Source organism: Arachis ipaensis, chromosome B2 (assembly GCF_059453495.1).
Source record: "Arachis ipaensis isolate K30076 ecotype BB chromosome B2, ASM5945349v1, whole genome shotgun sequence".
Taxonomy (NCBI): domain Eukaryota; kingdom Viridiplantae; phylum Streptophyta; class Magnoliopsida; order Fabales; family Fabaceae; genus Arachis; species Arachis ipaensis.
The window spans coordinates 31,100,656-31,172,744 of record NC_142437.1 but is presented as its reverse complement, the minus strand read 5'-3'; the positions used below and the strand labels follow the sequence as shown (position 1 = coordinate 31,172,744).

The following is a 72,089-nucleotide window of genomic DNA, read 5'->3' as shown; positions in this document are numbered from 1 at the left end:
CCGTTTTAAAATAAAATAATAAATAAATTATAAAACAACTCTCATCAACACAATAAAAAACAATCAATAAATCATCAACACAATAAAAATTATACAACATATTTATTGCTATAATATAAAATTACAGAACATGTTAGTTTAATAGTTAATACATTGATAATATCAATCCTTTGGCTTCTAAAACATAAAATCCAAGAGACTTGTTAAGAAACTTCTGTTTTATTACCATACTTCCTAAATCACTCAGTGTTGTCTATTGGCATGTTATTTATTATTATGACGACTGCCTCCATTACCAGTTCATTGTGCTTATGGTTTTCAATGCTGCAAGCTACTCCACTCCCAACTTTGAGCTGCTCCCTAATAAAGTTTCAAGTAGATAATTCAAAACATATTAATACTATGGCTCAAAACATATTAAATCTTGAGGTGTATGCATGTATTAAGTGAAATCAAAGAAAAAATAACTGAGGGAAGAACAATTTATAATTTGAATTTAAAAGAGAGTCTCCCACTACAAACATAACATTTGTTTGTCTGGGATGTGAAGAAATCAGAAATCAATTTTGATTTGCCTACACATTAAAAAAGATGACAATGCAAGTTGATAAATATAAACTAGAAGGTTTATTAGTTACAAACTTGATAAAATAAGGCATGTCTAGGCTAACAGGGTACACAATCAAGAGACAGGGATCAAGCATTCATTCCTACTGCACAACAAGAATCTTCGGTCTCAAAAGATGAGACTTTCCTATGAGATGAGTATTTCTTAACTGCTTAATTATGTTTGGTTTGGTCATAAATACTCACAAAAACTCTAGTTAGCAACACAAAAATCAAATAATTTCACATTCAGAAATCAATAACAATTAGCCACAAAAATAAAAAAAAATAGCAGCAATAGCATAACAAAACAAAATTAATGATTTCACATTCAGAAATCTAGAACAATCAGCAACACAATAACAAAAAATAGCAGAAGACCCAAAGCTAATCAATAATCACAACACATTCAATAACCAGTAAATTAAAATAATAAAATCACAACACATACAAAACAGCAGCATAGCAGAACCAAACAGAGAAATAAATTTATCATATCAGAAGTTACCAAAACACACAAAGAAATTAAAAGAAGAAAGGTACAAACCCTAGGATAGAGGACGCGGCATGACTGAGGGTCGCAAACGATAAGGACCGCGGCAAGTAGGACGGTTGAGAAGCAGATGACGGCTTGACCGAGAGGAGGAGGAAATGACGGCGCTTGCGATGATTCGTCCTCTATTTGAGCGTGACGTTAGGGATTTTTGCCAGTAAAGAATTTCATAAAAACATTCGCGTTGTAGATATAGTCTCTAAACCGACAGAAATCCCTTCGTACAAACGTTTTGGGTGTCACAAGTAACAAACCCCTATAAAAATTGTTAACTGAGTATTCAAATCTCGGGTCGTCTTCTCAAGGAACTGCAAGGAAGTATGTTCTTATTATTGGCTATAAGGGTTGTAATCGGGGTTTAGAAGGTGAGAAGTAAGTGAATTGAATGACAAGTAAAGTAAATGGCAATTAAAATAAATGAATACTGTAAAGCAAACTTTTGGCAAGGTAAGAGAAATTGGAAGTCCAACTTAGTTATCTCTCTCAACAATAATGAAAGTTGAATCTAATTTCCACTTAGTTAACCTTTGCTAGAGCAAAGGAAAGTCAAGGGACTAATTAGTTTGACCTTTGAATCCTATTTAATTCCTAAGAAAAAGTTGGGATTGTTGAAGTTCAGTTCAATTAGCAAGATAGTGATTATCAGTTATGTTGAGTTTGATAATGTTGAGTTACTGATTTCTTAACTAAGACCAAAAGGGGAAAAAGTAAAATTGCTGGAATAAAAATGTCCTTAGATGGAAAGCAATGGTAACACAAATTAAAGAGAAAGCAATCAATAACTGAAATACCTCAAATAATCATTAATTCAAATCATAACATGGAAAGGGTTCATAAGTCAAGTTGGCAACATTTATAGATACGAATAAAAGCATTAAAGTAAAAGTAGCATAGAAACATAAATTAAAGTAAATGCTAAACCTGGATCGAGAGTCACTATTAAAAACTAAGAGAAGTCCTAAATCCTAATCCTAATCCTAAGAGAGAGAGGAGAGAACCTCTCTCAAACTAAATCTAAATCATGGAAAGTAGTAAAAATGCGAGCTCTCCTAGAATGGATGCATTCCCCCACTTTATAGCCTCCAATCTGTGCTTTCTGGGCCAAAAACTGGGTCAGAAACAGCCCAGAAATCGCCCCCTACGTATTCTGGGACGTTCAGGTCGCGGACAAGTGACGCGGAGGCGTCGTCCACGCGGCCGCGCGGATTGAAGTTCGCAGATGCGACGTGTCCGCGTGGATCACGCGTTCGCGTCGCCTAGAATCAGGGAAACTATGGCATATTATATATCAAATCGAAGCCCCGGACGTTAGCTTTCCAACGCAACTAGAACCGCATCGTTTGGATCTCTGTAGCTAAAGTTATAGCCATTTAAGTGCGAAGAGGTCAGGCTGGACAGCTTAGCAGTTTCTCCAACTTCTTGTATTCCTTCCACTTTTGCATGCTTCCTTTCCATCCTCTGAGCCATTCCTGCCCTGTAATCTCTGAAAACACTTAACACACATATCAAGGTATCCAATGGTAATAAGAGAGGATTAATAATAAGCAAATATAAGATTAAAAAATAATGTTTTCAATCATAGCACAAAATCAGGAAGGAAATATAAAACCATGCAAATATTATGAATAAGTGGGTAAAGAGTTGATAAAATCCACTCAATTGAGCACAAGATAAACCATAAAATAGTGGTTTATCAACCTCCCCACACTTAAACATTAGCATGTCCTCATGCTAAGCTCAAGAGAAGCTATAAAGATGAAGAGGAATGGTAGAATGCATGAAATGCAACCTATCTGTATGAATGCAACTATATGCAGAATGTTTCTACCTACTTGGTTAAAAGTAAACAAATCTTTTAAGAACATACATGAACTGGATTTCACTAATTCAAATCATAAAAATGAAGTACAAATAGACTTGCAAAAGAAAATAGCTCATGAAAGCCGGGAACAAAGAATCGAGCATCGAACCCTCACTGGTAGTGTATACACTCTAATCACTCAAGTGTTTAAGGTTCGATTCTCTCAATTCTCTACTAACCTTGCTTTCTAAGGCTTGCTCTTCATCTAACAATCAACATAAATTTAATGCACAAATACACAAATCAAGAGGTCTTTTAAGGGTTGTAATGGGGTTAGGGTCAAGGTAGGATTGTATTTGGCCAAGTGGACTAAAATCTGAATCCTTAATTAACTTAAACTTGCCACCTAACTTTAGACAATCCATGTAATCATAATATAATATCTAACTATCCATTAACCATGTTTTCCACATATTCATGCATTCTAATTTTCAAGTACAGTACATATGCATTGCTTTCACTTACTTTGGGGCATTTTGTCCCCTTTTTGCTTAATTGCTCTTTTTCTTTTCTTTTTCTCTTTTTCTTCTTCTTTATATATATATATATATATATATATATATATATATATATTTTTTTTTCTTTTGTTTTTCTCAATGCATATGATTAAATTATTGAATGCATGAATATGTCCTAAACATTTCTTTCACATTTTCATAAAGATATATAACACCCAATTCTTAAACCAAATATTTCCAAACCCACTTTTCCCCACACTTAATTCATGAGCACTCTCACTAGTCTAAGCTAACCAAGGATTCAAATTAAGGACAATATTGTTTTCCGCTTAGAGTTAATGATGTGCTAAAGTAAAGAACAAAGGGGTAAAATAGACTCAAATTGGTTTGCAAAGGATAATGAAAGGTAAGGCCATATGGGTATGTAAGCTCAGTGAAACAAAGGCCTCAATCATATAAGTGCATGTATACATCAAACAATGGAAATATAGAATTAAGCAAGACAAAGATCACAATTTTAGAGAGAAAAATACACACTAAAACAGAATTTTGGTTGATAAAATGTAACCAATTCAAATAGGCTAAAAAAATCTCACAGGTTTTGTGTGTTCGAGTTCTAAACCATGTTCCAATATAATATATCTTCAAACAAGTGTAACATTAAATTTTATTCAAATTAGTGAAATTCTCTAAAAATTTTCTTGAAAAAGAAAATATTACTTCAACCAAGTGGTAAAATATGCAAAAAATTAAACAAATATGCAATCAAACATGCAAATGCAACAATGAATAAGGAAAATAAATCATTGGTGTTGAGATAGAGGAGTAACTAACCCATGGAGATCGGTATTGACCTCCCCACACTTAAAGATTACACCGTCCTCGGTGCATGCTGAGATTTTCAGGTGGACGGGTTGTTTCAACTGTTGCTTTTCTCTAAGAATTGTGCAGATGGACTTGTCTGTCTCCCCATGTAAAACATCTTCCGCTTCCCTTCCGGGTGGCCATCCTGAAAGAAAAATGGAAGAAAAGTAACCCAATAATAGAGATAAGAAAATAAATAAAGTATGGTTGGATTAATGCCAAATGATAAGGGTCTCATTTACATGGAAGCTTTAACATGTACGTGAGAAAACAATAGAAGCCATGGCATACCAGTGGTGCAAAATTTGCAACAAAGGGGAGGTGTGTGGGTAATGAAAATATCAATATAAGTTCATGTCAATGCAAGTGGAATTCAAATATCATAAAAGAATAGCATTGATTTAAATAATATTACCCAACAGTGTAAACAAGTCACTAAGCACCAAGATAATACCAGAAAAGATATAACAGTTGAATAAGAACATTTGAACACCAATAATTTTAGAAAAAAAAATAAAAATATGCACAAAATTAAAATGCAATGAATGAAAGTATGCAAATAAATAAAATAAAATAAAAGATAAGAGGAATGAGAAGAGTAAGAAAGAAATAAGAAAGAAGAAAAGATAGAAGAAATTAGGATTAGGGAAGAAAAGATAAGATATTTGGCAAATTAGGATAAGCTGTGCGGCGCAATCGACGCGATCGCGTGGGGCACGCGGTCATGCGACTTACGCTTAAACTGATTGACGCGGTCGCGTCGGTCACGCGGTCGCGTGACCCGTTTTATGCTGCTGGCGCGAGGGCAGCCTCGCGCTCGCACAACTCTCTGTTTAAATTGCATGTTGCCAAAAATCTGGGTGACGCGATCGCGTGGGGCATGCGATCGCGCGAGTGGCCACTTAGTAGGATGTGACGCGGCCGCATGGGGCACGCGGTCGCGTGAGGTGGACTGCGCGTCCAGCGCCAGTCCAGCACCACTCTAGCACAACTTTCGGCTATGCAGCATTATTACGTCGAAATCTTGGTCACGCGGTCGCGTGGGGCACGCGGTCGCGTGGGAGGCCATTATTCCCATATGACGCGGTCGCGTCAGCGACGCGGTCGCGTGGGACGATTTTTGCCATTGGCACGCCTCCATCCACGCTCCAGCGTGACTCTCTGTTCGTTTTTATTTTCTCCCCTCTCCTTGCGACGCGGACGCGTCGCTGATGCGGTCGCATCGCGTGGCTTTTCTTTTTTTTTATTTTTTTTATGCAGAATGCAGAATACAATGCTTAATGTGAATGCTATGCATGATTCCAGGTTCAATAAAATAAAAATAAAATTTAAAAACAAATAAAACTAAATAAAATTAAAATTGCAAAAGGAACGATCATACCATGGTGGGTTGTCTCCCACCTAGCACTTTTAGTTAAAGTCCTTAAGTTGGACATTAGATGAGCTTCCTGTTATGGTGGTGGCTTGTGTTTAAATTCATCCAGAAATCTCCACCAATGCTTGGAATGTCAATAGCCTCCGGGGTCCCAAACTAGGCATGTGAAGCTTCTGATCAGCTTCAAGCAGATTTTCAGGCTCTCGGGACGACGAATGTCAGAACAGAATCCATGATCCCAGGCTTTGTTTTTAAATCCGCCTCCGTCTTGATCTACATGTTTCCATTCGGGCGGTTTAAAGAGTAGAATCTTAACATGGTGACCAAACGTTCTTTGTGATCCATGTAGTTGAGCATGATACCAATCCGTGTACTTCGAGGTGAAGCGTGGAACCTTATTGAACCTTGTGCACCAGCTCTGAGTACGAGCCATTTCCCTCTTACTCTTAAAGCCGCAAAGAGCTCTAAGCTGGCCATCTGTTTCAAGCAAACCATATTCAAGTGAATAAGTAAAGTTATAGGTTAAGGATTGTACCCACTTGAAGCTTGTATTGGGTGGCATTGGCCTTGGGGTAGGTGTTTCTGGTGGTTCTGCAAGTTCTACTCCCTTGTGCTCTTCTGTGAATTCTTTCACTTCCTTGCAAGGCTCTACAATTGTATCTGTGTCCTGGTCAAAGTCTTCTATGTCTTCCTCATCACTTGAGTCATAGATTGGAGGTTGAGAGAAATCTACCTCCGCATCGTCTTCATATTCACTTGGGGAAGATTCTTTGACCTCAGAGAATTCACTTGCGGATGCCAGTTCATTACTAAGAGAATTTGACTTGTGACTATCATCATCAAGGGAATTTGTGTCCTGGGTTATTCCGTCTGATTCTTCATAAACAACTTGCCTTGGAGATTGTATACTATCCTCCTTAGCATCGACTGTAGCGTCCTTGACGGAGTTCTCCTCAGTTTTGGATTCCCATGGAGGTTCAGCATCTCCTAGATCTTCAACCAACTCTTCTTCTTGAATAATGATAGCTTCTTCTACTTGTTCTAGTACGAATTCATTCTCTGTCTTATCCACTGGAGTTTCTGGTATCTCCTTCATGCTACGCTCTTCGTTAGAGTGTTCACAAGGGGCTGTGGCTGATCCTTGTGTATTTGAGCGCCTAGAAATCCATTGAATTACTACTTGCTCCAGTTGTCGAATGGTTGTTTGAAATTTATTTACTGTTTCCTTTAGACGAACCTCTGCTTCTCGGGTTGCCGGACTTGGACATGATACATAGGAAAGTGGTGGTGACTGGGAGTGATTGGATTGGTACTGGGGTAAGAAAGGATCATATGGTGGCGAATGGTGAAGAGAAGCTTGTGAGTGTGGTGGTTCGAGGTTATGCTGAAAGGATGGTCTATAGGCACGGGGTGGGGCTTGTTGGTAGTTACAAGGTTGTCCACCATATCTTTCAGCTGGGTATGCACGGTAGAATGGTCTTTGTCCAGGATATCTCGGAGGGTTTTGCTGCCTAAAGGGTTGATTAGATCCTCTTGGCTCCATCCATCCTTGATTGGTCTGACCTTGATGCATATTCCTGCTGTAACTTCTATTTCCTTCAACAAAGTTAGAACCAAACTCAAAGCGAGGGGGTGAGAGTTCATGGTAGCAAATGAAGATAAAAAGGAAAAACAAAAATAAATAAACAAGCAAAAGAAAAATATTTACAATAACCAATAATAAGGCACACATTAGCAGTTCCCCGGCAACGGCGCCATTTTGACGTTAGGGATTTTTTCCAGTAAAGAATTTCATAAAAACATTCGCGTTGTAGATATAGTCTCTAAACCGACAGAAATCCCTTCGTACAAACATTTTGGGTGTCACAAGTAACAAACCCCTTTAAAAATTGTTAACCGAGTATTCAAACCTCGGGTCGTCTTCTCAAGGAACTGCAAGGAAGTATGTTCTTATTATTGGCTATAAGGGTTGTAATCGGGGTTTAGAAGGTGAGAAGTAAGTGAATTGAATGACAAGTAAAGTAAATGGCAATTAAAATAAATGAATACTGTAAAGAAAACTTTTGGCAAGGTAAGAGAAATTGGAAGTCCAACTTAGTTATCTCTCTCAACAATAATGAAAGTTGAATCTAAATTCCACTTAGTTAACCTTTCCTAGAGCAAAGGAAAGTCAAGTGACTAATTAGTTTGACCTTCGAATCCTATTTAATTCCTAAAAAAAAGTTGGGATTGTTGAAGTTCAGTTCAATTAGCAAGATAGCGATTATCAGTTATGTTGAGTTTGATAATGTTGAGTTACTGATTTCTTAACCAAGACCAAAAGGGGAAAAAGTAAAATTGCTGGAATAAAAATGTCCTTAGATGGAAAGCAATGGTAACACAAATTAAAGAGAAAGCAATCAATAACTGAAATACCTCAAATAATCATTAATTCAAATCATAACATGGAAAGGGTTCATAAGTCAAGTTGGCAACATTTATAGATACGAATAAAAGCATTAAAGTAAAAGTAGCATAGAAACATAAATTAAAGTAAATGCTAAACCTGGATCGAGAGTCACTCTTAAAAACTAAGAGAAGTCCTAAATCCTAATCCTAATCCTAAGAGAGAGAGGAGAGAACCTCTCTCAAACTAAATCTAAATCATGGAAAGTAGTAAAAATGCGAGCTCTCCTAGAATGGATGTATTCCCCCACTTTATAGCCTCCAATCTGTGCTTTCTGGGCCGAAAACTGGGTCAGAAACAGCTCAGAAATCGCCCCCTGCATATTCTGAGACGTTCAGGTCGCGGACAAGTGACACGGAGGCGTCGTCCACGCGGCCGCGCAGATTGAAGTTCGAAGATGCGACGCGTCCGCGTGGATCACGTGTTTGCGTCGCCTAGCGTCAGGGCAACCATAGCATATTATATATCAAATCGAAGCCCCGGACGTTAGCTTTCCAACGCAACTGGAACCGCATCGTTTGGACCTCTGTAGCTAAAGTTATAGCCGTTGGAGTGCGAAGAGGTCAGGCTGGACAGCTTAGCAGTTTCTCCAACTTCTTGTATTCCTTTCACTTTTGCATGCTTCCTTTCCATCCTCTGAGCCATTCCTGCCCTGTAATCTCTGAAAACACTTAACACACATATCAAGGCATCTAATGGTAACAAGAGAGGATTAATAATAAGCAAATATAAGATCAAAGAAGCATGTTTTCAATCATAGCACAAAATCAGGAAGGAAATATAAAACCATGCAAATATTATGAATAAGTGGGTAAAGAGTTGATAAAATCCACTCAATTGAGCACAAGATAAACCATAAAATAGTGGTTTATCAACCTCCCCACACTTAAACATTAGCATGTCCTCATGCTAAGCTCAAGAGAAGCTATAAAGATGAAGAGGAATGGTAGAATGCATGAAATGCAACCTATCTGTATGAATGCAACTATATGCAGAATGTTTCTACCTACTTGGTTAAAAGTAAACAAATCTTTTAAGAACATACATGAACTGGATTTCACTAATTCAAATCATAAAAATGAAGTACAAATAGACTTGCAAAAGAAAATAGCTCATGAAAGCCGGGAACAAAGAATCGAGCATCGAACCCTCACTGGTAGTGTATACACTCTAATCACTCAAGTGTTTAAGGTTCAATTCTCTCAATTCTCTACTAACCTTGCTTTCTAAGGCTTGCTCTTCATCTAACAATCAACATAAATTTAATGCACAAATACACAAATCAAGAGGTCTTTTAAGGGTTGTAATGGGGTTAGGGTCAAGGTAGGATTGTATTTGGCCAAGTGGACTAAAATCTGAATCCTTAATTAACTTAAACTTGCCACCTAACTTTAGACAATCTATGTAATCATAATATAATATCTAACTATCCATTAACCATGTTTTCCACATATTCATGCATTCTAATTTTCAAGTACAGTACATATGCATTGCTTTCACTTACTTTGGGGCATTTTGTCCCCTTTTTGCTTAATTGCTCTTTTTCTTTTCTTTTTCTCTTTTTCTTCTTCTTTTTTTTATATATATATATTTTTTTTCCTTTTGTTTTTCTCAATGCATATGATTAAATTATTGAATGCATGAACATATCCTAAACATTTCTTTCACATTTTCATAAAGATATATAACACCCAATTCTTAAACCAAATATTTCCAAACCCACTTTTCCCCACACTTAATTCATGAGCACTCTCACTAGTCTAAGCTAACCAAGGATTCAAATTAAGGACAATATTATTTTCCGCTTAGAGTTAATGATGTGCTAAAGTAAAGAACAAAGGGGTAAAATAGGCTCAAATTGGTTTGCAAAGGATAATGAAAGGTAAGGCCATATGGGTATGTAAGCTCAGTGAAACAAAGGCCTCAATCATATAAGTGCATGTATACATCAAACAATGGAAATATAGAATTAAGCAAGACAAAGATCACAATTTTAGAGAGAAAAATACACACTAAAATAGAATTTTGGTTGATAAAATGTAACCAATTCAAATAGGCTCAAAAAATCTCACAGGTTTTGTGTGGTCGAGTTCTAAACCATGTTTCAGTATAATATCTCTTCAAACAAGTGTAACATTAAATTTTATTCAAATTAGTGAAATTCTCTAAAAATTTTCTTGAAAAAGAAAATATTACTTCAACCAAGTGGTAAAATATGCAAAAAATTAAACAAATATGCAATCAAACATGCAAATGCAACAATGAATAAGGAAAATAAATCATTGGTGTTGAGATAGAGGAGTAACTAACCCATGGAGATCGGTATCGACCTCCCCACACTTAAAGATTGCACCGTCCTCGGTGCATGCTGAGATTTTCAGGTGGACGGGTTGTTTCAACTTTTGCTTTTCTCTAAGGATTGTGCAGATGGACTTGTCTGTCTCCCCATGTAAAACGTCTTCCGCTTCCCTTCCGGGTGGCCATCATGAAAGAAAAAGGGAAGAAAAGTAACCCAATAATAGAGATAAGAAAATAAATGAAGTATGGTTGGGTTAATGCCAAATGATAAGGGTATCATTTACATGGAAGCTTCAACATGTACGTGAGAAAACAATAGAAGCCATGGCATACCAGTGGTGCAAAATTTGCAACAAAGGGGAGGTGTGTGGGTAATGAAAATATCAATATAAGTTCATGTCAATGCAAGTGGAATTCAAATATCATAAAAGAATAGCATTGATTTAAATAATATTACCCAACAGTGTAAACAAGTCACTAAGCACCAAGATAATACCAGAAAAGATATAATAGTTGAATAAGAACATTTGAACACCAATAATTTTAGAAAAGAAAATAAAAATATGCACAAAATTAAAATGCAATGAATGAAAGTATGCAAATAAATAAAATAAAATAAAAGATAAGAGGAATGAGAAGAGTAAGAAAGAAAGAAGAAAGAAGAAAAGATAGAAGAAATTAGGATTGGGGAAGAAAATATAAGATATTTGGCAAATTAGGATAAGCTGTGCGGCGCAATCGACGCGATCGCGTGGGGCACGCGGTCGTGCGACTTACGCTTAAACTGATTGACGCGGTCGCGTCGGTCACGTGGTCGCGTGACCCGTTTTATGCTGCTGGCGCGAGGGCAGCCTCGCGCTCGCACAACTCTCTGTTTAAATTGCATGTTGCCAAAAATCTGGGTGACGCGATCACGTGGAGCAGGCGATCGCGCGAGTGGCCACTTAGTAGGATGTGACGCAGCCGCGTAGGGCACGCGGTCGCGAAAGGTGGACTGCGCGTCCAGCGCCAGTCCAGCACCACTCTAGCATAAATTTCGGCTATGCACCATTATTACGTCAAAATCTTGGTCACGCGGTCGCGTGGGACGATTTGTGCCATTGGCACGCCTCCAGCCACGCTCCAGCGTGACTCTCTGTTCGTTTTTATTTTCTCCCCTCTCCTTGCGACGCAGATGCGTCGCTCATGCGGTCGCGTCGCGTGGCTTTTCTGATTCTTATTCTGAATGAGTAACGAAGAGGGGAGGGAGTTAGGGGAAGGGGGGTTAACGTGTTACGTGTTTGGTGTTATTTTTAATCAAAACGGCGTTGTTTATAAGAACCGGTCGGTTCACGGTCCGGTCCAATCAGTTGGTTCAACGATTTTCAAACGATTTTCAATCTGGCGGTTTTAAGTACTGGACCAGACCATTTACATCGCCGATTTACGGTTTAACCGGTTCGATCGGCCGGTCTGGTCTGGTTTTTAGAACCATGTTCAAAACTCTTCTTCTCCCTCCTTCTCATCTTCTGCTGCTTCTTCTTCTTCTTTTTCATCTTCATCGTCATCATCTTCTTTTTTTTCTTATTCATCTTTTTTTTTCTTGTTTTATCTTCTCAAGTTTCTTCTTGTTTTACTCTCTTAACAAGAATAAAAACAAAACAAATCAAACAAAGAAGAAGAAGAAACATATAATGGTATGAAATTATTTGGAAGAGGATGAACTTACATTCATTCAACTAAACGAAAGAAGGAAATAAGAAAAAAAAAAGAAAAATACAGCATTAGAGGAAATATTTTTCTGTATTTGCAGCAAATATTGGTGTAGCACGAAGATATTTGGGTGTAACACAAAGATATTTGAGTGTATTGTTTAAGAATTTTCGATGCATGTGTGTTGATCATAAGTTTTGCGTAATTCAAAACTCTTTCTCTTCCTCCTCCTCATCTGATGTTGCTTCTTCTTCTTTTTTCATCATCATCACCATCTTCTTCTTCTTCTTTTTTTCTTATTCATCTTTTTCTTTTTGTTTTACCTTTTCAAGTTTCTTCTTATTTTACTCTCTTAACAAGAATAAAAACAAAAAAAAAATCAAATAAAGAAGAAGAAGAAGAAACACATAATGCTAGAAAATTACATGGAAGAGGATGAACTTACATTCATTCAACTAAAAGAAAGAAAGAAATAAGAAAAAAAAGAAGAAAAAATGCAGCATTAGAGGAAATATTTTTTTGTATTTTTGCAACAAATTTGGGTGTAACTCGAACATATTTGGGTATAATAACACGAAGATATTTGAGTGTATTGTTTAAGAAATTTTCGGTGTATGTGTGCTGATAAGTTTTGCATAATTCAAAACTCTTCATCTTTCTCCTCCTCATCTTCTGCTGCTTCTTCTTCTTCATCTTCTTATTTCATTTTTTCATAATTCTTTTCGAATTCAGCTTACTTTCTTCACTTTTTGCGACGATTTTCAGAGATTTTATAGAGATTTTGTGTAAAACCCGGTCAAATCGTAATTAATTAAATCATAAATTAAATAGGAGCAAATATGGTTAGAAAATCTAGCAATTGGAATTTGATAATTTAAATATGATATTTGGACTCAATAGATTTTTCTGAGTCAGAAAACATGGTTTTCTGCGTAAAAATGCGCACTGGAATTTTGACCGGCAGTACCAGCTGAGATCTGTCTGGTACTGCAGTTGAGAAAATTGATTATAAGAAAATAAGGTTAAGAAATTAGGATTTATAATTAGGGAAGCAAGAAATATTTAAAATATGATTTAAAACTCTAATCTTAAAGGTTTTGGCCTAAAATTGGGCCACCGGGCAAAAATAAGTGAACCGGGTCCAAGTGGAGCCAAGACTCAACATATATAAATATTAGTTATGAGCATTTCAGCTCATTTACCCTAAAGGAAGAGGGTAGGGGCGCTGAAATGGAGAAGAGAGGAACAAGAGAGAAAATCCAAACTTCATCAAACTTCAAATCATCATAACTTTCTCTCCATAACTCCGATTTATGAGCCGTTTGTGGTCACGCATCACTCTTCTCATCCTCTACAATTCTATCTAAGTTTTGTAGTGAGTATTCTATCATCTCTGCCCAGTTTTCGAAATTCCCTGTTGTTTAGGGATACTCTAATTTGGATTCTAAGTGGGTTCTATCCTTATTTCATATGGACTGAGGTAAGAAGTACTCAAACCCTTGTGATTTATCAATTTCATGAACCATATGTTGATTATAAGTGTGAAAATTAGTTATGTTAGAGTATTAAGTGATTTTGGTGCACAATTGGAAGATTGATATTTCTTGAGGAGCTTTGGTGAGTCTTGGAGCTAAGGATTGGTGGAGACTCTCAAGAAAAAGTTCAATTATTTTGGCTACAAGAGGTATGGTTTAAGTTTCATTTAAGTACCGTATGGTGTGATGAGAAATCCTAGGCTAGATTCCCCTATGATTAAGTTTAGATTGTGTGAATGGTTGGCACTAATATGCATAGTTGATATGTAATGTAAATTAATGATTGAGTTGAGAATTGTGTGAATTTGTATGTTTGGTGTGTTAAGGATTTGATGAATTGGATAATGAATATTGGTTTGTGGAATATGCATTTAAATTGTGAATTTGGGCCGGAGGCCGGAAAGAGGTAAGAAAGGTAAGTTGATGTGTGTATTGTGTGATGATATAAGAGATTGGATGGATCTTTGATATTAAATGTGTGAATAATTGGTTTGATTATTGAATAATAAGGTTTGAGGAATTGAGGTGTGGAATTTGATAGTTTTGGGTGAAATTGTGTAGATGAGGTAGGTTTGGTTTTAGTTGAGTATAATTATGTGAATGTCGTTGGGTTGTGGTCATTTGGATGATTGGAAATGAATTTGGCTTTTGAACATTAAAAAAATTGTTCATTTCTATTTTTGGATAGAAACTGATTTTTGATCAACTTTGGCAGTCTGTAACTCAGTCCACGAAGTTTGGAATTCTTCAAAATTGAATTTTTATGAAAGTTTATTCAACGATCTTTCCAACGGTTCAGAAATAGATGAAAAAGCAACTTTGTAAAAGAAGTTATGTGTGTTGGAAGTTTGGGGTTTGAAAATGTAATTCTGCAGCTTTTTAACTTAGTAAAATTTTTGGAATATCGTGCTTTCACGCGCACACGTGGCCGACACGCACGCGTCAATCTCGATTTTTACTCACCCACATGTGCATCTGGCCGATGCGTACGCGTCGCTGCACTGATGCGAATGCCTCGTAGAAAATCCAGAGAGTTGAGCAGGTACTGTGCTGATTGTGTGCGAGAAGCACAAAACGCACCCACGCATGTGCATGGCTGACGCACATGCGTCACTCTGCTGACTCCTACGCGTGCGCATGGGTGACGCTGTTGTGTCACTCTACTTTTTCAACCTTCCATGCGTGCGCGTGGGCGACGCGCATGCATGACCTTGTTTTCGGTAGAAATTGATTTTTGAGTTTTAAAGCCGAATTTCAGACTTCTAAGCCTTCAGTTTCATCCTTTAAGCCCTAAATTTTTACAGTACGCCTAGTAATGAAAAGAAGCTAGGACATGTGGTAACTTGTGGATGAAGTAAAGTGAGAACCAATGATGAATGATGAGTAATGATAACTGTATGAGTTGCTAAGGATGAAGGTGAAAGTACTGTGTACAGTATGAGCAGGATGGCTGTGATAAGAATTGAATTATGGCTGAGTATGTATATGTATATGTATATGATTAATGACTAAATGTGGTAAGGGAATAATGATGGAACATGTTGAATGTGATGTATGACCCCAGGTAGTAGGCAGTGGCATTGTCCACTTGCTCCGGGTATGAGGTGGGAAGAAGGATTATGATAAATGAGTTTAATTATGGAGTTTTGAATGAATGTATGTTTGAGATGCCTGAGTAGTAGCAAGGGTTGTGGTTCGTCCCACTTACTCCAGGTCAGAGATTGTGATGCCTGGGTAGTAGTAAGGGTTGTGGTTCGTCCCACTTGCTCCAGGTCAGAGATTGTGATGCCTGGGTAGTAGCGGCAGTAGTGGTGATTCCACTCGCTCCAGGTTGAACTTTTAAACACCTGCCTGGGTAGATGTAGTGGAGTGATTTTACTTGCTCCAGGATGTGGTGAGATACACCTGCCTAGGTAGATGCAGTGGAGTGATTCCACTTACTCCAGGATGTGGTGAGATACACCTGGCTGGGTAGATACAGTGGAGTGATTTCACTTGCTCCAGGATGTGGTGAGATATACCTGCCTGGGTAGATGCAGTGGCATTGATTCTACTTACTCCGGGTTTAGTTTGCAACTCTTGGGGTAGATGCAGTGGTTAGCCCCCACTTGCTCCTAGTCGAGGTTAATTTAACATTTGTGAAACTATCTGAGTTTCGGATTTCCTTGGGAAGATGCAGTGGGTCGGCTCCACTTGCTCAAGGTTAAGATCCGAGATTCTGCTCACCCTATGTCGTAAGTGTGGCCAGACACTGTGAAAGTTCCGGATGAGCTCACCCCCGTGAATAAAGACCAGTGTGGTGTTGTGTGATTATGATTATGATTGTGAATAACTCGAGTTGGGGATGCACGACAGAGATACAGTCCAATGGTTAGCTACTAGGACTTGTCGGGTTGGCTTTATAACCGACAGATGAGACTCATCACCCATAGGGCATGCATACATCATTTGCATATGTTTGAATTGTTTGGGTTTGCCTATTTGTTTTGGATTGCTATATCATATATGCTATGTTGCCTAATTATATGCTACTTGTTCTAATTGTACTTTAATTGTGTATTACTTGCCGGTATTGCTTGTGTTTGTACAACTGAGAGGTCCCTCAGGCTAGTGTCGGTGGATACTGAGGGCTGTTCTTGATGAGATGAGTTGATGATGTAATTGAATAATGATGATGATTATTGAATGATTTAATTTGAGTTCCCTGGGTAGACGCAGTAAAGTGATTTCACTTGCTCCAGGTAGAGAATGAGTTAATTTGAGTTCCCTGAGTAGTGCTATAGCTTGCTTACCACTGCAAAACCATGCTTTCTTAAACTTTGAAGCTTGATTATATATAAAAATTTGACCATTACCATGTCTTTGGCATTTAGAAATTTACGAGTAATATAAAATGGGTAGCATCCCATCACTTTGAAGCAGAAAAAAAACCATACAGGATGATCAAAGTTTTGATTTTGTTTTGGACAATGCTTTTAGTTTCATGCAGGAAAGAATGTGGGACTTGGCGAAGACTATACCATCTTTTCCTTAATTGATGGAGTTGTGAAATTTGAGAAATTTGGGCCTGACAGGAAAAAGGGTGAAGTGAATCTTTTTACACCTTGATTATGTTACTTAGAAAAATTATAGAGACTACAAATTGAACCTTAATTATTATGATTTCTTCTACTTCAAGTGAGTGTTTACCCACGAGAAGTGCAACTTGAGAATCCCAACAGCTATAGAGCAAGGAAGAGGGAGTATTTCAGGATGAGGCGCGAACGCAGAAAGGCTAGAGAAGCAGGACCAGTACTTTAACCCCAACTGGTGCTAGCTTCTGTTCCTGATGTTGCCATCACTAATGCAGTGTGCTGATACATGTGTAGAATTTCCCCTGTATCTGTGATTCCCTTATAGCATTGTATTTAGTTTTGTTTTGAATTTTGAAATAGAAAACTAATTATGATTGTATGCATTATTCTTGACATTTTCTTTTGTTTAATAATTTTCTATTTGATGATGCGTTCTCACACTTCCCACCTTCACAAGCTAAGGTAGATTGATATACATTGATATCACCGGGTCATTCACCCTTCCGATTTTTTTTGTTTACTTTGGGTCCCTAACTTTAATTATTTAACCATTTTTCTTGTTCTTATTCATCTTTTTCAGGCAGCTAACCTCCGCGAAAGGTTCGAGCAACACAGACACGTGGTTCGTTTCTCATCCAACATTGCATTCTTTTTAATTAGTGCTAAATTAAGACTTGAAATATGTTGCATTTGACTACTTCCTACTAAAATATTTGTTATTTGTTATAGTGCGTATTCAAGATTTGTATGTGTTGAATTATGATGTTGAAGTGATCAATGTGACTAACAGGATTTGTTAAATGGCATTTGTGCTTCCAAGAAAAGCGAGGTTCGATTTAAAATAAATGACATTTGTGCTTCCAAGCTTCATTTGCAATTGAATTCTGCTATAGCCATTGCTTACTCTCTTCTGTATTTAGTGAAGCTTTCATGTCCCAAGACATTGGTCATGAAGTAGTTCAATATCAAGTGCAAAACTGATAACTTTCAAGCAGATGATGATGATGTCCTTTATCAAGGTAATTGACCAATTTTTCATATGGCTTCAATGCAATCTAGGACTCTAGAATTGGGATTCTTAGCTTTCATTAAAAGGATTATTTTTTATTTACTTTTTAAATGGCTAGACTAGTTAACTATAGATATATCTTTTCAATAATACACCCTCAATTCTGTTTAGCTTTTGTAAGCAATGTTCTTTTCTTTTCTTTCTTTGTTTATTTGATTTACCCTTAGTTATGTTGTTTTCCAGCTTCCATGGTTTTTCCTATCATTATTGGTAACCGCAAAAAAAATTGTTTGTTTTATTTTATTGTGTTGTGTTTGATTGAGTGACATGATTAAATAACAGTGACAAGAGCACAGTTCTATTTACTTTATAGTTTTTCCTTTTGCATTTGGGATATTGGTGCAAAATTGATATATCTGTCTCATTTTTATTTTTATAATTTAGGTTGGTGATTTTTGCTTTACTCTTTGAAACAACGTTGTTTTTCCCTTTTCCACTTAAAATTAAGTTGATTGGCATGATTTTGTGAATTTAGCATTTAGCTTTAATGAGAATAATAAAAAACCAACAAGTTTAGAAGAGAAAAAGTAAGTGATCAATAAAAAAGATACTGTAGTATTGTATCTTATTTATTTAATTCAGTCAGCATGCTTATTTATTTTATTGTATGAATAGTACATGATAGGAGTTAAAGTTATTTTACTGTGGTATTATCTTTCTAATTTTTCGAGTTTATGTTGCTTGCTTCGTTTGAATTTGCTTTCTGATTTTGCATCTTGCTTGTTAGGTCCGTTTTAGCTTCATAGATGTATAAGTAATCATTGTTTTATACTAGTATATAAGTCTTGTACTCAATTATTTCACATCTTCAATGATTCCAAGTCTCATCTATTCTCTTAATCGTAATATATTTCTGTCTTCAGACTATAAACACTCATTTTGTTAGTAATGCTTCTCACTTGAGTTGATGTTTCACTATTCTTTGAAATTCTCTGCCCTTCTAGTTCATGTTTCTAGTAATAACATCTTCCATCACCCATTTCTTTCAGTTTCAGTCTTCTTCTTCATTTTTCATCATTCTGTTAATTGCAAATGATAGGACTAGTTGTATATCATGTGACTTGGATTTAATAACTCCTAGTTGTATATTTATTTGATACCACTAGTATAATAGTAAAGATAAAAAGTATCATATTTTCAAACTGAAAATTTCTGAAAGACAAGTTTAGAAATTAATACTACCAGTACTAATTTATATTTCATATCTGAATTTTTGTCTCGTTAAATAATTATTTTGATTTTTTATTTTTATAATTACGAATAAATTTGTATGTGTTATTAATATGTTAATTATTTTTTTTTGTACTTTTTCAACTCAAAATTATTTTTTTATATAATTATGCAGGATAATTCTGAAGATGTGAGTGAAGATTGAGATATTTATCATGATAATTTATTGGCAAAGATGGAGCTAGTGTTGGAAATTGAAAGATGTATGGTTGATGATGATGTCTTTTATTAGAAGATACATTTGTATGATATAATATTTTGGTTTTTCCTAGTTTATTAGTAGTAAACTCTAAGTGGTCTCATGCATATTTTGATATGAATATGCTTATTCTAGTGTAAGATGTATGAATATTCAAAATTATGATCATCCCAATATTTTTGGTTTATTATATAAATATATTTTGTTTCATGATAATTTTTATTATTTAAATATTATTGTATGGTATTATTATGTATTTCTTTTTATTTTATAATAATCAACTAATTTAATTAAAAATACAGGATTATATATATAATTATATTCTTAAATATTAGATTTTAGATAAAAAGATTATTAGAAATTTCTGTTTATATATATATATATATATATATATATATATATATATATATATATATATATATATATAAACAGAAACTAAAAAAAATGAGGGACAAAAGGCTACACTTATATAGAGTAGCTATAGGTATACTATTTGTTACATTTATAAAGTGATGTAGTAGCTTTGAAAAGTGTAGCCTATTCTTTTGAATTCTGGTAACCATTAGTGCTAAAAAGCATAGCCTTTGGTCCTGGACAGCATCACTTAAAAAGCGCACCATATTCCCAAAAGCTAGAAGCGTAGCCTTTGATACAAAAAAGCGTAGCCTTTGAGAATAGGCAACACTAGTATAGGCATCACCCAGAAAAGCGTCTCCAAAGCCTAAAAAGCGTAACCTTTGCCTAAGGCATCATTTTTTTTCATTTTTGGCTACACTTTTCAAGTGTACCTGAATGGGTGTTTTTCTTGTAGAGACATGTCATTATTCTCAACCTCAACATCAACTATATAACACTTAGGATCAATCCACATTCAAATTTACCATCCACATTACCATTTCATCAATCCCAACATCACACATATCATCACCATTCACTTTTCAATTCACACAATCAATCATCATCATCATATCACCATCATTCATCATAATTACTCAACTTTATCAACTCATCATAAATCATCATTCAACACATCAACAATCATCTTAATTCTAACCTATCCTATGGGTCACTAGTCTAAGTGTCCATGAATATTATATACTACATAAAGGAAACCGAAACCAAAACTTGGTCGATTTTCTATATAAATCAAAATCCCAAATGAGCACAATTTGAGCTTTCCACCACAAGCCAAGCCACCAAAAATCACCAACAAGCTCTAACAATTTCCAATAATCATAACTTCAAGCTATAACGCACATAATTCACAATAATTCAACCTAGGGCTCATCAAAATTGAAATTTCACAAGATTTCAATGCTTCTTACCTTTCCCAATAGCTTTGGTAGCTAAAATCCAATACTAAGTAAGGATTAGAGTGAACCTAAACACCCAAAAATCACAAAACCTTACTTAATAAAAACCCTAAAACTCGAAATTTTGAAGAGAAGAACTAAAAGGGATTCGAGCTTTTCTTACCAGTTTCTAATATGGGTATTGTAGAGCTCTTCACAAGGAACGCGTAGCCGTAAACGGTGCGGCGATCGGAGCTCTATAGCTCAAGATATGAGCTTGTGAAGTGTGTGTGTTTGAGTGTGTTATGGCTGATTGGGTTCATTAATGGACCCTTTTAAATGTTGGGCTTGGGCCCAACTTGGACTCGGTCCAATCCGTTAGTATTTTTAGCCCGTTTGGCCCAACTTCGGGCCAAACCTTTAAAATTAATGCCCAGTTTTCGACTTTTATTATTTTTCTAAGGTTTTTGACTGTTTTCACTTTTTCTCGCACAGTACCGGGCAGACTTGAACCGATTCAACCGATTCAACTGCCGGTTCACAATTTTTCACGGTTTTTCGCAGAAAACACATTTTCTGACTCAAAGAGACCTACTGAGTCCAAAAATCACATTTAAATCCTCAAATTCTCACTCTAATATTTCGGAACCTACTTTGAGCAATTAGTTACTTAATTAACTGGTTGATTAGTTGCAGTTCTTACAGTTGGATTGTGGTCATTTGGATGAGTGAAAATGAATTTGGCTTGTGAACATTGAAAAAATTAGTGATTTCTATTTTTGGGTAGAAACTAATTTTTGACCAACTTTGGTGGTTCGTAACTCGGTCCACGGAGTTTGGAATTCTTCAAAATTGGATTTTTATGAAAGTTTATTCAACGATCTTTTCAACGGTTCAAAAATGGATGAAAAAAGAATTTTTTAGAAGAAGTTATGTGTGTTAGAAGTTTGGGGTTTGAAAATATAATTTTGCAGCTTTTTAACTTAGTAAAAATTTTGGAATATCGTGCTTCCACGCGCACACGTGGCCGACGCGCACGCGTGGCCGACGCGCACACGTCAATCTTGATTTTTACTCACCCATGCGTGTGCATGGCTGACGCGTATGCGTTGCTGCACTGATGCGAATGCCTCGTAGAAAATTCGGAGAGTTGCGCGGGTGCTGTGCTGATTTTGTGCGAGAAGCACAAAATGCACCCACATGTGCGCGTGGCTGACGCACACGCGTCATTCTGCTTTTCTGACTCCTACGCATGCGTATAGGCGACGCTCACGCGTCACTCTACTTTTTCAGCCTTCCACGCATCCGCGTGGGCGACGCGCACGCGCGACCTTGTTTTCGGCAGAAATTGAATTTTGAGTTTTAAAGCCAAATTTCAGATTTCTAAGCTTCCACTTTCATCCTTTAAGCCCTACACTTTTATAGTATACCTAGTAATGAAAAGAAGCTAAGACATGTGGTAACTTGTGGATGAAGTAAAGTAAGAACCAATGATGAATGATGAGTAATGATAATTGTATGAGTTGCTAAGGATGAAGATGAAAGTACTGTGTACAATATGAGCCGGATGGCTGTGATAAGAATTGAATTATGGATGAGTATGTATATATATATATATATGATTAATAACTAAATGTGGTAAGGGAATAATGATGGAACATGTTGAATGTGATGTGTGACCCCGGTTAGTAGGCAGTGGCGTTGTCCACTTGCTCCGGGTATGATATGGGAAGAAGGATTATGATAAATGAGTTTAATTATGGAGTTTTAAATGAATGTATGTTTGAGATTCCTGGGTAGTAACAAGGGTTGTGGTTCGTCCCACTTGCTCTAGGTCAGAGATTGTGATGCCTGGGTAGTAGCAAGGGTTGTGGTTTATCCCACTTGCTCCAGGTCAGAGATTGTAACGCCTGGGTAGTAGCGGTAGAAGTAGTGATTCCACTCACTCCAGGTTGAATTTTTAAATACTTGCCTGGGTAGATGCAGTGGAGTGATTTTACTTGCTCCAGAATGTGGTGAGATATACCTGCCTGGAAAGATGCAGTGGCGTTGATTCCATTTGCTCCGGGTTTGGTTTGCAACTCCTAGGGTAGATGCAGTGGTTAGCCCCCACTTGCTCCCAGTCGAGGTTGATTTGAGATTTGTGAAACTATCTGAGTTTTGAATTTCCTTGGGTAGATACAGTGGGTCGGCTCCACTTGCTCCAGGTTGAGATCCGAGATTCTGCTGACGCTATGTCGTAAGTGTGGCCGGACACTGTGAAAGTTCCGGATGAGCTCACCCCCGTGAATAAACACCAGTGTGGGTGTTGTGTGATTATGATTATGATTGTGAATAACTCGAGTTGGGGATGCATGATGCACGGAAAACTTTTCTCTCAACAAATTCCCCTTCGGCAAGTGTACCGAATTGTCGTCAAGTAAAACTCACAAAAGAGTGAGGTCGAATCCCACAGAGATTAACGGATTAAGGAATCAATGGTTAATTGATTATTCTAGTTAAACGAATCATATTGGAGTGATAAGCAGCAAGGAAATGTAAATTGCATGAAAGTAAAGAAAGCAATAAAGTGCAGAGAAGTAAAATGGCAAGAAAATAAAATGTAAGAACTAAAAAATAAAATGAACATTGGGATCAAGAGATATTGCAATCCTTCGGATCAAGTTCATTCTCATCTCTTCCTCAATCAATGCATTCATTGATCTCCTTGGCAATCTTAATTGATCGAATTCCAATTTCTTGGAATTCAATCTCTCAAATCTTGATCAATAGCTAATTCCTTGGTCAATTGCTCATGAGAAGAGATGAAGTATGGTCACTGATTATACCACATGCATTTCCCAAATCAAGTGTTGGAAGGATTATAGTCACATATCCATCCACACCCAATTTGGTCCAGCATGAGAAAGCATTTCTAGCATGATCTCTTCATTCCTCTTTCAAGGTTCAGAAGAGATCCAAGTATGAATAATTTCTTTTCCATGATAACTACCCAATTGGATGAAGATCGAAAGCTCTCTAGTAAAATCAAGAGGAAAGAAAGAAGAAGAAGAATAAGAACTACACTTAATCCATTGAATCACAATAGAGCTCTCTAACCCAATGTAAAGAATTAGTTGATCATTGCTCTATAAAAACAGAAATGAAAGAAAGTGCAGAAAAATAAAGATGAAGATTCAAACTGAAATTTAAAATTCAACATTCATAAATGAAAATTACAACTAAAAGAAAGAGAAGGAAAAGTGTGTGAGGGGAGGGAGTCCGAAGACCCCTCTTCAATCCCCCATTCCAGAATTCTCCCCTTTTCCAAGCTTCTTTTCAATGTAAAGACTAAGGCCTTTATATAGGCTCTCCTAAATTACAAAATGAAATTAAAAGCAAATTACAATTAAATGAAAATTCCTATTCTAGATGCTTCTTGTGGTCTTGATTGGTTGACAATTGTGGGCTTGCTTGCTTGAGCTTTGAAGTGGACTTGAGAGAGAGTGAGTCAAGTTGAGGTCCAGGTGCTAAAGTTAGTGCTAAAGTTAGCCACACTAACACTACAAGTGTGGCGTGGTGCACGAAATTGTGATGTCCAGGCTCGAACAATCCCTGATAATGGCTCCAAAGCTTGGTGCTTTGATCTTAATTCATAATTGTCACAACTTCGATACAACTAACCAGCAAGTGCATTGGGTCGTCCAAGTAATACCTTACGTGAGTAAGGGTCGAATCCCACGGAGATTGTTGGTATGAAGCAAGCTATGGTCACCTTGTAAATCTCAGTCAGGCGGATATAAAATAATCATGGAGTTTTCGAATATTATATAATGAAATAGGGATAGAGATACTTATGTAAATCATTGGTAGGAATTTCAGATAAGCGAATGGAGATGCTTTTCGTTCCTCTGAACCTCTGCTTTCCTGCTATCTTCATCCAATCAGTCTTACTCCTTTCCATGGCTGGCTTTATGCAAGGGCATCACCGTTGTCAGTGGCTACATCCCCTCCTCTCAGTGAATAATATGCTCACGCACCCTGTCACGGCACGGCTATTCATCTGTCTGTTCTCGATCATGCTGGAATAGGATTCACCCTCCTTTTGCGTCTGTCACTAACGCCCAGCACTCGCGAGTTTGAAGCTCGTCACAGTCATTCAATCATTGAATCCTACTCAGAATACCACAGACAAGGTTTAGACCTTCCGGATTCTCTTGAATGCCGCCATCATTCTAGCTTACGCCACGAAGATTCCGGTTAGGAGATCTAAGAGATATTCATTCTAGCTTGTTACATGTAGAACGGAAGTGTTTGTCAGGCACGCGTTCATAGGGGAGATGGTGATGAGCGTCACACATAATCATCACCTTCATCACGTTCTTGAGTGCGAATGGATATCTTAGAAGAGAAATAAGAAGAATTGAATAGAAAACAGTAGTACTTGCATTAATCTTTGAGGAACAGCAGAGCTCCACACCTTAATCTATGGAGTGTAGAAACTCTACCGTTGAAAATACATAAGTGAAGGTCCAGGCATGGCCGAGATGGCCAGCCCCCTAAAACGTGATCAATAGTCTCCTAAGATGAACAATGGAATAAAACTGAGACCAAAGATTGTCAAAAAGACTAGTAAAAGGTCCTATTTATAATAAACTAGTCACTAGGGTTTACATGAGTAAGTAATTGATGAATAAATCCACTTCCGGGGCCCACTTGGTGTGTGTTTGGGCTGAGCCTAAGTGTTGCACGTGCAGAGGCCATTTGTGGAGTTGAACGCCAGTATTTGTGCCAGTTTGGGCGTTCAACTCTGGTTTTGGATCCTTTTCTGGCGCTGGACGCCAGATTTGGGCAGAAGGCTGGCGTTGAACGCCAGTTTACGTCGTCAATTCTTGGCCAAAATATGGACTATTATATATTTCTGGAAAGCCCTGGATGTCTACTTTCCAACGCAATTGGAAGCGCGCCATTTCGAGTTCTGTAGCTCCAGAAAATCCACTTTGAGTGCAGGGAGGTCAGAATCCAACAGCATCAGCAGTCCTTTTTCAACCTCTGAATCTGATTTCTGCTCAAGTCCCTCAATTTCAGCCAGAAAATACCTGAAATCACAGAAAAACACACAAACTCATAGTAAAGTCCAGAAATGTGAATTTAACATAAAAACTAATGAAAACATCCCTAAAAGTAGCTAGATCCTACTAAAAACATACTAAAAACAATGCCAAAAAGCGTATAAATTATCCGCTCATCACAACACCAAACTTAAATTGTTGCTTGTCCCCAAGCAACTGAAAATCAAATAGGATAAAAAGAAGAGAATATACTATAAATTCCAAACTATCAATGAAACATAGTTTCAATCATATGAGCGGGACTTATAGCTTTTTGCCTCTTGAATAGTTTTGGCATCTCACTTTATCCATTGAGGTTCAGAATGATTGGCATCTATAGGAACTCAGAGTTTAGATAGTGTTATTGATTCTCCTAGTTCAGTATGATGATTCTTGAACACAGCTTCTTTATGAGTCTTGGCCGTGGCTCTAAGCACTTTGTTTTCCAGTATTACCACCGGATACATAAATGCCACAGACACATAATTGGGTGAACCTTTTCAGATTGTGACTCAGCTTTGCTAAAGTCCCCAATTAGAGGTGTCCAGGGTTCTTAAGCACACTCTTTGTTTTTGCTTTGGACCTTGACTTTAACCGCTCAGTCTCAAGTTTTCACTTGACACCTACACACCACAAGCACATGGTTAGGGACAGCTTGGTTTAGCCGCTTAGACCAGGATTTTATTCCTTTAGGCCCTCCTATCCACTGATGCTCAAAGCCTTGGGATCCTTTTTATTTGCCCTTGCCTTTTGGTTTTAAGGGTTATTGGCTTTTTCTGCTTGCTTTTTCTTTTTCTTTCTACTACTTTTTTTTTTCGCCCCTTTTTTTTTTCTCTTTTTTTTTTTCTGCAAGCTTTGTTCTTTGCTGCTTTTTCTTGCTTCAAGAATCATTTTTATGATTTTTCAGATTATCAAATAACATGTCTCCTAGTCATCATTCTTTCAAGAGCCAACATATTTAACATTCTTAAACAACAACTTCAAAAGACATATGCACTGTTCAAGCATACATTCAGAAAACAAGAAGCATTGTCACCACATCAATATAATTAGGCTACGTTCAAGGATAAATTCGAAACTCATGTACTTCTTGTTCTTTTGAATTAAAACATTTTTCATTTAAGAGAGGTGATGGATTCATAGGACATTTATAACTTTAAGACAAAGTTACTACTACTAATGATCATGTAATGAAGACACAAACACAGATAAGCACATAACATAGAAAACAAAAAACAGAGAAAGTAAGAACAAGGAATGAGTCCACCTTAGTGATGTCCTTGAGCTCTTCTATGTCTCTTCCTTGTCTTTGCTGCTCCTCCCTCATTGCTTTTAGATCTTCTCTGATTTCATGAAGGATGATGGAGTGCTCTTGATGTTCCACCCTTAGTTGCTTCCAATAATTGTGTGGAAGAAAATGTATCCCCTGAGGTATCTCAGAGATCTCTTGATTTGCAGTCAAATGTTCTACCACTGAGCTATAGACCCTTGATGGAAGCTTTTGTCTTCCCTTTCCTCTTTCTAGAGGTTTCTTCTGGCCTTAAGTGCCATCAATGGTTATGGAAAAAACAAAAAAAGCTATGCTTTGACCACACCAAACTTAGAATGTTGCTCGCCCCGAGCAAAAGAAGAAAGAATAGAAGAAGAAGATATGGAGGAGATGGATGAGAGTGTGTATTCGGCCATATGGGTGGGATTGGGTGAGAGAGAGAGAGAGATGTTGAATTTTGAAGGTAGTGGGTGTATGGATGTGAGTGGTAAAGGGTTAATAGGGAAGGGTGTTTATTGGGAATAGAGGATGATTGAGAAGAGAGAAGAGAGTGAGTGGAGGTAGGTGGGGATCCTGTGAGGTCCACAGATCCTGAGGTGTCAAGGCATTTACATCCCTGCACCAATTTAGGCATGCAAAATGCCCTTGCACACAACTCTGGGCGTTCAGCGCCAGGTTGGTGCCCATTTTGGGCGTTCAACGCCCCTTTGCTGCCATTTCTGGCGTTGAACGCCAGAACCATGCTTGTTCTGGGCGTTCAGCGCCAGGATGCTCCCATTCTGGGCGTTCAGCACCAGAACTATGCTCTGTTCTGGCGTTTGAACGCCAGACAGATGCTCCTCCAGGGTGTGATTTTTCTTCTGCTGTTTTTGATTCCGTTTTTGATTTTTTTGTTTATTTTGTGACTCCACATGATCATGAACCTAAGAAAACATGAAAAACAATAAAAATAAGAATTAGATAAACATTGGGTTGCCTCCCAACAAGCGCTTCTTTAATGTCAATAGCTTGACAGTGGGCTCTCATGGAGCCTCACAGATGTGCAGAGCTTTGTTGAGACTCTCCAACACCAAACTTAGAGTTTGGATATGGGAGTTCAACACCAAACTTAGAGTTTGGTTGTGGCCTCCCAACACCAAACTTAGAGTTTGACTGTGGGGGCTCTGGTTGACTCTGCTTGGAGAGAAGCTTTTTCTGCTTCCTCTCCATGGTTGTAGAGGGAGATCTTTGAGTTTTAAACACAAGGGAGTTCTCATTCCATTGAAGGAATATTTCACCTCTGTCAACATCAATCACAGCTCTTGCTGTGGCCAGGAAAGGTCTTCCTAGGATGATGGATTCATCCTCTTCCTTTCCAGTATCCAGGACTATGAAATCAGCAGGGATGTAAAGGCCTTCAACCTTTACTAGCACGTCCTCTACTTGTCCATAAGCCTGTTTTCTAAAGCTGTCTGCCATCTCTAATGAGATTTTAGCAGCTTGCACTCCATAGATTCCCAGTTTCTCTATTACAGAGAGGGGCATGAGGTTTATTCCTGAACCAAGGTCACACAGAGCCTTAAAGATCATGGTGCCTATGGTACAGGGTATTATGAACTTTCCAGGATCCTGTCTCTTCTGAGGCAATGTCAGTTGATCCAGATCACTTAGTTCATTGATGAACAAGGGAGGTTCAACTTCCCAAGTATCAATGCCAAATAATTTGGCATTCAGCTTCATGATTGCACCAAGAAACTTGGCAGTTTGCTCTTCAGTAACATCCTCATTCTCTTCAGAAGAGGAGTACTCATCAGAGCTCATGAAGGGCATAAGGAGGTTTAATGGAATCTCTATGGTCTCTAGATGAGCCTCAGAGTCCTTTGGTTCCTCAGAGGGAGGCTCCTTATTGATCACTGGACGTCCCAGGAGGTCTTCCTCCTTGGGATTCACGTCCTCTCCTCTCCTCATAGGTTCGGCCATGGCGCTTATGTCAATGGCCTTGCACTCTCCTTTTGGATTCTCTTCTGTATTGCTTGGGAGAGTACTAGGAGGGATTTCAGTGATCCTTTTACTCAGCTGGCCCACTTGTGCTTCCAGATTTCTAATGGAAGACCTTGTTTCATTCATGAAACTTACAGTGGCTTTAGATAGATCAGAGACTAAATTTGCTAAATTAGAAGCATTTTGTTCAGAGTTCTCTGTCTGTTGCTGAGTTGATGATGGAAAAGGCTTGCTGTTGCTAAACCTGTTTCTTCCACCATTACTAAAGCCTTGTTGGGGCTTTTGATCCTTCCATGAGAAATTTGGATGATTTCTCCATGTTGAGTTATAGGTGTTTCCATAAGGTTCACCTAAGTAATTTACCTCTGCTATTGCAGGGTTCTCAGGATCATAAGCTTCTTCTTCAGAAGATGCCTCTTGAGTACTGTTGGATGCAGCTTGCATTCCATGCAGCCTCTGAGAGATCATATTGACTTGCTGAGTCAATATTTTATTCTGAGCCAATATGGCATTCAGAGTATCAACTTCAAGAACTCCCTTCTTCATAGGCGTCCCATTACTCACAGGATTCCTTTCAGAAGTGTACATGAACTGGTTATTAGCAACCATCTCAATGAGTTCTTGAGCTTCTGCAGGCGTTTTCTTTAGGTGAATGGATCCACCTGCAGAAGTATCCAGTGACATCTTTGATAGCTCAGATAAACCATCATAGAATATATCCAGGATGGTCCATTCTGAAAGCATGTCAGAAGGACACTTTTTGGTCAACTGTTTGTATCTTTCCCAAGCTTCATAGAGGGATTCACCTTCTTTCTGTCTGAAGGTTTGAACATCAGCTCTAAGCTTGCTCAGCTTTTGAGGAGGAAAGTACTTGGCTAAGAAAGCCGTGACCAGCTTATCCCAAGAGTTCAGGCTGTCTTTGGGTTGAGAATCCAACCATAATCTAGCTCTGTCTCTTACAGCAAAAGGGAAAAGCATGAGCCTGTAGACTTTAGGATCTACTCCATTAGTCTTAACAGTATTACATATCTGCAAGAATTCAGTTAAGAACTGAAAAGGATCTTCAGATGGAAGTCCATGAAACTTGCAGTTCTGCTGCATTAGAGAAACTAATTGAGGTTTCAGCTCAAATTTGTTTGCTCCAATGGCAGGAATGGAGATGCTTCTTCCATGTAAATTGGAATTAGGTGCAGTAAAGTCACCAAGCATCTTCCTTATATTATTATTATTTTCGGCTGCCATATCCTTTTCCTGTTCGAAAATTTCTGAAAGGTTATCTCTGGACTGTTGTATTTTAGCTTCTCTTAATTTTTTCTTCAGAGTCCTTTCAGGTTCTGGATCTGCTTTAACAAGAATGTTCTTGTCCTTGCTCCTGCTCATATGACAAAGAAGATGGCACAGAAAAAATAGTAATAATAATATGGATCCTTTATACCACAGTATAGGGATCCTTGTGTCAGTAGAAGAAAAGAAGGGAAGAAAATCTGAACTCAGAGAGAGAGGGGGTTCGGATTTTTAGAGAGTTGAAGGAAAGATGTTAGTATATCAATAAACAAATAGAAGAAGATGAGAGGGGGAAGTGAATTTTCGAAAACAATTTTTGAAAAAGAGTTAGTATTTTTTTTTCGAAATTTTTTTTTAAATAAAAAATAAAAATAATTAGTTAATAAAAAAGAAATTTTTGAAAAAGAGGGAAGATATTTTCGAAAATTAGAGAGAGAGAGAGTTAGTTAGGTAGTTTTGAAAAAGTTAAGAAACAAACAAAAAGTTAGTTAGTTAGTTGAAACAAATTTTGAAAAGATAAGAAGTTAGGAAGTTAGGAAGTTAGAAAAGATATTTTGAAAATATATTTTTGAAAAAGATAAGATAAGAAGATATTTTTGAAAAGATATGATTGAAATTAGTTTTGAAAAAGATTTGATTTTTAAAATCACAATTAATGACTTGATTCATAAGAAATCACAAGATATGATTCTAGAACTTAAAGTTTGAATCTTTCTTAACAAGCAAGTAACAAACTTCAAATTTTTGAATCAAAACATTAATTGATTATATTATTTTCGAAAAATTTGATATAAAAATAAGAAAAATATTTTTGAAAAATATTTTTTTAATTTTCGAAAATAACTAAGAATTTTGAAAAAGATTTGATTTTTGAAAAAGATTTTGAAAAAGATAAGATTTTCAAATTGAAAATTTGATTTGACTCATAAGGAACAACTTTGATTTTAAAAAATTTTTGAAAAAGTCAACTCAATTTTCGAATTTGATGAGAGAAAAAGGGAAAGATATATTTATTTATTTTTTTTTTTTTGAATTTTTATGATGAGAGAGAAAAACAAGAAAAATGATGCAATGCATGAAATTTTTAGATCAAAACAATGAATGCATGCAAGAATGCTATGAATGTCAAGATGAACACCAAGAACACTATGAATGTCATGATGAACATCAAGAACATATTTTTGAAAAATTTTTAATGCAAAGAAAACATGCAAGACACCAGACTTAGAATTCTTTAATGCTTAGACACTAAGAATTCAAGAATGCATATGATAAACATGAAAAGAAACAAAACAAAAAAATCATCAAGATCAAACAAGAAGACTTACCAAGAACAACTTGAAGATCATGAAGAACACTATGAATGCATGATATTTTCGAAAAAATGCAAGATGCATATGCAAGTGACACCAAACTTATGATATGACTCAAGACTCAAACAAGAAACACAAAAATATTTTTGATTTTTATGATTTTCTAATTTTTTTTTTTTTGGATTTTTATTTTATGTTTTTCGAAAAATAATTTTGAAAAAGAAAATAAGGATTCCAAAATTTTTAATATGAATTCCAGGAATCTTACCATGTTAGTCTTAAAGCTCCAATCAAAGGGTCTGGCATGGCTTAACAGCCAGCCAAGCTTTAGCATATAATTACTGACATGACACGCCTGACATACTCATTCCCAAAGGAATAGACATGGCTTTACAGCCAGCCAGGCTTCAACATGCTTCATGAAATACTAGAATTCATTCTTAAAAATTTTGAATCTATAGAATAATTTAATTTTTTTTTTTGAAAACATTTTTTAATTAAATTTTTTTTTCAAAAACAGATGAGAGATTTTTGAAAGATTTTTTTTTTGAAAACAAAACGAAAAGAAAATTACCTAATCTGAGCAACAAGATGAGCCGTCAGTTGTCCAAACTCAAACAATCCCCGGCAACGGCGCCAAAAACTTGGTGCACGAAATTGTGATGTCCAGGCTCGAACAATCCCTGGTAATGGCTCCAAAGCTTGGTGCTTTGATCTTAATTCATAATTTTCACAACTTCGATACAACTAACCAGCAAGTGCACTGGGTCGTCCAAGTAATACCTTACGTGAGTAAGGGTCGAATCCCACGGAGATTGTTGGTATGAAGCAAGCTATGGTCACCTTGTAAATCTCAGTCAGGCGGATATAAAATAATCATGGAGTTTTCGAATATTATATAATGAAATAGGGATAGAGATACTTATGTAAATCATTGGTAGGAATTTCAGATAAGCGAATGGAGATGCTTTTCGTTCCTCTGAACCTCTGCTTTCCTGCTATCTTCATCCAATCAGTCTTACTCCTTTCCATGGCTGGCTTTATGCAAGGGCATCACCGTTGTCAGTGGCTACATCCCCTCCTCTCAGTGAATAATATGCTCACGCACCCTGTCACGGCACGGCTATTCATCTGTCGGTTCTCGATCATGCTGGAATAGGATTCACCCTCCTTTTGCGTCTGTCACTAACGCCCAGCACTCGCGAGTTTGAAGCTCGTCACAGTCATTCAATCATTGAATCCTACTCAGAATACCACAGACAAGGTTTAGACCTTCCGGATTCTCTTGAATGCCGCCATCATTCTAGCTTACGCCACGAAGATTCCGGTTAGGAGATCTAAGAGATATTCATTCTAGCTTGTTACATGTAGAACGGAAGTGTTTGTCAGGCACGCGTTCATAGGGGAGATGGTGATGAGCGTCACACATAATCATCACCTTCATCACGTTCTTGAGTGCGAATGGATATCTTAGAAGAGAAATAAGAAGAATTGAATAGAAAACAGTAGTACTTGCATTAATCTTTGAGGAACAGCAGAGCTCCACACCTTAATCTATGGAGTGTAGAAACTCTACCGTTGAAAATACATAAGTGAAGGTCCAGGCATGGCCGAGATGGCCAGCCCCCTAAAACGTGATCAATAGTCTCCTAAGATGAACAATGGAATAAAACTGAGACCAAAGATTGTCAAAAAGACTAGTAAAAGGTCCTATTTATAATAAACTAGTCACTAGGGTTTACATGAGTAAGTAATTGATGAATAAATCCACTTCCGGGGCCCACTTGGTGTGTGTTTGGGCTGAGCCTAAGTGTTGCACGTGCAGAGGCCATTTGTGGAGTTGAACGCCAGTATTTGTGCCAGTTTGGGCGTTCAACTCTTGTTTTGGATCCTTTTCTGGCGCTGGACGCCAGATTTGGGCAGAAGGCTGGCACTGAACGCCAGTTTACATCGTCAATTCTTGGCCAAAGTATGGACTATTATATATTTCTGGAAAGCCCTGGATGTCTACTTTCCAACGCAATTGGAAGCGCGCCATTTCGAGTTCTGTAGCTCCAGAAAATCCACTTTGAGTGCAGGGAGGTCAGAATCCAACAGCATCAGCAGTCCTTTTTCAACCTCTGAATCTGATTTCTGCTCAAGTCCCTCAATTTCAGCCAGAAAATACCTGAAATCACAGAAAAACACACAAACTCATAGTAAAGTCCAGAAATGTGAATTTAACATAAAAACTAATGAAAACATCCCTAAAAGTAGCTAGATCCTACTAAAAACATACTAAAAACAATGCCAAAAAGCGTATAAATTATCCGCTCATCATGGCGTTAGTGCTAAAGTTATTGTGGCTAACGTTGCACTTGCTGCCTAGTTGGTGTTTTTGGGGCTTAAAAGATGCCTCTTGTTTGTGCTCCAATTTCATGCCCACTATAGAGTATTATATATCGTTGAAAAGCTCTGAATGTCAGCTTTCTAACGCAACTAGAATCACCTCAATTGGGCCTGTGTAGCTCAAGTTATGCTCCTTTGAAGTGGACATGGTCGCTGGCATAGTTGCCAGCGTTAATGAAAAATTTGAGTGCCAATAACGCTAGCGATCAGGGCTTCATTATTGCCAGTTTCTGAAGCTCAAACTTAGTGTCCACCCCATACTATTATATATTATTGGAAATCCCTGGATGTCTACTTTCCAATGCCTTTGGAAGCGCATCATTTGGAGCTCTACAACTCGAGTTACACTTCTTGGAAGGTGAAGAGGTCAGCTGGCCTTACTACAGGTTGATACCATGTTCATCTTTGCACTTTCGGGGCAGGTTTTCTCCCTCAAATTTAGTGTCAACCATATAGTGCCATATATTCTTGGAAATCTCTGGAATCCTACTTTCCAATGCCACTGGAATCACCTCATTTGGAGCTTTGTGGCTCAAGTTATGCGTGTTTGAAGAAGGCATGGTTAGGCTGCCAGGTGGGACTTTTGCCCACGTTAACTACCACGTTAACTAAGTTAACGTGGGAGTTAACGTGGCTCATAGTGGCTTGTGTGGGCTCATTCCAACGTTAGTGACAATGTTGGGTGTCACTAACGTTGGCGATCACCTCCCTTCTTCACGTTAGCCTCCACGTTAACTAGGTTAACGTGGGAGTTAACGTGGCTTATTGGGGCTTGTGTGGGTTCCTTCCAACGTTAGTGACAATGTTTGGTGTCACTAACGTTGTCGACCACCTTGTTTCTTCACGTTAGCTTCCACGTTAACTAGGTTAACGTGGGAGTTAACGTGGCTTATTGTGACTTGGCCAACGTTAGTGATAAAGTTGAATGTCACTAACGTTGGCTTCCCCTTTACTTCTTAACGTTAGAGGCCACGTTAACTAAGTTAACGTGGCAACTAACGTGGCCACTTATGAGCTTGGTCCAACGTTAGTGATAATATTAAGTGTCACTAATGTTGGCTCCATTTTCTTTCTTCAAAGTTAATGCCACTAACTTTTCTCACTAACGTTGGGGCTTTCCTTCCTTCCACGTTAGTGCCCACGTTAGTGTAACTAACGTAGCCACTAACATGGCTTCTTCTCTTCTTCTTTTAGCCTGAAATCAATCAAACAAAGTGCATCAAAGTCTTGTTCTTAATCATAGGATCATGCATCATCCAATTTATCATTAAATTCATGCAAAAATTCTCATGAAATCATGTAAAGTGCACAATGTATGCTTGAATCAAGATGTAAGTGAATATCTACCCAAAACTAGCTTATTTTCCAAGAAAATGCATGAAAATACCTTAAAAACAGTAAAGAAAAGGTCAGTGAAACTGGCCAAAATGCCCTGCCATCACAACACCAAACTTAAAGCTTGCTTGTCTCTAAGCAAGTACTGGAACAAAAGAATGATGAATGGAATGCCAAGAGAAATGAGTCATTCTTGTGGAAGTCATGTCCCTGGTTTTATGGTGGTTTCATGCATAGCAACTTAGGTTCATTCCTGGCTTTCAAACCTTTATCATGTCCTAAAACACTCACTTTGATTGCATCCCATGAGACTTTTATTCATTGATCCTTTTATTGTCATTTCAGGGTTTATTTGTGTTCTTAAGCTAAGTGCTTTGTAAGGGGGCAACTTTTTAGAATAAGCTTTCAGCCAACACTCCCGAACCAGTTGGTTCAAGGTGCTGGGTGTTGAAGCACCCCTAAGGACTTACTTGCTCAAGTCTCTCCCCGATACATACACACCACAGGCATATGGTTTATTTATTTTCTTTTCTTGAGACCTTGGTGTCCAGCACCTCTTTGGGTTACTAAATGCTCTGTAGTGAGGGTTACTCTTGATAGTGGACTTTCAGCTGATAATCCCGGGTTAGTTAACCCAAGTTACCAAGTGATAAAGCACCCCAAAGAGCTTATTCATCCAAGTAGATCCCTCACACAGGAGCACCACAGACACATGCTTCAAGATTAAAACCATTGGTGCCTAGCCTTATTGCTTACTTTTTTTCTTTTATTCTTCCACTTTCATTATTCTTTCCCTCTTTCTTATTAGGATCTTCTTATTTAGCTAGTCTCATGGGGTGTGTCTCAAGCATAGTATTCATGACAGATAGTTGTCTTCCCACCCTTGTGGTTGAACCAACTTAGCTAACTTATGACCACACCACAAACTCATGAACTCATTCCATAGTATGAACTCCACTCTAGTCTTTTAAAAACACTCATTCTCCTTTTATTTGATTCAAAAGGACAAGCAAACAAGTAAGTAAGGAGATGATGCAGTAATAACATTCAGACTAGCAAACACAGCCCCAATCAACAAAAAGTTTAAAAGACAGAATTGACATGCTTATTCACAAGGAGAAAGCACACATACATACAAAGAACATAGAAGACAATCATGCAAATTAAAGTGCTGGAAATAAGTAAGAGGAGAAAGGAACTTTACCACCTTGTATTTTATCTTCATTGTTGTTGCCCTTTTCCTCCTATTCTTCCCCTTCCCACACCAGACATAGAATGATTGCTTATACTCAAGCAACAATTAAAACAGTGGTGACGGGGTTTATGATGGATCATGAATGTCATAAAATAAAGTGTGAGTATGCATGTGTTTCAGCAAGCAAGATTATGGATCACAACAAAAGTACAAGAAGTAAAACAGAGACAATTTTGATTGCATTAATAAGTGGTGTTGGCATGGTACTTTGCATGAAAGTTAAGTGGCAACACCAAACTTAGTGTGCCACTGTCAATCTAGAATGTTGCAAGTACCCAGTGAAGATTGAAATTCAAATTGTTGCATGGCAACACCAAACTTAGAGTGCAATCATATGCCAAATTATTGAAAGTAAACTAAGCAAAGCAAGGAAATGTTACCTACGGTTGGGTTGCCTCCCAACAAGCGCTCTTTTAATGTCATTAGCTTGACATGTTGTTCACGACTTTCTTCCTCTTCTTCCAGTTTGTTAAGAGGAATGACCTCAAGAGGAAAGAGGAGCCAGTTAATGCCCCTTGTTTTGAGTGCCTCTCCCCAGCAAGCCTTCTTCTGTTGTTAGCTTGAGTAAACTTGCTTGTTGGGGGTAGGGGTGGGATGGCTTTTGGTTGACCTTTTCTTCTTCATGAATATTGTCCTTCTTTTCTTGGTCACCATCCTTTTGTTAGTGTTCATATTAATTGCCTTTACCACCTTGATTTCAGGATTTGGGTATTGTATGATGGGTGGAGCATCTTCTTCATCAAGATCTTCTTGAATTGGTGGTTCAATGAACTCACCCTCTATGCAACTCTCTGTTTCGTTGGAGTGTGGGTTTCCTTGATTGACTTTCTCCCTTATTCTTGACCTTTGAATGAACTTCTCTGTTTCTGGAGAGAGTGAAGTGGTCTCTCTTTGTGATCTCAGCTCTTCAATAAATTGTTCTTCAGAATAGAGTTGTGCATTCTCCCTCAATTTTTCTTCATGGTCCCTTTTTTCTATTTTCTCCTCTTCGATTGTTTTTACTATTTCTTCAAGGAGGAGTTCTATCCTAGTAAGTCTCTCCTCTACTCTACTTCTTCTGAGTTCTTCAATGATGAGTTCCACCCTAGCAAGTTTATCTAAAGGAGGTTGGGTAGGTTGTAATGGTTGGGCTGGGTTGGCTTGTGAATGGAATTGGTTATTTTGTGGTTGTGTATTCTGAAAGTGGTGTGACTCTTGTGGGTAGTGGATTGAGTTTTGTGGATGGTGAAATGAATTGTATGAATTTGGGATAGACTTTTGTGCTGAGGCATACTCAAATGATGAAGAATTTAGGCATGTAAAACTTGGAGGTGAGATTGTATAATTGAGAGGTGATGGCTCTTGATGACTGGGGTATGAATGAGTGAAATCTCTTTGATTTTAATCTTCCCAGCCACAACTTGAGTAGTGATTAATTTCACCAAAATATGGACCATTTTGTGGCTCTGGAAAGTACCCCATTTCATGTTCTTGATACTCCCACCCACCATGAGCATAGTAAAGTGAATCATTATGTGGTGGTGGAAAGTTTCCCATGAAATATGATTGACTAAAATATGATGGATGCTCCTTTTTTTCCTGCAGAAAGCTTTGTCTCAAACAATAATCACCAAAAGAAATTGGAATCTCCATTGTCACAGATTAGGAAATTTCCAGTGAGGCAATATCACAAACAGTTAGTTAGCACAAGAAAATAAGAAACAAAAGAAAATAAAGACAAAAGAAAAGTATCTAATCTAGTAAATCAATCAACCGGTAGTTTGTTAATCACGATTAATCCCCGGCAACGGCGCCATAAACTTGATGCACGGAAAACTTGTCTCTCAACAAATTCCCCTTCGGCAAGTGTACCGAATTGTCGTCAAGTAAAACTCACAAAAGAGTGAGGTCGAATCCCACAGAGATTAACGGATTAAGGAATCAATGGTTAATTGATTATTCTAGTTAGACGAATCATATTGGAGTGATAAGCAGCAAAGAAATGTAAATTGCATGAAAGTAAAGAAAGCAATAAAGTGCAGAGAAGTAAAATGGCAAGAAAATAAAATGTAAGAACTAAAAAATAAAATGAACATTGGGATCAAGAGATATTGCAATCCTCCGGATCAAGTTCATTCTCATCTCTTCCTCAATCAATGCATTCATTGATCTCCTTAGAAATCTTAATTGATCGAATTCCAATTTCTTGGAATTCAATCTCTCAAATCTTGATCAATAGCTAATTCCTTGGTCAATTGCTCATGAGAAGAGATGAAGTATGGTCACCGATTATACCACATGCATTTCCCAAATCAAGTGTTGGAAAGATTATAGTCACATATCCATCCACACCCAATTTGGTCCAGCATGAGAAAGCATTTCTAGCATGATCTCTTCATTCCTCTTTCAAGGTTCAGAAGAGATCCAAGTATGAATAGTTTCTTTTCCAAGATAACTACCCAATTGGATGAAGATTGAAAGCTCTCAAGTAAAATCAAGAGGAAAGAAAGAAGAAGAAGAATAAGAACTACACTTAATCCATTGAATCACAATAGAGCTCTCTAACCCAATGTAAAGAGTTAGTTGATCATTGCTCTACAAAAATAGAAATAAAAGAAAGTACAGAAAAATAAAGATGAAGATTCAAACTGAAATTTAAAATTCAACATTCATAAATGAAAATTACAACTAAAAGAAAGAGAAGGAAAAGTGTGTGAGGGGAGGGAGTCCGAAGACCCCTCTTCAATCCCCCATTCCAGAATTCCCCCCTTTTCCAAGCTTTTTTTCAATGTAAAGACTAAGGCCTTTATATAGGCTCTCCTAAATTACAAAATGAAATTAAAAGCAAATTACAATTAAATGAAAATTCCTATTCTAGATGCTTCTTGTGGTCTTGATTGGTTGACAATTGTGGGCTTGCTTGCTTGAGCTTTGAAGTGGACTTGAGAGAGAGTGAGTCAAGTTGAGGTCCAGGTGCTAAAGTTAGTGCTAAAGTTAGCCACACTAACACTACAAGTGTGGCGTTAGTGCTAAAGTTATTGTGGCTAACGTTGCACTTGCTGCCCAGTTGATGTTTTTGGGGCTTAAAAGATGCCTCTTGTTTGTGCTCCAATTTCATGCCCACTATAGAGTATTATATATCGTTGGTAGGCTCTGAATGTCAGCTTTCTAACGCAACTGGAATCACTTCAATTGGATCTCTGTAGCTCAAGTTATGCTCCTTTGAAGTGGACATGGTCTCTGGCATAGTTGCCAGCGTTAATGAAAAATTTGAGTGCCAATAACGCTAGCGATCAGGGCTTCATTATTGCCAGTTTCTGAAGCTCAAACTTAGTGTCCACCCCATACTATTATATATTGTTGGAAAGCCCTGGATGTCTACTTTCTAATGCCTTTAGAAGCGCATCATTTGGAGCTCTACAACTCGAGTTACACTTCTTGGAATGTGAAGAGGTCAGCTGGCCTTACTACAGGTTGATACCATGTTCATCTTTGCACTTTCGGGGCAGGTTTTCTCCCTCAAATTTAGTGTCAACCATATAGTGCCATATATGAGTGGAAATCTCTGGAATCCTACTTTTCAATGCCACTGGAATCACCTCATTTGGAGCTTTGTGGCTCAAGTTATGCGTGTTCGAAGAAGGCATGGTTAGGCTGCCAGGTGGGACTTTTCCCACGTTAACTACCACGTTAACTAAGTTAACGTGGGAGTTAACGTGGCTCATAGTGGCTTGTGTGGGCTCATTCCAATGTTAGTGACAATGTTGGGTGTCACTAACGTTGGCGATCACCTCCCTTCTTCACGTTAGCCTCCACGTTAACTAGGTTAACGTGGGAGTTAACGTGGCTTATTGGGGCTTGTGAGGGTTCCTTCCAACATTAGTGGCAATGTTTGGTGTTACTAACGTTGTCGACCACCTTGTTTCTTCACGTTAGCTTCCACGTTAACTAGGTTAACGTGGGAGTTAACGTGGCTTATTGTGACTTGGCCAACGTTAGTGATAAAGTTGAATGTCACTAACGTTGGCTTCCCCTTTACTTCTTAACGTTAGAGGCCACGTTAACTAAGTTAACGTGGCAACTAACGTGGCCACTTATGAGCTTGGTCCAACGTTAGTGATAATGTTAAGTGTCACTAACGTTGGCTCCATTTCCTTTCTTCAAAGTTAATGCCACTAACTTTTCTCACTAACGTTGGGGCTTTCCTTCCTTCCACGTTAGTGCCCACGTTAGTGTAACTAACGTAGCCACTAACGTGGCTTCTTCTCTTCTTCTTTTGGCCTGAAATCAATCAAACAAAGTGCATCAAAGTCTTGCTCTTAATCATGGGATCATGCATCATCCAATTTATCATTAAATTCATGCAAAAATTCTCATGAAATCATGTAAAGTGCACAATGTATGCTTGAATCAAGATGTAAGTGAATATCTACCCAAAACTAGCTTATTTTCCAAGAAAATGCATGAACCTACCTTAAAAATAGTAAAGAAAAGGTCAGTGAAACTGGCTAAAATGTCCTGGCATCAATGCACGACAGAGGGATAGTCCAATGGTTAGCTACCAGGACTTGTCGGGTTGGCTTTATAACCGACATATGAGACTCATCAGCCATAGGGCAGGCATACATCATTTGTATATGTTTGAATTGTTTGGGTTTGCCTATTTGTTTTGGATTGCTATATCATATATGCTCTGTTACCTGATTATGTACTACTTGTTCTACTTGTACTTTAATTGTGTATTACTTACATATATTGCTTGTGTTTGTACAACTGAGAGGTCCCTCATGCTGGTGTCGGTGGACGCTGAGGGTTGTTCTTGATGAGATGAGTTGATGATGTAATTGAATAATGATGATGATTATTGAATGAGTTAATTTGAGTTCTCTGGGTAGACGCAGTGAAGTGATTTCACTTGTTCCAGGTAGAGAATGAGTTAAATTGAGTTCCCTGGGTAGACGCAGTGAAGTGATTTCACTTGCTCCAAGTGAGGATATGATGTATTGATATAGAGTTGCTGAGACAGAATAACTGGTGATGGTTTATTTATGATTCTGATTCTGATTCTGATTCGTTAGAGAGTTAGAAAGTTGGGAAACTTGAGGAAGATGAATTAGATTTAGCATTCTCTTATGATAGTTGCTTGTTTATGGATTAGCGAGAACATAGGGTGAATATTTGGTGAAAGAAAGTTTAGGATGCTTAGTGAATTTTTATTAATGCATTGTATTTATTTGGCACTTTTACCGTACTAGGAACCCATGGGTCGAGGGTTCTCATTCCGTATATATCTATTGTTTTTCAGATGCAGGTCCAGGTGCTCAGAAGTGAGCTGTGGTTCATCTGAGAGGTGGCGAAGATCTTTATATTCTCCACTTTATATTTTGCTTAGAATCTCTCAACCTTTATTTGGAAAAGCTTATATTATGTATTGGACTCTTTTGAACCTGCCTATAGAGGCTCTTATGTTTCTTTTGGGAGAGATTAGGAGATACTGTTGTCAACTACTTTCATACTGTACCCTAGCCGCCCTAAACTTCGCGGGCCGCGACTAGTTGCTATTTACTTATGTTATATATATCTATATATTGTCCTTCTCTTATTCTCCTAGATGCCTTTATCTGTATATCGCTCTCGACTTCACGCTTTATCTTTTAGTTGTCGATGCGTGAGTGATACCACTTCGCGATTTTATTTTTACTCTTTTCAGGCTTCTCGATTAATACCCCTTTCTATTTTACTTATAATTATGTAATAAAAATCCACCTTGAGGGTCGTACCACCGTAATATCATTGATTTATGACTCGAGAATAAGGATTTGAATATTAGGGTGTTACATTTTGATCCTTGTTTAAATTTTGAGCGTTGCGGTTTTGATTGAGAGAAAAGAACCATTTGCATTATTTAAGAGTTAGGGAAACACATATTTACACACAATCTAAATTGAAGGTCATTTTTGTTGAATTTGGACCAACTTGTATGAACTTGTATACCAAAAAGACTTGTATATATAGCACATCTCTAATAATATATATAACCTCCCTATATATAAATATAAGATGATATAAATGTTAAGAATAAAAGATTTTGTAATAGATAAAAAAAATTTGACCCTTCCCTCCCTATAATGTCTTCATTTTTTTATTTTAATTTTGAAACTTTTATATATGTTTTATTTTTTTAATGTGCCACATATTTCGAAAGAATTTGTGAAGATGGGTTATTTTAGTTTATTTTTTGATATATAACACATAGCTTTAAGAGATAATAGAATTAAAAGTACTCACAAAAATATCGTTTATAGATCAAATTATTTCGTAAATTAGATTTAATTTGACTGTTTATAGTTCTATTGTGTGTATTTAAGGTAAAAATTTTGTATAAATGTATCGCTATGCTATTAAATATGTTAATTTAATTAAGTTTATTTCTTTTTAAAAAGTGGAATAAAATAACCCGATTGAAGCGTAATAGCTTATAATGTCATTGTATGTCCTATAATAGGTCGCATTCTTCTATCCTTTTGGTAGTGATATTTAGTTATTAGAAAAAAACATTTACTAGGATTAAATTATAATCTTTTAATTATTATAATTTTCTATATATAAGAGTTTTAGGATTAAAAAAAAAAAGAGAGTTGAAATCATTTGACAAAGTAATTTAAATATGCTAACATACAGATAGATTTACAAAGGAAAATTCAAGTTCATTTCATTTGTGTTCTTTATTTTTACTTTGTAATATTTAACTTCAAAATTCTGTGAAGTTAATATATCTATATTTTAATGCTACTTCTTTAAATTTTTATTAATTTATTCTTTAGTTTGACAACGCACAACGTTTTAAAAGTTGATCATTTTATCGACAAATTAAAAAAAAAATTATCATTTGTACCCATAAAAAAACAGATGCTAACAAAAATGACAATTATGACCACAAAAGATGGCTTTCCTGTGCTAAGAGTACCCGAACGTTGGTTACACAATTAGTCTGTTAGGGTATTCTTGACATATAAAAACTATCTTTCGTAGATACAAAATTATCGTTTTATTCTTATATAGATACATTTGTCAGTATTTATATCTTTCATAGATACAAATGTTAATTTATTCAAAAAAAATCAGGAAAACAATTTGGTTGTGCATGGTCGGTACTCTAGAAACGTAAAATATATGAACTAGTTAATATATTTAGTTATATTGAAAAAGAAAGGGATACAATAATAAAATTGGAATAAACTATCCCATAGTGTTTTCCATCAAATGAAAAGAGAGTTTTTTTTGTTAACTATCCCACTATGTTCCTCACATTAATTCTAGGCACAACCTTAAACTATAATGGATTAAGATCTTTTAAAGTGATGAGGAGATTTGTAAAATAAGAAAGTAAGTATTTAATTATTATTAAATTAAAATAATAAAATTTATATAACATGAAATATACAAATTCAATAAATTAATATTTTATTTTATTATTTTACTAATTTTTTTATTTTAAAAAATTTAAATTCAAATCAGAAGATCTAACTTCATAACAAAAATCATACTCTAGTTAAGAATTAAATTAAACATATATTATGTTAAATAATTTAATCAAATATATTAAATTATCTAATTATTCACACCTATCAATCATCTTGACATGATGAAAATATCTTCATGAGAACAATCATTCAAAATAGTTCTCAATACTGATTAACTATACTCTGTCGCGCCATTTATTAACTAGCTAGCTAAGAAATGCTACCAATGAATTCATGGGGTTGTGGCGGCTCATGTAACATTCTACCACACAAAAATTTACGTTTAAGTCATAAAATAAAGATGGTGTAGTGGTATGCGAAATTGTTACTCAGGTTGTAAAATTTGTTGTTCATTCTCTCTCTAGCAATGGCGCTAACAAACTGGTGCACAATACCATGGTCCAAACATAACTTCACAACTTCGCACAACTAACCAGCAAGTGCACTGGGTCGTCCAAGTAATAAAACCTTACGTGAGTAAGGGTCGATCCCACGGAAATTGTTGGTATGAAGCAAGCTATGGTCATCTTGTTAATCTCAGTCAGGCGGATATAAAATGGTTATGGAGTTTTCGAATAATAATAATAAATAAACAGAAAATAAAGATAGAAATACTTATGTAATTCATTGGTGAGAATTTCAGATAAGCGTATAGAGATGCTTTCGTTCCTCTGAATTTCTGCTTTCCCGCTGTCTTCATCCAATCAGTCTTACTCCTTTCCATGGCAAGCTTTCTGTTAGGGCATCACCGTTGTCAATGGCTACATCCCATCCTCTCTATGAAAATGGTCCAAATGCTCTGTCACGGCATGGCTAATCATCTGGAGGTTCTCGATCATACTGGAATAGGATTTACTATCCTTTTGCGTCTGTCACTACGCTCAGCACTCGCGAGTTTGAAGTTCGTCACAGCCATCCCTTCCCAGATCCTACTCGGAATACCACAGACAAGGTTTAGACTTTCCGGATCTCAGGAACGGCCATCCATGGGTTCTAACTTATACCACGAAGATACCAATAACTCGGACTCGGTCCCCTGTATTAGATATCTAAGAGATACTCATTCTAGCTTGGTTGCATGTAGAACGGAAGTGTTTGTCAGGCACGCGTTCATAAGTGAGAATGATGATGAGCGTCACATAATCATCACATTCATCATGTTCTTGGGTGCGAATGGATATCTTAGAAGCGGAATAAGTTGAATTGTATAGAAAAACAGTAGTACTTTGCATTAAATCTTGAGGAACAGCAGAGCTCCACACCTTAATCCATGGAGTGCAGAAACTCTACCGTTGAAGATACATAAGTGATAATGGTCCAGGCATGGCCGAATGGCCAGCCCCCATGAAAGTCTAAGATAGCATAAAACTGATCAAAGATCTCTAATACAATAGTAAAAAGTCCTATTTATACTAAACTAGTTACTAGGATTTACAGAAGTAAGTAATTGATGGAGAAATCCACTTTGGAGGCCCACTTGGTGTGTGCTTGGGCTGAGCTTGAAGTTTACACGTGGAAAGGTCATTCTTGGAGTTGAACGCCAGTTTGTAACGTGTTTCTGGCGTTCAACTCTGGTTCGTGACGTGTTTCTGGCGTTTAACTCCAGACTGCGGCGTAGAACTGGCATTCAACACCCTTTTGCGTCATCTAAACTCGGCCAAAGTATGGACTATTAGATATTGCTGGAAAGCCCTGGATGTCTACTTTCCAACGCAATTGGAAGCGCGCCATTTTGAGTTCTGTAGCTCCAGAAAATTCACATTGAGTGCAGGGAGGTCAGAATCCAACAGCATCAGCAGTCCTTCTTCAACTTTTGAATCTGATTTTTGCTCAAGTCCCTCAATTTCAGCCAGAAAATACCTGAAATCATAGAAAAACACACAAACTCATAGTAAAGTCCAGAAATGTGAATTTAACATAAAAACTAATAAAAACATCCCTAAAAGTAACTAGATCCTACTAAAAACATACTAAAAACAATGCCAAAAAGCGTATAAATTATCCGCTCATCACAACACCAAACTTAAATTATTGCTTGTCCCCAAGCAACTAAAAATTAAATAGGATAAAAAGAAGAGAATATACTATAAATTCCAAACTATTAATGAAACATAGCTCCAATCAGATGAGCGGGACATGTAGCTTTTTGCCTCTTGAATAGTTTTGGCATCTCACTTTATCCATTGAGGTTCAGAATGATTGGCATCTATAGGAACTCAGAGTTCAGATAGTGTTATTGATTCTCCTAGTTCAGTATGTTGATTCTTGAACACAGCTACTTTATGAGTCTTGGTCGTGGCCCTAAGCACTTTGTTTTTCAGTATTACCACCGGATACATAAATGCCACATACACATAATTGGGTGAACCTTTTCAGATTGTGACTCAGCTTTGCTAAAGTCCCCAATTAGAGGTGTCCAGGGTTCTTAAGCACACTCTTCTTTTGCTTTGGACCTTGACTTTAACCGCTCAGTCTCAAGTTTTCACTTGACACCTTCACGCCACAAGCACATGGTTAGGGACAGCTTGGTTTAGCCGCTTAGGCCAGGATTTTATTCCTTTAGGCCCTCCTATCCAGTGATGCTCAAAGCCTTGGGATCCTTTTTATTTACCCTTGCCTTTTGGTTTTAAGGGTTATTGGCTTTTTGCTCTTGCCTTTTGGTTTTAAGAGCTTTTGGCTTTTTCTGCTTGCTTTTTCTTTTTCTTTCTATTTTTTTCGCCATTTTTTTCTGCAAGCTTTGTATTCACTGCTTTTTCTTACTTCAAGAATCATTTTTATGATTTTTCAGATTATCAAATAACATGTCTCCTTGTCATCATTCTTTCAAGAGCCAACATATTTAACATTCTTAAACAACAACTTCAAAAGACATATGCACTGTTCAAGCATTCATTCAGAAAACAAAAAGTATTGTCACCACATCAATATAATTAAACCAAGTTCAAGGATAAATTCGAAACTCATGTACTTTTTGTTCTTTTGTTTTTAAAACATTTTTCATTTAAGAGAGGTGATGGATTCATATTCACTACTTTAAGGCATAGACACTTAAATACTAATGATCATGTAATAAAGACACAAACATAGATAAACATTTAACATAAGAAAACTAAAAATAGAACATTTAAGAACAAGGAATGAGTCCACCTTAGTGATGGTGGCGTTTCCTTCTTGAAGAACCAATGATGTCCTTGAGCTCTTCTATGTCTCTTCCTTGTCCTTGTTGCTCCTCCCTCATTGCTCTTTGATCTTCTCTAATTTCATGAAGGATGATGGAGTGCTCTTGATGTTCCACCCTTAATTGTCCCATGTTGGAACTTAATTCTCCCAGGGAGTTGTTGATTTGCTCCCAAAAGTTCTGTGGAGGAAAGTGCATCCCTTGAGGCATCTCAGGGATTTCTTGGTGATGAGCTTCTTCATGCGTCTCTTGAGATCCATGAATAGGCTCTCTTGCTTGCTCCATCCTTTTCTTAGTGATGGGCTTTTCCTCATCAATGAGGATGTCTCCTTCTATGTCAATCCCAGCCGAGTTGCATAGATGGCAAATGAGGTGGGGAAAAGCTAACCTTGTCATAGTGGAGGACTTGTCAGCCACCTTGTAGAGTTCTTGAGGTATAATCTCATGAACCTCCACCTCTTCTCCAATCATGATGCTATGGATCATGATGGCCCGGTCTATAGTAACTTCAGACCGGTTGCTAGTGGGAATGATTGAGCGTTGAATGAACTCCAACCATCCTCTAGCTTAAGGTTCAGTCTTCTCAGTTGAACCGGTTTGCCTTTTGAGTCAATCTTCCATTGAGCTCCTTCCACACATATGTCCATGAGGACTTGGTCCAACCTTTGATCAAAGTTGACTCTCCTTGTGTAGGGGCGTGCGTTCTCTTCCATCATTGGCAAGTTGAACGCCAACCTCACATTTTCCGGACTAAAATCTAAGTAATTCCCCCGAATCATGGTAAGATAATTCTTTGGGTTCGGGTTCTTACTTTGATCATGGTTCCTAGTGATCCATGCATTAGCATAGAACTCTTGAACCATTAGAATTCCGACTTGTTGGATGGAGTTTGTTAGAACTTCCCAACCTCTTCTATGGATCTCATGTCGGATCTCCGGATACTCATTTTTCTTGAGTTTGAAAGGGACCTCGCGGATCACCTTCTTCTTGGCCACAACATCATAGAAGTGGTCTTGATGGGCTTTGGAGATGAATCTTTCCATCTCCCATGACTCGGAGGTGGAAGCTTTTGTCTTCCCTTTCCTTTTTCTAGAGGATTCTCCAGTCATAGGTGCCATCAATGGTAATGGAAAAACAAAAAGCTTATGCTTTTACCACACCAAACTTAGAATATTGCTCGCCCTCGAGCAAGAGAAGAAAGAAAAGTTGAAGAAAAAGAAGAAATGGAGTAGAGGGAGAGAGGTTGTGTTTCGGCCAAAAAGAGGAAGAGAGGGTTTTGTTGTGTGAAAATGAAGAAGAATGGAGAGGTTTATATAGTGAAGGGAGAGGGGTTAAGTTCGGCCATTTAGGGTGGGTTTGGGTGGGAAAGTGATTTTGAATTTTGAAGGTAGGTGGGGTGTATGAAGTAGGTTTATGGGGAAGGGTGTTTATTGGGAAGAGAGGATGAACATTGAGAAGAGGGAAGAGTATGAGTGGAGGTAGGTGGGGATCCTGTGGGGTCCACAGATGCTGAGATGATCCTGTGGGGTCCACAGATCCTGAGGTGTCAAGGAATTGCATCCCTGCACCAATTAGGCATGTAAAATGCCTTTGCATGCAATTCTAGCGTTTAAACGCCGAATTGATGCTTGTTCTGGGCGTTCAGCGCCCAGATGCAGCATGTTTCTGGCGTTGAACGCCAGTTCTATGCTTGTTTCTGGCGTTCAGCGCCAGCTTTCCTCAGTGTGCATTTCTGGTGTCTGAACACCAGGATGCTGCTTGTTTTGGGCGTTCAACGCCAGATCCATGCTCTGTTCTGGCGTTGAACGCCAGCCAGATGCTCCTTACTGGTGTTTAAACGCCAGTAAGTCCTTCCTCCAGGTGTGATTTTTCTTTTGCTGTTTTTGATTCTGTTTTTGATTTTTCTATTTATTTTGTGACTCCACATGATCATGAACCTAATAAAACATGAAAGAACAATAAAAATAAAAATAGAATTAGATAAATAAAAATTGAGTTGCCTCCCAACAAGCGCTTCTTTAATGTCAATAGCTTGACAGTGGGCTCTCATGGAGCCTCACAGATGTTCAGAGCATTGTTGAGACTCCCCAACACCAAACTTAGAGTTTGACTGTGGGGGCTCTGGTTGACTCTGCAGTGAGAGAAGCTTACTGTGCCTCTTTTCCATGTTTACAGAAGGGTATCCTTGAGTTTTAAACACAAGGGAGTCTTCATTTAATTGAAGGACTAGTTCACCTCTGTCAACATCAATCACAGCTCTTGCTGTGGTTAGGAAGGGTCTTCCAAGGATGATGGATTCATCCTCATCCTTCCCAGTGTCTAGGATTATGAAATCAGCAGGGATGTAAAGGCCTTCAACCTTTACTACTATGTCCTCTACTTGTCCATAAGCCTGTTTTCTGGAATTGTCTGCCATCTCTAATGAGATTTTAGCAGCTTGTACCTCAAAGATTCCCAGTTTCTCCATTACAGAGAGTGGCATGAGGTTTATTCCTGACCCAAGGTCACATAGAGCCTTCTCAAAGGTCATGGTGCCTATGGTACAAGGTATTAGAAACTTTCCATGATCCTGTTTCTTCTGAGGCAGTCTCAGTTGATCCAATGCATTTAGTTCATTGGTGAACAGGGGAGGTTCATCTCCCCAAGTCGCTTTACAAATAAATTGGCATTCAGCTTTATGATTGCACCAAGGAACTTGGCAACTTGCTCTTCAGTAACATCCTCATTCTCTTCAGAAGAGGAATACTCATCAGATCTCATGAATGGCATAAGGAGGTTCAATGGAATCTCTATGGTCTCTAGATGAGTCTCAGATTCCTTTGGTTCCTCAGAGGGAAACTCCTTATTGATCACTGGACGTCCCAGGAGGTCTTCCTCCATGGGATTCACGTCCTCCCCTTCTCTTGTGGGTTCGGCCATGATGGTCAATTCAATGGCCTTGCATTCTCCTTTTGGATTTTTTTCTGTATTGCTTGGGAGACCACTAGGAGGGGTTTTAGTGATCTTCTTACTCAGCTGGCCCACTTGTGCCTCCAAATTTCTAATGGAGGACCTTGTTTCATTCATGAAACTCAGAGTGGCCTTAGATAGATCAGAGACTAAGTTTGCTAAATTAGAGGTACTTTGTTCAGAGTTCTCTGTTTGTTGCTGAGTGGATGATGGAAAAGGCTTGCTATTGCTAAACCTGTTTCTTCCACCATTATTAAAGCCTTGTTGAGGCTTTTGTTGATCCTTCCATGAGAGATTTGGGTGATTTCTCCATGAGGGATTATAGGTGTTTCCATATGGTTCACCCATGTAATTCACCTCTGCTATTGCAGGGTTTTCAGGATCATAAGCCTCTTCTTCAGAAGATGCCTCTTGAGTACTGTTGGATGCAACTTGCTTTCCATTCAGACTCTGAGAAATCATATTGACTTGCTGAGTCAATATTTTGTTCTGAGCCAATATGGCATTCAGAGTATCAATTTCAAGAACTCCCTTCTTCTGAGGCGTCCCATTACTCGTAGGATTCCTCTCAGAAGTGTACATGAACTGGTTATTAGCAACCATATCAATGAGTTCTTGAGCTTCTGCAGGCGTTTTCTTTAGGTGAATGGATCCACCTGCAGAAGTATCCAATGACATCTTAGCTAATTCAGATAGACCATCATAGAATATATCCAGGATGGTCCACTCTGAAAGCATGTCAGAAGGACACTTTTTGGTCAATTCCTTGTATCTCTCCCAAGCTTCATAGAGGGATTCACCTTCTTTCTGCCTGAAGGTTTGAACATCCACTCTAAGCTTACTCAGCTTTTGAGGAGGAAAGAACTTGGCTAAGAAAGCCTTGACCAGCTTATCCCAAGAGTTCAGGCTATCTTTAGGTTGAGAATCCAACCATAGTCTAGCTCTGTCTCTCACAGCAAACGGGAAAAGCATGAGCCTGTAGACTTCAGGATCTACTCCATTAGTCTTAACAGTGTCACATATCTGCAAGAATTCAGTTAAGAACTGAAAGGGATCTTCAGATGGAAGTCCATGAAACTTGCAGTTTTGTTGCATCAGAGAAACTAATTGAGGTTTAAGCTTAAAATTGTTTGCTCCAATGGTAGGAATGGAGATGCTTCTTCCATGTAAATTGGAATTAGGTGCAGTAAAGTCACCAAGCATCCTCCTTGCATTATTATTATTTTTGGCTGCCATCTCATCTTCTTGTTCAAAAATTCCTGTAAGGTTGTCTCTGAATTGTTGTATTTTAACTTCTCTTAGTTTCCTTTTCAGAGTCCTTTCAGGTTCAGGATCTGCTTCAACAAGAATGTTCTTGTCCTTGCTCCTGCTCATATGACAAAGAAGGGAACAAAAAAATAATAATAGGGATTCTTTTTACCACAGTATAGAGGTTCCCTTGTGTGAGTAGAAGAAAAGAAGAATAAGAATGTAGAAGAGAAGAATTCGAACTCAGAGGAGAGGAAGGAGTTCAAATTTTGGGGGAAGAGAAGTGTTAGTAGATGAATAAATAAATAGAAGGAGATGGAAGATAGGGAATTTCGAAAAAAATAAATTTTGAAAAGGAGTTAATGATTTTCGAAAATTAAGATAAAATTAAAATTAAAATTAAAAATTGAAACAATTAATTAATTAAAAAGAATTTTTGAAAAAGAGGGAGGAATTTTCGAAAATTAGAGAGGAAAGAGTAGTTAGGTGGTTTTGAAAAAGATAAGAAACAAACAAAAAATCAATTAGTTAGTTGAGAAAAGATTTGAAAATCAATTTTGAAAAGATGAGAAGATAAGAAGTTAGAAAAGATATTTTAAAAAAGATAAGATAAAAAGATATTTTTGAGAAGATATGATTGAAATTAGTTTTGAAAAATATTTGATTTTTAAAATCACAATTAATGATTTGACTCACAAGTAATCACAAGATATGATTCTAGAACTTAAAGTTTGAATCTTTCTTAACAAGCAAGTAACAAACTTGAAATTTTTGAATCAAAACATTAATTATTGATAATATTTTCGAAAATCATGATGTAAAATTAAGAAAAAGATTTTTGAAAAGTATTTTTAAAATTTTCGAAAATAAATAAGAAGAATGAAAAAGATTTGATTTTTGAAAAAGATAAAGTTTTTAAATTGAAAATTTGATTTGACTCATAAGAAACAACTAAATTTTAAAAAATTTTGAAAAATCAATCCAAATTTTCGAAATTTATGAGAGAAACAGGGAAAGATATTTTTTTGATTTTTGAATTTTTAATGATGAGAGAGAAAAACATGAAAAATGATGCAATGCATGAAAATTTTAGATCTAAACATGTGATGCATGCAAGAACACTATGAATGTTAAGATGAACACCAAGAACACTTTGAATGTCAAGATGAACATCAAGAACTTATTTTTGAAAAATTTTCAAGAAAAGAAAACATGCAAGACACCAAACTTAGAAATTTTTCATGTATAGACACTATGAATGCAAGAATGCATATGAAAAACAAGAAAAGACACAAAACAAGAAAATATGAAGATCAAACAAGAAGACTGGCCAAGAACAACTTGAAGATCATGAAGAACACTATGAATGCATGAATTTTCGAAAAATGCATAAAAAAAATTTAGAAAAAATACAATTGACACCAAACTTAAAAATTGACTCAAGACTCAAACAAGAAACACAAAATATTTTTTATTTTTATGATTTTATAAATTTTTTTGTATTTTTTTTCGAAAATTAATGTGAAAAAGAAAAATAAAGATTCCAAAATTTTTAATATGAATTCCAGGAATCTTGCACTCTCAGTCTAAAGCTCCAATCTGAGGGTTAGACATGGCTTAATAGCCAGCCAAGCTTTAGTATGCTATTACATGCATTGAAGTGATTAGTTGAATCCTCAGTCCAAAGGAATTTGCACATGGCTTTACAGCCAGCCAGGCTTCATCATGCTTCATGAAACACTAGAATTCATTCTTAAAAATTCTGAAGAAAAATGTAAAAATTTTTTTGAAAAGATTTATTTTTTTATATATTTTTTTTTCGAAAATTTATTTGAAGAAAAACGAAAACAAAGAAAAAAAAAATTTTTTTTGAAAAAGTTTTTGAAAACCAAATAAAAGTTGAAACAAGAAGAAAATTACCTAATCTGAGCAACAAGTGAACCGTCAGTTGTCCAAACTCGAACAATCCCCGGCAACGCTGCCAAAAACTTGGTATGCGAAATTGTTACTCAGGTTGTAAAATTTGTTGTTCATTCTCTCCCTGGCAATGGCGCCAACAAACTGGTGCACAATACCATGGTCCAAACATAACTTCACAACTTCGCACAACTAACCAGCAAGTGCACTGGGTCGTCCAAGTAATAAAACCTTACGTGAGTAAGGGTCGATCCCACAGAGATTGTTGGTATGAAGCAAGCTATGGTCATCTTGTTAATCTCAGTCAGGCGGATATCAAATGGTTATGGAGTTTTCGAATAATAATAATAAATAAACAGAAAATAAGGATAGAAATACTTATGTAATTCATTGGTGAGAATTTCAGATAAGCGTATAGAGATGCTTTCGTTCCTCTGAATTTCTGCTTTCCCGCTGTCTTCATCCAATCAGTCTTACTCCTTTCCATGGCAAGCTTTCTGTTAGGGCATCACCGTTGTCAATGGCTACATCCCATCCTCTCTGTGAAAATGGTCCAAATGCTCTGTCACGGCATGGCTAATCATCTGGAGGTTCTCGATCATACTGGAATAGGATTTACTATCCTTTTGCGTCTGTCACTACGCCCAGCACTCGCGAGTTTGAAGTTCGTCACAGCCATCCCTTCCCAGATCCTACTCGGAATACCACAGACAAGGTTTAGACTTTTCGGATCTCAGGAATGGCCATCCATGGGTTCTAACTTATACCACGAAGATACTAATAACTCGGACTCGGTCCCCTGTATTAGATATCTAAGAGATACTCATTCTAGCTTGGTTGCATGTAGAACGGAAGTGTTTGTCAGGCACGCATTCATAAGTGAAAATGATGATGAGCGTCACATAATCATCACATTCATCATGTTCTTGGGTGCGAATGGATATCTTAGAAGCGGAATAAGTTGAATTGAATAGAAAAACAGTAGTACTTTGCATTAAATCATAAGGAACAGCAGAGCTCCACACCTTAATCCATGGAGTGCAGAAACTCTACCGTTGAAGATACATAAGTGATAATGGTCCAGGCATGGCCGAATGGCCAGCCCCCATGAAAGTCTAAGATAGCTAAAACTGATCAGAGATCTCTAATACAATAGTAAAAAGTCCTATTTATACTAAACTAGTTACTAGGATTTACAGAAGTAAGTAATTGATGCAGAAATCTACTTTCGGGGCCCACTTGGTGTGTGCTTGGGCTGAGCTTGAAGTTTACACGTGGAGAGGTCATTCTTGGAGTTGAACGCCAGTTTGTAACGTGTTTCTGGCGTTCAACTCTGGTTCGTGACGTGTTTCTGGCGTTTAACTCCAGACTGCAGTGTAGAACTAGCATTCAACACCCTTTTGCGTCATCTAAACTCGGCCAAAGTATGGACTATTAGATATTGCTGGAAAGCCCTGGATGTCTACTTTCCAACGCAATTGGAAGCGCGCCATTTTGAGTTCTGTAGCTCCAAAAAATTCACTTTGAGTGCAGGGAGGTCAGAATCCAATAGCATCAACAGTCCTTCTTCAACCTCTGAATCTGATTTTTGCTTAAGTCCCTCAATTTCAGCCAGAAAATACCTGAAATCATAGAAAAACACACAAACTCATAGTAAAGTCCAGAAATGTGAATTTAACATAAAAACTAATAAAAACATCCCTAAAAGTAACTAGATCCTACTAAAAACATACTAAAAACAATGCCAAAAAGCGTATAAATTATCCGCTCATCACAACACCAAACTTAAATTATTGCTTGTCCCCAAGCAACTGAAAATCAAATAGGATAAAAAGAAGAGAATATACTATAAATTCCAAACTATCAATGAAACATAGCTCCAATCAGATGAGCGGGACTTGTAGCTTTTTGCCTCTTGAATAGTTTTGGCATCTCACTTTATCCATTGAGGTTCAGAATGATTGGCATCTATAGGAACTCAGAGTTCAGATAGTGTTATTGATTCTCCTAGTTCAATATGTTGATTCTTGAACACAGCTACTTTATGAGTCTTGGTCGTGGCCCTAAGCACTTTGTTTTCCAGTATTACCACCGGATACATAAATGCCACATACACATAATTGGGTGAACCTTTTCAGATTGTGACTCAGCTTTGCTAAAGTCCCCAATTAGAGGTGTCTAGGGTTCTTAAGCACACTCTTCTTTTGCTTTGGACCTTGACTTTAACCGCTCAGTCTCAAGTTTTCACTTGACACATTCACGCCACAAGCACATGGTTAGGGACAGCTTGGTTTAGCCACTTAGGCCAGGATTTTATTCCTTTAGGCCCTCCTATCCACTGATGCTCAAAGCCTTCAGATCCTTTTTATTTACCCTTGCCTTTTGGTTTTAAGGGTTATTGGCTTTTTGCTCTTGCCTTTTGGTTTTAAGAGCTTTTGGCTTTTTCTGCTTGCTTTTTCTTTTTCTTTCTATTTTTTTCGCCATTTTTTTCTGCAAGCTTTGTATTCACTATTTTTTCTTGCTTCAAGAATCATTTTTATGATTTTTCAGATTATCAAATAACATGTCTCCTTGTCATCATTCTTTCAAGAGCCAACATATTTAACATTCTTAAACAACAACTTCAAAAGACATATGCACTGTTCAAGCATTCATTCAGAAAACAAAAAGTATGGTCACCACATCAATATAATTAAACCAAGTTCAAGGATAAATTCAAAACTCATGTACTTCTTGTTCTTTTGTTTTTAAAACATTTTTCATTTAAAAGAGGTGATGGATTCATATTCACTACTTTAAGGCATAGACACTTAAATACTAATGATCATGTAATAAAGACACAAACATAGATAAACATTTAACATAAGAAAACTAAAAGTAGAAAATTTAAGAACAAGGAATGAGTCCACCTTAGTGATGGTGGCGTTTCCTTCTTGAAGAACCAATGATGTCCTTGAGCTCTTCTATGTCTCTTCCTTGTCTTTGTTGCTCCTCCCTCATTGCTCTTTGATATTCTCTAATTTCATGAAGGATGATGGAGTGCTCTTGATGTTCCACCCTAAATTGTCCCATGTTGGAACTTAATTCTCCCAGGGAGTTGTTGATTTGCTCCCAAAAGTTCTGTGGAGGAAAGTGCATCCCTTGAGGCATCTCAGGGATTTCTTGGTGATGAGCTTCTTTATGCGTCTCTTGAGATCCATGAATAGGCTCTCTTGCTTGCTCCATCCTTTTCTTAGTGATGGGCTTTTCCTCATCAATGAGGATGTCTCCTTCTATGTCAATCCCAGCCGAGTTGCATAGATGGCAAATGAGGTGGGCAAAAGCTAACCTTGCCATAGTGGAGGACTTGTCAGCCACCTTGTAGAGTTCTTGAGGTATAATCTCATGAACCTCCACCTCTTCTCCAATCATGATGCTATGGATCATGATGGCCCGGTCTATAGTAACTTCAGACCGGTTGCTGAAATGATTGAGCGTTGAATGAACTCCAACCATCCTCTAGCTACAGGCTTAAGGTTCAGTCTTCTCAGTTGAACCGGTTTGCCTTTTGAGTCAATCTTCCATTGAGCTCCTTCCACACATATGTCCATGAGGACTTGGTCCAACCTTTGATCAAAGTTGACTCTCCTTGTGTAGGGGCGTGCGTTCTCTTCCATCATTGGCAAGTTGAACGCCAACCTCACATTTTCCGGACTAAAATCTAAGTAATTCCCCCGAATCATGGTAAGATAATTCTTTGGGTTCGGGTTCTTACTTTGATCATGGTTCCTAGTGATCCATGCATTAGCATAGAACTCTTGAACCATTAGAATTCTGACTTGTTGGATGGAGTTTGTTAGAACTTCCCAACCTCTTCTATGGATCTCATGTCGGATCTCCGGATACTCATTTTTCTTGAGTTTGAAAGGGACCTCGGGGATCAACTTCTTCTTGGCCACAACATCATAGAAGTGGTCTTGATGGGCTTTGGAGATGAATCTTTCCATCTCCCATGACTCGGAGGTGGAAGCTTTTGTCTTCCCTTTCCTTTTTCTAGAGGATTCTCCAGTCTTAGGTGCCATCAATGGTAATGGAAAAACAAAAAGCTTATGCTTTTACCACACCAAACTTAGAATATTGCTCGCCCTCGAGCAAGAGAAGAAAGAAAAGTTGAAGAAAAAGAAGAAATGGAGTAGAGGGAGAGAGGTTGTGTTTCGGCCAAAAAGAGGAAGAGAGGGTTGTGTTGTGTGAAAATGAAGAAGAATGGAGAGGTTTATATAGTGAAGGGAGAGGGGTTAAGTTCGGCCATTTAGGGTGGGTTTGGGTGGGAAAGTGATTTTGATTTTTGAAGGTAGGTGGGGTGTATGAAGTAGGTTTATGGGGAAGGGTGTTTATTGGGAAGAGAGGATGAACATTGAGAAGAGGGAAGAGTATGAGTGGAGGTAGGTGGGGATCCTGTGGGGTCCACAGATGCTGAGATGATCCTGTGGGGTCCACAGATCCTGAGGTGTCAAGGAATTGCATCCCTGCACCAATTAGGCATGTAAAATGCCTTTGCATGCAATTCTGGCGTTTAAACGCCGAATTGTTGCTTGTTCTGGGCGTTCAGCGCCCAGATGCAGCATGTTTCTGGCGTTGAACGCCAGTTCTATGCTTGTTTCTGGCGTTCAGCGCCAGCTTTCCTCAGTGTGCATTTCTGGTGTCTGAACGCCAGGATGCTGCTTGTTTTGGGCGTTCAACGCCAGATCCATGCTCTGTTCTGGCGTTGAACGCCAGCCAGATGCTCCTTACTGGTGTTTAAACGCCAGTAAGTCCTTCCTCCAGGTGTGATTTTTCTTTTGCTGTTTTTGATTCTGTTTTTGATTTTTCTATTTATTTTGTGACTCCACATGATCATGAACCTAATAAAACATGAAAGAACAATAAAAATAAAAATAGAATTAGATAAATAAAAATTGGGTTGCCTCCCAACAAGCGCTTCTTTAATGTCAATAGCTTGACAGTGGGCTCTCATGGAGCCTCACAGATGTTCAGAGCATTGTTGAGACTCCCCAACACCAAACTTAGAGTTTGACTGTGGGGGCTCTGGTTGACTCTGCAGTGAGAGAAGCTTACTGTGCCTCTTTTCCATGTTTACAGAAGGGTATCCTTGAGTTTTAAACACAAGGGAGTCTTCATTTAATTGAAGGACTAGTTCACCTCTGTCAACATCAATCACAGCTCTTGCTGTGGTTAGGAAGGGTCTTCCAAGGATGATGGATTCATCCTCATCCTTCCCAGTGTCTAGGATTATGAAATCAGCAGGGATGTAAAGGCCTTCAACCTTTACTACTATGTCCTCTACTTGTCCATAAGCCTGTTTTCTGGAATTGTCTGCCATCTCTAATGAGATTTTAGCAGCTTGTACCTCAAAGATTCCCAGTTTCTCCATTACAGAGAGTGGCATGAGGTTTATTCCTGACCCAAGGTCACATAGAGCCTTCTCAAAGGTCATGGTGCCTATGGTACAAGGTATTAGAAACTTTCCAGGATCCTGTTTCTTCTGAGGCAGTCTCAGTTGATCCAATGCATTTAGTTCATTGGTGAACAGGGGAGGTTCATCTCCCCAAGTCGCTTTACAAATAAATTGGCATTCAGCTTTATGATTGCACCAAGGAACTTGGCAACTTGCTCTTCAGTAACATCCTCATTCTCTTCAGAAGAGGAATACTCATCAGATCTCATGAATGGCATAAGGAGGTTCAATGGAATCTCTATGGTCTCTAGATGAGTCTCAGATTCCTTTGGTTCCTCAGAGGGAAACTCCTTATTGATCACTGGACGTCCCAGGAGGTCTTCCTCCATGGGATTCACGTCCTCCCCTTCTCTTGTGGGTTCGGCCATGATGGTCAATTCAATGGCCTTGCATTCTCCTTTTGGATTTTTTTCTGTATTGCTTGGGAGAGCACTAGGAGGGGTTTTAGTGATCTTCTTACTCAGCTGGCCCACTTGTGCCTCCAAATTTCTAATGGAGGACCTTGTTTCATTCATGAAACTCAGAGTGGCCTTAGATAGATCAGAGACTAAGTTTGCTAAATTAGAGGTACTTTGTTCAGAGTTCTCTGTTTGTTGCTGAGTGGATGATGGAAAAGGCTTGCTATTGCTAAACCTGTTTCTTCCACCATTATTAAAGCCTTGTTGAGGCTTTTGTTGATCCTTCCATGAGAGATTTGGGTGATTTCTCCATGAGGGATTATAGGTGTTTCCATATGGTTCACCCATGTAATTCACCTCTGCTATTGCAGGGTTTTCAGGATCATAAGCCTCTTCTTCAGAAGATGCCTCTTGAGTACTGTTAGATGCAGCTTGCTTTCCATTCAGACTCTGAGAAATCATATTGACTTGCTGAGTCAATATTTTGTTCTGAGCCAATATGGCATTCAGAGTATCAATTTCAAGAACTCCCTTCTTCTGAGGCGTCCCATTACTCGTAGGATTCCTCTCAGAAGTGTACATGAACTGGTTATTAGCAACCATATCAATGAGTTCTTGAGCTTCTGCAGGCGTTTTCTTTAGGTGAATGGATCCACCTGCAGAAGTATCCAATGACATCTTAGCTAATTCAGATAGACCATCATAGAATATATCCAGGATGGTCCACTCTGAAAGCATGTTAGAAGGACACTTTTTGGTCAATTCCTTGTATCTCTCCCAAGCTTCATAGAGGGATTCACCTTCTTTCTGCCTGAAGGTTTGAACATCCACTCTAAGCTTACTCAGCTTTTGAGGAGGAAAGAACTTGGCTAAGAAAGCCTTGACCAGCTTATCCCAAGAGTTCAGGCTATCTTTAGGTTGAGAATCCAACCATAGTCTAGCTCTGTCTCTCACAGCAAACGGGAAAAGCATGAGCCTGTAGACTTCAGGATCTACTCCATTAGTCTTAACAGTGTCACATATCTGCAAGAATTCAGTTAAGAACTGAAAGGGATCTTTAGATGGAAGTCCATGAAACTTGCAGTTTTGTTGCATCAGAGAAACTAATTGAGGTTTAAGCTCAAAATTGTTTGCTCCAATGGTAGGAATGGAGATGCTTCTTCCATGTAAATTGGAATTAGGTGCAGTAAAGTCACCAAGCATCCTCCTTGTATTATTATTATTTTTGGCTGCCATCTCCTCTTCTTGTTCAAAAATTCCTGTAAGGTTGTCTCTGGATTGTTGTATTTTAACTTCTCTTAGTTTCCTTTTCAGTGTCCTTTCAGGTTCAGGATCTGCTTCAACAAGAATGTTCTTGTCCTTGCTCCTGCTCATATGACAAAGAAGGGAACAAAAAAATAATAATAGGGATCCTTTTTACCATAGTATAGTGGTTCCCTTGTGTGAGTAGAAGAAAAGAAGAATAAGAATGTAGAAGAGAAGAATTCGAACTCAGAGGAGAGGAAGGAATTCGAATTTTGGGGGAAGAGAAGTGTTAGTAGATGAATAAATAAATAGAAGGAGATGGAAGATAGGGAATTTCGAAAAAAATAAATTTTGAAAAGGAGTTAATGATTTTCGAAAATTAAGATAAAATTAAAATTAAAATTAAAAATTGAAACAATTAAATAATTAAAAAGAATTTTTGAAAAAGAGGGAGGAATTTTCGAAAATTAGAGAGGGAAGAGTAGTTAGGTGGTTTTGAAAAAGATAAGAAACAAACAAAAAATCAATTAGTTAGTTGAGAAAAGATTTGAAAATCAATTTTGAAAAGATGAGAAGATAAGAAGTTAGAAAAGATATTTTAAAAAAGATAAGATAAAAAGATATTTTTGAGAAGATATGATTGAAATTAGTTTTGAAAAATATTTGATTTTTAAAATCACAATTAATGATTTGACTCACAAGTAATCACAAGATATGATTCTAGAACTTAAAGTTTGAATCTTTCTTAACAAGCAAGTAACAAACTTGAAATTTTTGAATCAAAACATTAATTATTGATAATATTTTCGAAAATCATGATGTAAAATTAAGAAAAAGATTTTTGAAAAGTATTTTTAAAATTTTCGAAAATAAATAAGAAGAATGAAAAAGATTTGATTTTTGAAAAAGATAAAGTTTTTAAATTGAAAATTTGATTTGACTCATAAGAAACAACTAAATTTTAAAAAATTTTGAAAAATCAATCCAAATTTTTGAAATTTATGAGAGAAACAGGGAAAGATATTTTTTTGATTTTTGAATTTTTAATGATGAGAGAGAAAAACATGAAAAATGATGCAATGCATGAAAATTTTAGATCTAAACATGTGATGCATGCAAGAACACTATGAATGTTAAGATGAACACCAAGAACACTTTGAATGTCAAGATGAACATCAAGAACTTATTTTTGAAAAATTTTCAAGAAAAGAAAACATGCAAGACACCAAACTTAGAAAATTTTCATGTATAGACACTATGAATGCAAGAATGCATATGAAAAACAAGAAAAGACACAAAACAAGAAAATATGAAGATCAAACAAGAAGACTGGCCAAGAACAACTTGAAGATCATGAAGAACACTATGAATGCATGAATTTTCGAAACATGCATAAAAAAAATTTAGAAAAAATACAATTGACACCAAACTTAAAAATTGACTCAAGACTCAAACAAGAAACACAAAATATTTTTTATTTTTATGATTTTATAAATTTTTTTGTATTTTTTTTCGAAAATTAATGTGAAAAAGAAAAATAAAGATTCCAAAATTTTTAATATGAATTCCAGGAATCTTGCACTCTCAGTCTAAAGCTCCAATCTGAGGGTTAGACATGGCTTAATAGCCAGCCAAGCTTTAGTATGCTATTACATGCATTGAAGTGATTAGTTGAATCCTCAGTCCAAAGGAATTTGCACATGGCTTTACAGCCAGCCAGGCTTCAACATGCTTCATGAAACACTAGAATTCATTCTTAAAAATTCTGAAGAAAAATGTAAAAATTTTTTTGAAAAGATTTATTTTTTTATATATTTTTTTTTCGAAAATTTATTTGAAGAAAAACGAAAACAAAGAAAAAAAAAATTTTTTTTTGAAAAAGTTTTTGAAAACCAAATAAAAGTTGAAACAAGAAGAAAATTACCTAATCTGAGCAACAAGATGAACCGTCAGTTGTCCAAACTCGAACAATCCCCGGCAACGGTGCCAAAAACTTGGTATGCGAAATTGTTACTCAGGTTGTAAAATTTGTTGTTCATTCTCTCCCTGGCAATGGCGCCAACAAACTGGTGCACAATACCATGGTCCAAACATAACTTCACAACTTCGCACAACTAACCAGCAAGTGCACTGGGTCGTCCAAGTAATAAAACCTTACGTGAGTAAGGGTCGATCCCACAGAGATTGTTGGTATGAAGCAAGCTATGGTCATCTTGTTAATCTCAGTCAGGCGGATATCAAATGGTTATGGAGTTTTCGAATAATAATAATAAATAAACAGAAAATAAGGATAGAAATACTTATGTAATTCATTGGTGAGAATTTCAGATAAGCGTATAGAGATGCTTTCGTTCCTCTGAATTTCTGCTTTCCCGCTGTCTTCATCCAATCAGTCTTACTCCTTTCCATGGAAAGCTTTCTGTTAGGGCATCACCGTTGTCAATGGCTACATCCCATCCTCTCTGTGAAAATGGTCCAAATGCTCTGTCACGGCATGGCTAATCATCTGGAGGTTCTCGATCATACTGGAATAGGATTTACTATCCTTTTGCGTCTGTCACTACGCCCAGCACTTGCGAGTTTGAAGTTCGTCACAGCCATCCCTTCCCAGATCCTACTCGGAATACCACAGACAAGGTTTAGACTTTCCGGATCTCAGGAATGGCCATCCATGGGTTCTAACTTATACCACGAAGATACTAATAACTCGGACTCGGTCCCCTGTATTAGATATCTAAGAGATACTCATTCTAGCTTGGTTGCATGTAGAACGGAAGTGTTTGTCAGGCACGCATTCATAAGTGAGAATGATGATGAGCGTCACATAATCATCACATTCATCATGTTCTTGGGTGCGAATGGATATCTTAGAAGCGGAATAAGTTGAATTGAATAGAAAAATAGTAGTACTTTGCATTAAATCATGAGGAACAGCAGAGCTCCACACCTTAATCCATGGAGTGCAGAAACTCTACCGTTGAAGATACATAAGTGATAATGGTCCAGGCATGGCCGAATGGCCAGCCCCCATGAAAGTCTAAGATAGCATAAAACTAATCAAAGATCTCTAATTCAATAGTAAAAAGTCCTATTTATACTAAACTAGTTACTAGGGTTTACAGAAGTAAGTAATTGATGCAGAAATCCACTTCCGGGGCCCACTTGGTGTGTGCTTGGGCTGAGCTTGAAGTTTACACGTGGAGAGGTCATTCTTGGAGTTGAACGCCAGTTTGTAACGTGTTTCTGGCATTCAACTCTGGTTCGTGACGTGTTTCTGGCGTTTAACTCCAGACTGTAGCGTAGAACTGGCGTTCAACGCCCTTTTTCGTCGTCTAAACTCGGCCAAAGTATAGACTATTACATATTGCCGGAAAGCCCTGGATGTCTACTTTCCAACGCAATTGGAAGCGCGCCATTTTGAGTTCTGTAGCTCCAGAAAATTCACTTTGAGTGCAGGGAGGTTAGAATCCAACAGCATCAGCAGTCCTTCTTCAACCTCTGAATATGATTTTTGCTCAAGTCCCTCAATTTCAGCCAGAAAATACCTGAAATCATAGAAAAACACACAAACTCATAGTAAAGTCCAGAAATGTGAATTTAACATAAAAACTAATGAAAACATCCCTAAAAGTAACTAGATCCTACTAAAAACATACTAAAAACAATGCCAAAAAGCGTATAAATTATCCGCTCATCACAACACCAAACTTAAATTATTGCTTGTCCCCAAGCAACTGAAAATCAAATAGGATAAAAAGAAGAGAATATACTATAAATTCCAAACTATCAATGAAACATAGCTCCAATCAGATGAGCGGGACTTGTAGCTTTTTGCCTCTTGAATAGTTTTGGCATCTCACTTTATCCATTGAGGTTCAGAATGATTGGCATCTATAGGAACTCAGAGTTCAGATAGTGTTATTGATTCTCCTAGTTCAGTATGTTGATTCTTGAACACAGCTACTTTATGAGTCTTGGTCGTGGCCCTAAGCACTTTGTTTTCCAGTATTACCACCGGATACATAAATGCCACATACACATAATTGGGTGAACCTTTTCAGATTGTGACTCAACTTTTCTAAAGTCCCCAATTAGAGGTGTCCAGGGTTCTTAAGCACACTCTTCTTTTGCTTTGGACCTTGACTTTAACCGCTCAGTCTCAAGTTTTCACTTGACACATTCACGCCACAAGCACATGGTTAGGGACAGCTTGGTTTAGCCGCTTAGGCCAGGATTTTATTCCTTTAGGCCCTCCTATCCACTGATGCTCAAAGCATTCGGATCCTTTTTATTTACCCTTGCCTTTTGGTTTTAAGGGTTATTGGCTTTTTGCTCTTGCCTTTTGGTTTTAAGAGCTTTTGGCTTTTTCTGCTTGCTTTTTCTTTTTCTTTCTATTTTTTTCGCCATTTTTTTCTGCAAGCTTTGTATTCACTGTTTTTTCTTGCTTCAAGAATCATTTTTATGATTTTTCAGATTATCAAATAACATGTCTCCTTGTCATCATTCTTTCAAGAGCCAACATATTTAACATTCTTAAACAACAACTTCAAAAGACATATGCACTGTTCAAGCATTCATTCAGAAAACAAAAAGTATTGTCACCACATCAATATAATTAAACCAAGTTCAAGGATAAATTCAAAACTCATGTACTTCTTGTTCTTTTGTTTTTAAAACATTTTTTATTTAAGAGAGGTGATGGATTCATATTCACTACTTTAAGGCATAGACACTTAAATACTAATGATCATGTAATAAAGACACAAACATAGATAAACATTTAACATAAGAAAACTAAAAATAGAAAATTTAAGAACAAGGAATGAGTCCACCTTAGTGATGGTGGCGTTTCCTTCTTGAAGAACCAATGATGTCCTTGAGCTCTTCTATGTCTCTTCCTTGTCTTTGTTGCTCCTCCCTCATTGCTCTTTGATATTCTCTAATTTCATGAAGGATGATGGAGTGCTCTTGATGTTCCACCCTTAATTGTCCCATGTTGGAACTTAATTCTCCCAGGGAGTTGTTCATTTGCTCCCAAAAGTTCTGTGGAGGAAAGTGCATCCCTTGAGGCATCTCAGGGATTTCTTGGTGATGAGCTTCTTTATGCGTCTCTTGAGATCCATGAATAGGCTCTCTTGCTTGCTCCATCCTTTTCTTAGTGATGGGCTTTTACTCATCAATGAGGATGTCTCCTTCTATGTCAATCCCAGCCGAGTTGCATAGATGGCAAATGAGGTGGGGAAAAGCTAACCTTGCCATAATGGAGGACTTGTCAGCCACCTTGTAGAGTTCTTGAGGTATAATCTCATGAACCTCCACCTCTTCTCCAATCATGATGCTATGGATCATGATGGCCCGGTCTATAGTAACTTCAGACCGGTTGCTAGTGGGAATGATTGAGCGTTGAATGAACTCCAACCATCCTCTAGCTACAGGCTTAAGGTTCAGTCTTCTCAGTTGAACCGGTTTGCCTTTTGAGTCAATCTTCCATTGAGCTCCTTCCACACATATGTCCATGAGGACTTGGTCCAACCTTTGATCAAAGTTGACTCTCCTTGTGTAGGGGCGTGCATTCTCTTCCATCATTGGCAAGTTGAACGCCAACCTCACATTTTCCGGACTAAAATCTAAGTAATTCCCCCGAATCATGGTAAGATAATTCTTTGGGTTCGGGTTCTTACTTTGATCATGGTTCCTAGTGATCCATGCATTAGCATAGAACTCTTGAACCATTAGAATTCCGACTTGTTGGATGGAGTTTGTTAGAACTTCCCAACCTCTTCTATGGATCTCATGTCGGATCTCCGGATACTCATTTTTCTTGAGTTTGAAAGGGACCTCGGGGATCACCTTCTTCTTGGCCACAACATCATAGAAGTGGTCTTGATGGGCTTTGGAGATGAATCTTTCCATCTCCCATGACTCGGAGGTGGAAGCTTTTGTCTTCCCTTTCCTTTTTCTAGAGGATTCTCCAGTCTTAGGTGCCATCAATGGTAATGGAAAAACAAAAAGCTTATGCTTTTACCACACCAAACTTAGAATATTGCTCGCCCTCGAGCAAGAGAAGAAAGAAAAGTTGAAGAAAAAGAAGAAATGGAGTAGAGGGAGAGAGGTTGTGTTTCGGCCAAAAAGAGGAAGAGAGGGTTGTGTTGTGTGAAAATGAAGAAGAATGGAGAGGTTTATATAGTGAAGGGAGAGGGGTTAAGTTCGGCCATTTAGGGTGGGTTTGGGTGGGAAAGTGATTTTGAATTTTGAAGGTAGGTGGGGTGTATGAAGTAGGTTTATGGGGAAGGGTGTTTATTGGGAAGAGAGGATGAACATTGAGAAGAGGGAAGAGTATGAGTGGAGGTAGGTGGGGATCCTGTGGGGTCCACAGATGCTGAGATGATCCTGTGGGGTCCACAGATCCTGAAGTGTCAAGGAATTGCATCCCTGCACCAATTAGGCATGTAAAATGCCTTTGCATGCAATTCTGGCGTTTAAACGCCGAATTGATGCTTGTTCTGGGCGTTCAGCGCCCAGATGCAGCATGTTTCTGGCGTTGAACGCCAGTTCTATGCTTGTTTCTGGCGTTCAGCGCCAGCTTTCCTCAGTGTGCATTTCTGGTGTCTGAACGCCAGGATGCTGCTTGTTTTGGGCGTTCAACGCCAGATCCATGCTCTGTTCTGGCGTTGAACGCCAGCCAGATGCTCCTTACTGGCGTTTAAACGCCAGTAAGTCCTTCCTCCAGGTGTGACTCCACATGATCATGAACCTAATAAAACATGAAAGAACAATAAAAATAAAAATAGAATTAGATAAATAAAAATTGGGTTGCCTCCCAACAAGCGCTTCTTTAATGTCAATAGCTTGACAGTGGGCTCTCATGGAGCCTCACAGATGTTCAGAGCATTGTTGAGACTCCCCAACACCAAACATAGAGTTTGACTGTGGGGGCTCTGGTTGACTCTGCAGTGAGAGAAGCTTACTGTGCCTCTTTTCCATGTTTACAGAAGGGTATCCTTGAGTTTTAAACACAAGGGAGTCTTCATTTAATTGAAGGACTAGTTCACCTCTGTCAACATCAATCACAGCTCTTGCTGTGGTTAGGAAGGGTCTTCCAAGGATGATGGATTCATCCTCATCCTTCCCAGTGTCTAGGATTATGAAATCAGCAGGGATGTAAAGGCCTTCAACCTTTACTACTATGTCCTCTACTTGTCCATAAGCCTGTTTTCTGGAATTTTCTGCCATCTCTAATGAGATTTTAGCAGCTTGTACCTCAAAGATTCCCAGTTTCTCCATTACAGAGAGTGGCATGAGGTTTATTCCTGACCCAAGGTCACATAGAGCCTTCTCAAAGGTCATGGTGCCTATGGTACAAGGTATTAGGAACTTTCCAGGATCCTGTTTCTTCTGAGGCAGTCTCAGTTGATCCAATGCATTTAGTTCATTGGTGAACAGGGGAGGTTCATCTCCCCAAGTCGCTTTACAAATAAATTGGCATTCAGCTTTATGATTGCACCAAGGAACTTGGCAACTTTCTCTTCAGTAACATCCTCATTCTCTTCAGAAGAGGAATACTCATCAGATCTCATGAATGGCATAAGGAGGTTCAATGGAATCTCTATGGTCTCTAGATGAGTCTCAGATTCCTTTGGTTCCTCAGAGGGAAACTCCTTATTGATCACTGGACGTCCCAGGAGGTCTTCCTCCATGGGATTCACGTCCTCCCCTTCTCTTGTGGGTTCGGCCATGATGGTCAATTCAATGGCCTTGCATTCTCCTTTTGGATTTTTTTCTGTATTGCTTGGGAGAGCACTAGGAGGGGTTTTAGTGATCTTCTTACTCAGCTGGCCCACTTGTGCCTCCAAATTTCTAATGGAGGACTGGTGCACGAATTGTGAATCACACTTTTCACAACGCGTACCACTAACCAGCAAGTGCACTGGGTCGTCCAAGTAATACCTTATGTGAGTAAGGGTCGAATCCCACAGAGATTGTTGGTTTGAAGCAATCTATGGTTATCTTGTAAATCTTAGTCAGGAAGTCAATTATGTTTATCAGTTGAATTGTGAATAACTGAGAGAGCATAAATTAAAGGTTACTTGTTATGCAGTAATGGAGAATATGTTGGAGTTTTGGAGATGCTTTGTCTTCTGAATCTCTGCTTTCCTCTGTCTTCTGATTCACGCACGCATGTCCTCCTATGGCAAGCTGTGTGTTGGTGGATCACCGTTGTCAATGGCTACCTTCCATCCTTCCAGTGAAAACTACGCTCACGCGCTCTGTCACAGCACGGCTAATCACCTGGTTGGTTCTCGATCCGGTTGGAATAGGATTTACTATCCTTTTGCATCTGTCACTAACGCCCAGCCTTCAGGAGTTTGAAGCTCGTCACAGTCATTCAATCCTTGAATCCTACTCGGAATACCACAGACAAGGTTTAGACTTTCCGGATTCTCATGAATGCCGCCATCAGTTCTAGCTTATACCACGGAGATTCTGATTAAGGAATCTAAGAGATACTCATTCAATCGTATATAGAACGGAGGTGGTTGTCAGGCACACGTTCATGATTAGAGGAAGGTGATGAATGTCACAGATCATCACCTTCATCACGGTTAAGCGCGAATGAACATCTTAGATAGGAACAAGCGTGTTTGAATGGAAAACAGAAATACTTGCATTAATTCATCGAGACACAGCAGAGCTCCTCACCCCCAACAATGGGGTTTAGAGACTCATGCCGTCAGAGAATACAAAGTTTTGATCTAAAAATGTCATGAGATCCAAAATAAGTCTCTAAAAGTTGTTTTAAATACTAAACTAGTAGCCTAGGGTTACAAAATATGAGTAGACTATGATGGATGATGCAGAGATCCACTTCTGGGGCCCACTTGGTGTGTGCTGGGGCTGAGACTTAAGCAATTCACGTGCAGAGGCCATTTGTGGAGTTGAACGCCAGTTTTATGCCAGTTTGGGCGTTCAACTCCAGCTTTTGATCCTTTTCTGGCGCTGGACGCCAGAATTGGGCAAAGAACTGGCGTTGAACGCCAGTTTACATCGTCTATCCTTGTGCAAAGTATGGACTATTATATATTGCTGGAAAGCCCTGGATGTCTACTTTCCAATGCAATTGGAAGCATGCCATTTCGAGTTCTGTAGCTCCAGAAAATCCACTTTGAGTTCAGGGAGGTCAGAATCCAACAGCATCAGCAGTCCTTTTTCAGCCTGAATCAGATTTTTGCTCAGCTCCTTCAATTTCAGCCAGAAAAATACCTGAAATTACAAAAAAACACACAACTCATAGTAAAGTCCAGAAATATAAATTTTTCCTAAAAACTAATAGAAATAGACTAAAAACTAACTAAAACATACTCTAAACTATATGAAATTATCCCAAAAAAGCGTATAAAATATCCGCTCATCACAACACCAAACTTAAACTGTTGCTTGTCCTCAAGCAACTTAGACAAATAAAATAGAAGACTAATAAGTTGAGAAGCAATAATATCTCAGAGTTTTTGAGTGAAGCTCAGATTCTAATTAGATGAGCGGGACTAGTAGCTTTTTGCTTCTGAACAGTTTTGGCATCTCACTTTATCCATTGAAGCTCAGAGTGATTGGCATCTATAGAAACTCAGAATTCAGATAGTGTTATTGATTCTCTTAGTTCAGTGGGATGATTCTTGAACACAGCTACTTTATGAGTCTTGGCCGTGGCCCTAAGCACTTTGTTTTCCAGTATTACTACCGGATACATAAATGCCACAGACACATAACTGGGTGAACCTTTTCAGATTGTGACTCAGCTTTGCTAAAGTCCCCAATTAGAGGTGTCCAGAGTTCTTAAGCACACTCTTCTTTTTGCTTTGGACCTTGACTTTAACCGCTCAGTCTCAAGTTTTCACTTGACACCTGCACGCCACAAGCACATGGTTAGGGACAGCTTGGTTTAGCCGCTTAGACCAGGATTTTAGTCCTTTAGGCCCTCCTATCCACTGATGCTCAAAGCCTTGGGATCCTTTTTATTTGCCCTTGCCTTTTGGTTTTAAGAGCTTTTGGCTTTTTCTGCTTGCTTTTTTTTTTTTCTGCAAGCTTTGTTCTTTGCTGCTTTTTCTTGCTTCAAGAATCATTTTTATGATTTTCAGATTATCAATAACATGTCTCATGTTCATCATTCTTTCAAGAGCCAACATATTTAACAGTCTTAAACAACAAATTCAAAAGACATATGCACTGTTCAAGCATTCATTCAGAAGACAGAAAGCATTGCCACTACATTTAACCAATTAGAATTTCTTTTATTAAACTCGAAATTTTATTGCTTCTTATTCAAAAGATCTACTATTTTATTCATGTTTAATGATGATGAGAAAAATAAACTATAGCTTAATTGGAGATAAAATCAAATAGATACTAATTACTATTATATGACTTCTAAGGTAAACTTTTTATAAGGACACTGTCACAGAGTTAAGGCAGAAATTGGAAATTAACAACCTTTATTCTGGGGGTATGGGGGTTCCTCTGATCCTTGGGATGCTTGGTATTACAGAAGACTTTTGGCGCTTCAGTTCCCTTAAGTCACGTCCCTGCTCCTCTTGTTCTTTAAGCATATGAGTCAGCATTTGACTGTGTTCCTTCTGTTGTTTTATTATTTGCTCCATAGCTTCCTGTAGCTTGGTGACAGACGTCTCAAGATATTCCCAATATTCCGCTTGAGGAATCTCTGGGAGGAATTCCTGTGCTCTCTTCTTGATAAGATCCTCCTGTGCTTGTTGTCTCTCCATTGATGCTTTGGTGATTGACTTTTCAATTAGGATATATTCAGTTATTCCCATCTTGACTCCAGCGTCCTTGCAGAGCAGAGAAATCACGCTTGGATAAGCCAACCTGGCCTCTTTTGAATTTTTGTTAGCAATCTTATAGAGCTCAGTTGAAATCAGCTGATGAACCTCCACTTCCTTTCCCATCATGATGCAATGAATCATCACTGCTCTTTTAACTGTGACTTCAGAACGGTTGCTAGTGGGCAACAGAGAACGCCCAATGAAGTCCAGCCATCCTCTGGCAACTGGTTTGAGATCCTCTCTCTTGAGTTGATTTGGGACGCCCTTTGTGTTGGTGGTCCACCTGGCTCCAGGGATACATATGTCCTCTAGAATCTTATCCAGGCCAATGTCTGCTCTCATCATCCTCCTGTTGAAGGAGTCTGGATCATCCTTTAGCTGAGGTAGCTTTAATATCTCTCTGATCTTGTCAGGGGTGGTATGAACAATCTTTCCCCTGACCATGGTCCGAAACTCGTAGCAGGCAGTTCCAGATAGTCTTTGCTTGTCAGTCTGCCACATATTAGCATAGAACTCCTGGACCATGTTCCTTCCTACTTTCGTTTCAGGATTAGCTAGGACTTCCCAGTTCCTGATTCGAATTTGCTCCTGGATCTCCGGATATTCATCTTCTTTCAGATCGAATCTAACTTCCGGGATCACTGACCTCAGACCCATTACTTTAAGATAATGGTCTGAATGTTCTTTAGATAAGAACTTCTCTTGATTCCAAAGTGGTTTTGGAACGCTCTCTTTCTTGCCTCTTGGAGTGGATTGTTTTCCTTTGGGAGCCATGATCTTAGTGATCTCGGATAAACACACCAAACTTAGAGGTTTGCTTGTCCTCAAGCAAAAGAAAAGAAAGGAGAGGGATAGA

At 37.9% G+C, this 72,089-nt stretch overlaps 3 non-coding genes across 3 annotated transcripts; all 3 read left to right on the top strand.

The window, feature by feature from the left end:
• The first annotated feature begins 29,630 nt into the window (after positions 1-29,630).
• Positions 29,631-29,738, top strand: LOC148573481 (small nucleolar RNA R71). The gene has a single exon (XR_015905663.1). It is a non-coding gene; the product is annotated as a small nucleolar RNA R71 (small nucleolar RNA).
• A 21,090-nt stretch (positions 29,739-50,828) lies between these two features.
• Positions 50,829-50,936, top strand: LOC148573480 (small nucleolar RNA R71). Its single transcript, XR_015906474.1, has one exon. It is a non-coding gene; the product is annotated as a small nucleolar RNA R71 (small nucleolar RNA).
• An 8,949-nt stretch (positions 50,937-59,885) lies between these two features.
• On the top strand, positions 59,886-59,993 carry LOC148573479 (small nucleolar RNA R71). The gene has a single exon (XR_015906307.1). It is a non-coding gene; the product is annotated as a small nucleolar RNA R71 (small nucleolar RNA).
• Positions 59,994-72,089: the final 12,096 nt, after the last annotated feature.